This window comes from Pinus tabuliformis, chromosome Q, assembly GCF_031772625.1.
Source record: "Pinus tabuliformis cultivar Carrire ecotype Pingquan chromosome Q, CPIR1, whole genome shotgun sequence".
NCBI lineage: Eukaryota > Viridiplantae > Streptophyta > Pinopsida > Pinales > Pinaceae > Pinus > Pinus tabuliformis.
This window is the reverse complement of record NC_142296.1, coordinates 981284545-981356633: the sequence shown is the minus strand read 5'-3', so window position 1 is coordinate 981356633 and position 72089 is coordinate 981284545.

Below are 72089 nucleotides of genomic sequence, written 5' to 3'. Positions count from 1 at the left end.
ATCCCACTAATGAACCTATGAATTTTGAATTTATCATCCTTGAGATATGTTACATACCTCAATATTTGCAAAAACTTGGTGAAATACTCACCAGTGTTTAACTAATCCATTTTGAGCTCATAAAACTCATTTTCTTTATTATCATAGTAGTGTTCAGACATGTATTTCTCTATAAAGAGCTTCTAAAACTCATCCCAAGTCAACTCTTTCTCAAAAATGTCTCTAACATTCTTCAAATCCTCCCACCATATGTTGTTTTTTTGCTTTTAAGCTATAAGAGGAATCTATAGCCTTCATATTCTCAGAATAGTCATGTATTCTGAAAAAATTATTCATCCCTAGCAGTTTTTCTTTTGTGTCCTCTGCTTTCTTCATATCACCATCAAATTTAGGTGGCTTTTCCTTCTTAAATTATTCAAGCATATGCTCCTTTTATTTTCTTTCTAAGTGATGGTGATGGTGAGAATGGTGATATCTTCGGGAAGCATAACTACATGGTTTTCTTGAACAATGCACGTGTGTGCTAGTTCCTCCTCTTGAAGTGCTCAAAGCTTCACCTCCTCACACATTGTCCTCACTTCCTTTCCTATGCCTCTTTCTTGAACTGCCACCATCTTCTCCATTGGTGTTCTACTTTGATTCATGAATGATTTTCCTATCTCTATGGCTATCCCTCCTTTCAACTTTCCTTTGCCATTGCCAATCCAAGAGACTTTGTAGGATAACTACATGGATTTCAACTTTCCTTTCTTGGGCGCTTACCAACCTCTCATTATTGGCCTTAAATATCCTCACCTCATCCCTTAGGATTCTCAAAGTGACCATCTAGTCTGGGGAGTGATTCCCTCACCCTTGGCCAACTGATATCTCTTCTTTATTAGCTTTGGCCCCATCACTTCCATGTTGTGACTCGTTGGAACTGTATTCAACGATTCATATCCTCATGACTATAACTTCTCTGCTTTATGATGCTTGTGATGTGTTGTTAATCACACACATTGTGAGGCCTTTCGAAACAATAAATAAAAATAAAATTAGGATCATGAACTTGCATTCACTGATTTTCCATGGGGATTCCTATTGTAACAAAACAATCATGTTAATGTGAAATCCCATTTACCAATCACATGCATCAGTCATTCTATTTTATAGTGAGTGCACAATTAATAATAATAACATATTCACAACCATAATCCTTCTCTTGTCGAAATTCTATACACTAAACAACTCACATTAGCATAATTTTATTAGCAAGAAACAAGTCATAGTTCAAACCAACATTCATCACCTAAAAAATCACTCAGTAAAAAATATTTTTTATCTTTTTCTTCCAAAAATCATCACTTTCTCATGACGAAGCCCATCAAGTCCAAGTATTGAACCTAGATGCTTTGATACCACTTTGTGATGTACCCAACCCCTCCTTTTCCATTGGAGGAGTGGGGTATTTTTTTTTTCAACTACCTTTAACTTGGTGCTTCCTCCAAATTAATGAGCCCAAACCCAAGTTGAAACCTCAAAATTACAGTGAGAGGATCACAAGGGATACAATCGCAAAACCGTTTCAGACTCTCTTATCTTTGTACAATCTCATGACCTAGGGTCTCTAGAGATCTTAGAAATGTAATTAAAATTCCCATACGGGATTCTAACCTCCCAATCGTCTCACCACTCGTCCCTACTACCCTAGATCCCCAACTATTTTTAAAATTCAATTAGAAGTAGTTACGAGCTTCTAGTCTTCCGGGACGGCCCATGTATCCTTTATGAGGAAATGTCTCCACACACTCACTCCCTCATGGGACCCACAACCCCAAAACTTTTATTAAATTACTTCTAGGATAACTAATCTTTATGGCCCCACAACCCCGTCGATTAACAATTCCGAGGAACGAAAATTTTTCCCATCGCTATGTCTCAATGGTCCCAGTCCTCTAGTGCTTGACACTATTTAGAATTATAATTAAAATACTTATAGTGTTTTGGGCTTCCGAGTTCCGAACCTCTGCTTGAATCTCCATCACGAGATTTTGTCAGTAGACGGCTCTTGCTCTAGCACTTGACAAAATTCCCAGGGCTCAATTAAAACAATTTACAGGATTCCATCATTCTGGGTTCTTAACCTCTACTCAAATCTCTGTCATGGATTATGTTAGTAGACGGTTCCTGCCCCAACACTTGACAGACTTCCCAATGCTCAAGTAAAATAACTTACGGGACTTTTGGCTTCCAGGTTTTTTGGCAACATCATCACCCTCCTGACTAATTACGTAAGGGGATATTTGACCACGCCAATTGGAAGCTTTCCAAGTTATGTTTTTGATCTAGAAAGGGATAATGATATCCAATCCCTTGTTATAAGTTTAGAGCTCTTCTCTTCTACATCGCAATGAGTCCTTACTCTCAATCGTCACTATGTCTCAGCCAAGGGTTCTTGACTCTACCTTATATGATGTGTTTGAAGGGGATCTCCACAATCACCCTAAAGATGAGCTATGTTATTGCATAGGCTTCCTTGAGCTAGTCTTCTTGACAATGGCTCCATCTTAGTGGTCTGTTAGACCTCTAGATCCACATGAAGGCTTCCTAACTATGCCAATGGCTATCTAAGGCATTCCATTGTGCTGCCCATCCTAAGTTTGGATGGTAGATTCTAAAATGGGATCTTAGCTTGTGCGTCTTCCCTGTCCCCAGATAGGGAATTCCACATATGGAACCATAGGCGCTCATGCATCTATTACCTATCACGAGCTTGTTGTGGACTTCTAAGAGATTCTCACATCTCCTGCCACATGCCAACAATACTCGAATCTATGTCAAGCATGTACGCATATGTAAGGAACAACATAGATCCTTAGGGCACCTCACAGAAAAAAAAAAGATGCCAATAACAGATATCCAACCTGCTGAGAATGTAAGGATGAAGGCCATTTAGGTAAAGTTGATGGGCTCAACTGGCCCTAGAGGAAACTTTCTTAACCAGTAAGGTGTTTCTTTCCATGTAGCACAACAAATTTTAACTTGGTAACAATGATTGTAAGAAAATACAGACTCTGGTATGTAGAGGGTCTTCCATGTAACTATTTCACATTAATAAAATGGGTCTTTGAGTTCACTGTTCCAAGTTTTTATTCAAGCTTTTGCTACTAGGTGCAATGCCTTATATTCCTTAGTTTCTTACTTATTTACTACTTTCAATATAGTTAAGAAATTATTTAGAGTAATGTCCCACTCTATGATATAGCATAGCCTTGATTATCATGTGGTTCATTTGCACATCTATGCATTAGATGCTTTCCATTTACCATCAACAAAATATCACACAACTTTTTGATTCCATATTCAACACACATACATATATATAATTAGCACATATATCAATGACATATCCCCACAAAATGCACCACATATGCAAGCATTAACAACACAAATGTAGTCCCTGAATCCAGAACCATTACCACCAACAATGCAACATGGTTCATTAAAAGGTAAATAGGCCTACACATATACTTATCTTTAAACTTGCAGGGAAACTGAGTCTAAGACAAGAAATCTCCATCGATCCATAGATAGTTGCAACCACACTTACTTGTAGGTGTCACCCCCCAGCCATATTCCAGAGTATTGGGGAGATGCTTACTTGGCACCAGCATGCTAGTTGCCAACTGAAATAGGGACACCAGAGGACCTCCTTACTCAATCCCACTAGATGGATGTTGCTTTCCTTGTCAACACAGGGAGTCCAGAGGTGCCCCACCTCACCCCCAAGTGCACACAGAATTATTCACCCATTTATAGGTAGTCAAGGATCCACTGTACCAATAGCTAATTAACTACAATTCTTAGTTCAGGTCTTCCTCTACTTCTGCTTCAGGATGGCCTTTCACAAGTTGGTATGAGGCTCTAGATTTTCTATCTCAACCCACAACCTCCAAGGGACCCAATTCATTATAGTGCTCTAGATATTCCATCCCAACCCATAGCCTCGAAGGAACTAAACTGTTACAGGGCTCCAAATACCTCTGTCTCAACCCACATCCTCTAGGGACCCAACTTGTTATAGCGATCTAGGGATCCTATCCCAATCCATAGGATCCAAGGAACCCACATTGTTACAAGGCTCCAGAGACTATAAAATCGACCCAAAACCTCCCAGGGCATAGAACCAATCCCCTTCTCTTCTCTTCTCTTATCTTCAACACTACCCATTGAAATATCTCATTGAATCCTCCATTCATTCTCCTTCTCTATTACCTCTAGTTTGCATAATTTTGAATGGGTGTCTCTCACTCTCTTCCTCTAGCCTTTTTTGAATTAATCCCTCTTGTTTCCTTCCTTGTTTTTCATGGATTATCCACTCTTTCTCACATCCTCAACCTCTTCCGTAGCCACAACTATTGTTGTGTCTTTGTTACTTTACAATGTACAATCCCTCGTCACAAATATTTTTCCTCTTTTCTTGTTGTTGTTTTTCAAGGAACATGGGCCTGAGTACTTCCTCTTACATCCCATTTAATTCAAGAACCAATCCCTTGAATTCATGCAACAACCAGGATTTAATGGTTCTCTTGCTATTCAGGTTTCTTCCTTTGCACGAGAAATCACAACATCCCAACCAATCAATCCTCCTCCCCAATTCTGGAATTTGTATCCTTTTGACTCAGTTCCCTTTTCTTGATTTCAAATATTCTGTAATATTTACAATATATTTACAATGCAACTTATGCAAGGACCTTGGGTGGGGTTGTCACAAAATTTGTTCTGAAAACAACTATCCATCAATAGGAGGGAAATTTTAGTGCTATCTGAAAACATAGCTAGTATAAATGCATAAGGCAAAAAACGGGAAGAACTATCCTCCAGAATGTTCTCATAAGAGAATCATAGTCAATATAAATAAAAACATCCTCTAAAAAGATTAGAGGTCCAATTTCATGCCTTCTATGATAGGCATTTGGAAGTACTCATAGTAAGTGTCTTCATCTTGTTCCAAAATATTCAATTTTCTCAGGCTCTACTTTGCACCTACTTTGGAAAGACCATCGGAAATATAGTTTCTCTCCCTATAATAGAAGAACCAAAAGAAGAAGGGGTTTCCTAACTATGATCTGGTCATGGAGATTTCTGAGAGATAGCCCTCGACCCAAAATCTTCCTCCATTGGTGTTGTCTACTATATTTCGAGACAAGACTGACTTCATGCTAGAGCTCCCTAAGTTGCTTCTTTAGATTTCCCTTCTTTCTCCTCGCTTTTCTTCTTCCACCGTAATATTCTAGTGAAGGCCACATGATAGTCCCTCAAAACATAATTGACCTTATGGCATCTGTGACATTTAAAGTGTATGCCTTCATAGTCTATAAGTTGTCTATGAGTATATCCTCTGTAGGTAATATTCGGCCTGACTATCAATCCCTCACATGAATCCAAATTCACCAAAATTGTGGTTGTTGGGTGTGGAGGTAGATTATCTTCTTTATTCAGAGGTATTGTCACATTGGACCCCAGTTTGTAAAATATACGTCTCCAGGGGGGTGACGACGATTATTTGGAGTGCTCCCTAGTGGGGGATCAAGGGTAGAACCCCCGAAGCTAAAAATAAATGTAAAATTTTCTTGTAAAATGTTGTAATTTCATAGTCAATCTCGATTGTTCAGTAGGTGAATATATGATAGTAGAAGTTATGTTTAATTTAGGGTTTTTTGCCCTATAAAGCAACGCCTCACTATATATGATGGAATTGTATTATGTGTATGTATATTTGTATTCTGAGTGAGAAAGAGAGAGGAGATTGTGTGAGAGCGAAGAGGGAATTACGCGGATCTGTTGTAGGTTGTATCTCTTCAGTTGGATGGATAATATAAAAATAAGGACTAGATGTTTCTCCATGGACGTAGCCCAAATTGGGTGAATTGCGTATATCTGTGTCTCTCTTGTTTTATGTGTGTTCTGTGTTTATATTTCTGCAATATATTTTATGTGTTCCATTTCTCTGTAATATAAAATTTTCTAACAACTAGTATCAGGGCCAAAGGTCTATTTGGCTAATAAACTCGCAAGAGAGAAGGGCTCCTAGTTTGAGTGGGAGCAATGGCAGAAGATGGTAGGTTTAGGGTCGAAAAATTTAACAGCCAAAACTACCAGCTGTGGAAGATGCAGATGGAATATTATCTGTATCAGAAAGATATGTACCTACCATTGAGCGGAAAGACAATGAAGCCAATGAGTATGATAGACACAGAATGGGATATTCTCAACAGAAAGGCACTTGGAACAATACGGTTATGCCTAGCTACATTAGTAGCCTTTAATATTTCAAAGGAAATGAAAAGAGAGGGTTTAATGTCGGCATTGGAAAAACTATATGAAAAACCCTTGACCTCAAATAAGGTATTTCTTATGAAGTGTTTATTTAATATGAAGATGTTAGAAGGTGGATCTGTTGCTAGTTTAAATGAATTTAATATAGTTACTAGGCAGTTAAGTTCTGTAGGGGTAACTTTTGATGATGAAGTTAGGGCTCTGTTATTTATATGATCATTGCCAGAAATTTGGAATGGTTTAGTTATGGCCATTAGTAACTCTGTCTCTGGATCTAGTACTTTAAAGTTTGATGATGTTGTTGGTGCAATCCTTAGTGAGGAAATGCAACAGAAATGTTCTGGTGAGACATCAGGTAATGCTTTGAATGTAGAGACTAGTGGAATAAAAATGGAAGAGGAAAGAGCCCAGGATATTGCAATAAGTCAAGAAAAGGTAGATCCAAGTCCAGATTAGGGATAATGTGCTGGAAATGCGGGAAGAAAGGACACCTAAAGAAAGACTGCAAGTATAGGAATGGAAAAGAAGGAGACGCGCAACAAGAAAACAATCATGAAGCGAATGTAACAGGTGATGTGTTGCAAGATGCTTTGATTCTTTTATTAGAAAATAATATTAATGCCTGGGTGGTAGATTTAGGGGTCTCATCCCATGCCACACCTGATAGGAAAAATTTTCATGATTATGTTCAAGGAGATTTTGGACAGGTTCGATTGGGTGATAATAAACCCTATAAAATCATTGGAATGGGTACAATTTTCATAAAATAGTAGAATGGAAATCAATGGCTATTGAAGGAGGTATGTCATGTTCTAGTTCTAAAGAAAAATCTGATTTCAACAGGGCAGTAGGGAGGTGAAGGCTGTGTTGCTACTTTTATAGATAAAACCTGGAAGGTCACTAAAGGAGCCCTGGTAATAGCAAAAGAAGAAAAGCTTGGTACATTATATTTATGCAATGGTATTTCTAATTACGTTAATTATTTAACCTCTATAGGAGAAGATATAGCATTGTGGCATCACAGGCTTGGGCACATGAGTGAGAAGGGGATGCAGATTCTTCACTCAAGAAATTTGTTGCCAAGTTTGAAACATGTTGATTTAAAATTATGTGAGAATTTTGTTTATGGAAAACAAAAGAGAGTTAGATTCCTCAGAGTTGGGAAAGAAAAGAAGAGCGAAAAATTAGAGCTTGTCCATACAGATGTATGGGGACGTGCTTAGGTATCATATCTTTGTGGCTCTCTTATTATGTTACTTTTAGTGACAATGCAACCAGAAAAACCTAGATTTTTGTATTCAAAATAAATTTGATGTATTTGATACTTTCAAGAAATGGAAAGCTTTGGTTGAAAATGAGACAGGAAAAAGCTTGAAGTGTCTTAGATCAGACAATGGAGGTAAATATTGCAACAAAGAGTTTTATAGATATTGTTTAAAGAATGGAATTCGCAAAGAGAAGACAGTTACAGGAACACCACAAGAAAATGGTGTGTCAGAAAGGATGAACAAGACAATCATGGAGCGTACAAGGTGCATGAGATTTCATGTAGGATTTCCTTTACAATTTTGGGCAGATGTTGTAGATATTGTTGTTTATCTAATAAACAAAGGGCCTTCAAGTTCCTTGGATGGTGGTATTCCAGAGGAGGCATGGATAGGTAAAAAGGTAAACTACTCATTTTTAAAGACTTTTGGTTGTGAATCCTTTGTCCGCATTAATAAATAAAATAGAACAAAGTTGAGGAAAAAATCAAATAAATGTACCTTTATTGGATATGGTGTTAATGATTTTGGTTATCGCTTTTATGATTATGAAAAACACAAAATCATTAGGAGCAAAGATGTCATATTCAATGAAAAGGTTTTGTATAAGGATCAGATGCAGGAAAAGAAATAGGAAAAAGAAAACAGAGAATACAAAATGCTTGATGAGATCACAGAAAAAGTGAAGGTGCCTAAAAATCATAATGATTAATAGCTAGAACAACAAGAACAACCAAAATAGCAACAAGCACCTCAAACGCTTGAAAGTGGTGTTAGAAGATCTACCAGGATAAGTAGACCCCGTGAACAATACACTCCATTATATTATGTATTGTTGACTGATTCTGTTGAACCAGAATGTTATGAAGAAGCAGTGCCGGTAGAAATTAGGAAGAAGTGGGAGCAAGCCATGAAAGAAGAGATCGACTCCTTAGGACATAACCAGACTTGGGACTTAGTCAGGTTGCGTGTAGGTAAACAACATTACAGAATAAATGGGTTTACAGGTTGAAGGAAGAAGATGGAGGTAGAAAAAGGTATAAAGCTAGACTTTTGGTGAAGGGGTTTGCACAGAAAAAGGGTATAGAATTTGATGAGATATTTTCTCCTGTTGTCAAAATAACTTCAATCAGAACTATTTTAAGTCTAGTAGCAGCTAAAGATTTAGATCTTGAGTAGTTAGATGTAAAGACAGTCTTTCTCCATGGGGATTTGGAGGAAGAGATATATATGCAGTAGCCACAAGGATATGAGGTAAAAGGGAAGGAGAAACTAGTGTGCAGGTTGAAGAAGAGCTTGTATGGCTTAAAACGGGCTCCAAGGCAATGGTATCCAAAATTTGACAGGTTTATGTCTGAACAAGGTTGCACTAGATGTCACTCTAATCATTGTGTTTATCTCAAAAGGCAAGATGATGGTAACTATATTATATTGTTATTGTATGTAGATGACATGCTTGTTGCAAGTTCTAACTTGCAGGAAATAAATGTGCTCAAAAGAAAATTGGCAAACTCATTTGCAATGAAGGATTTTGGTGCTACAAAACAAATCCTTGGTATGAGAATAACTAGAGACAAGAAGAGTCACAAATTAACATTATCTCAAAGTGAGTACATAGAAAAGGTGTTGAAAAGATTTAATATGCAGAATGCAAAACCAGTTAGTATACCTTTGGCTAGCCATTTCAAACTAAGTAAGAAGGTGTGTCCCAAGACTCAGGAAGAAATGGCTGATATGTCTAAAGTTCCATATGCATCAATAGTTGGAAGCTTAATGTATGCAATGATATGGACAAGGCCTCATATTGCACATGTAGTGGGAGTTGTAAGCAGGTACACTAGGAAAAGAACATTGGATGGCGGTGAAGTGGATTCTCAGGTATTTGAGAGGTACCACAAATCAAGCATTATGCTTTGGTGGTTCAAACATTGCACTACAAGGATATGTTGATGCAAATATGGCAGGTGATAGAGATAACATGAGGAGCACAATAGGGTATGTGTTTACTGTAGGTGGAACAACTTTTAGCTGGGTTTCAAAACTGCAAAGTCTTGTTTCACTCTCAACAACAGAAGCAGAGTATGTTGTTGCTACAGAGGCTAGTAAAGAAATAATTTGGTTACAAAGATTTCTAGATGAATTGTGTAAGAAGAAAGAATTGGGCATGTTATACAGTGACAGCCAGAGTGCCATACATCTTGCAAAGAACTCTGCATTTCATTCCAAGACTAAACATATACAGCTCAAGTAGCATTTCATACGGTGAGTGTTGGAAGATGGATAGTTGAAGCTCGAAAAGATACACACTAGCCAGAATCATGCAGATATGTTAACAAACATTGTAACAAGGGGGAAACTGAGATTCTTCTCAGTTTCAATTGGTCTTCAAGTATGATGAAGAAGATGAGAAACAACCAAGTCCAAAGTGGAGTCGTCCAACAAATGAAGCAATGGTGGAGTTTCTATAATGAGTCTCCAAGTGGGATATTGTTGGGTGTGGAGCATGATTATCTTCTTTATTTAGAGGTATTGCCGCATTGGGCCCTAGTTTGTAATGTGTCGACAATGCCGCCCGTAAAATGTACATTGCGAGGGGGGTCTAGGGGGGGGGGCGACAATGATTATTTGGAGCCCCCCCAGTGGGGGATTGGGGGCAATGCCCCTGAATCTAAAAATAGATGTAAAATTTCCTTGTAAAATGTTGTAATTTCATAGTCAATCTGGGTTGTTCATTAGGCAGAGATCTGATGGTAGAAGTTATGTTTAATTTAGGGTTTTTTGCCCTAGAAGGCAACCCCTTGCTATATATGAGGGAATTGTATTGTGTCTATGTAGATCTATATTCTGAGTGAGAAAACGAGAGGAGATTGTGTGAGAGTGAAGATGGAATTATAGTGGATTTGCTATAGGTTGTATCTCTTCAGCTTGCTGGATAATATAAAAAGAACGACTGGCTGTTTCTCCTTGGACGTAGCCCAAATTGGGTGAACCATGTATATCTGTGTCTCTCTTGTTTTATGCATGTTCTGTGTTTATATTTTTGCAATATATTTTATGTGTTGCATTGCTCTATAATATAAAATTTTCTAACAGTGGTGATGATCATATTGCCACTTACTTCATATGATCAGTCAACATCTACATAAGAGCCAAGCTTGTCACTAATAATCCTAAACATATCATCTGACTAAAGCTAAGGAGGCAAGCCAAGAAAACACACCCGTAGTGGCCCATAACCCATCCTTTCTCTATTAGCATCAAAGATGAGGCTCCATCTCTTCATGAGAACTAGTGTCAAGTTGATGCACCAAGTTTTCTCCAAAGCCCACTTAATTGCTTCTGCATTATTGAACTTTAGCATGAACCATCCCCTAGGGAGGGCCTTTAACATAGGTAAATTGTTTAAATTCTCTCCCCTATTCAACTTCTATCCAGGCACAAATTTTGTTTACTACAAATATCATTTCGAGGGCACGATCCACTATCAGCCACTTTGCGGTCTCCATGATTTCCCCAAAATTTACACTTTCACCATTTCATCTTTGAGCACTTGAGTTTCTTCATTTTCTTTCTTCTCATCAACAACTCCTAATATTTTGAAGGTGGATTTAGGGTTTCCACTTCACATGCGAAACCACCATGTCCACCCACCAAACCTTCATATGATTCTGTAGGACCCTTTGAGAAAGAAGGAAGCCCATAGAAAAGAAGCCCTTGTGAATTTGTGACATAACCCTCAATTACATCCTCCCCATACCCGTGAGAGGTACCAAAACACAACCAACATTGTTCAAGTATTTCTATGGAAAAACTCGCGTTCCAAGGCTTATATTTGTAGCTACCCTAAGCAAAACCAAATTGTTCCATGCCGTAAATATTGGGAGAGCCCCCACACTTAGATCATCCATGAAGTTGTTATGGATTAGATTGGCGCTAGCGTCATAGACATGAACTAAAAACCCTAAGTGATTTTTCTCATTCAGAGATAAGGTCTTACCACAATCTGCATCCCCTAGCCTCGCTACATGATCAGGGAGAACAATGTCTAAAACCTTTGGAATTGATTTCAGGGTGGGGAAAGAAGAGTAAACGCCATATTCTAGGGTTCTAGATGGCATCCATGCATCCGATGCATCTTCCCTAGATGGCTTGTCCTTCTAGATGGAAACTCCCTCAAAGTTTTCAGCCTTAACATGTTAAGGGAATAGTTGACCTAATCATCCATAATGGTTGCTTTACAAATTGTAGGAACCCCTTAACTGCTAGCAGTATTCTAAGAGGATATACCAACTTCATCCATGATGTCACCTTAAGCCAAACTCTCGACACCTTCAACCAAAAACTGATGCCTCAAACAAAATGTCGTTTTCCCTATGATCTTTTTCCTACAAACTTAGGTTTGACAATAGCCTCAAACCCCACCTAACCATCGTAGAGTCACAAACCAATCACATTCATTATCAACAAAAACCATCTATGATCAATACTATGCATATCATATTAAAAATTTAAATTATAAAAATTATGAAACATGTCAAAAGAAATAGTAACTTTATATATTATGATGGTTTTATTAAAATTTAAAGTAAGAACATTTTTACATAAATAAAAATAATATTTTTTGTATTGAGGCTTCTGTGTTTCATAATGAATTAAGCAAATTCTTTCTGTAGAATTACATAATAGAAATTTTTGGCCGACACATTTCGAACCAACAAGTGTGGTTCATCATGAGGACTAGATGATGAACCACACTTGTTGGTTCGAAACGAGTTGGCCAAAAATTTCTCTTATGTTATTTTTACCAAAATACTTTGCTTAAAAAACTTATATTATTAAGTATGAAAATAGATCCATCTGAAGAAGAATCAAATTCTCTTTAAGTGCAAATGGTCAAATTTTACACTCAAAAAGAGGTTTGCATGTTGAGAGATGATTTGACCCCTCTTAATAGCTTGGTACATCACTTAAGATGAAGCATTATATGTTATGAAATGTCATAATTACAAATATGAATCATTATTATTTAAATTTATTTGAATATGATATGAATATTTTAATTTTTTATGGGAAAAAATATTTCTAATTTTAGTAGTAAAACCAAATTAAATTAATCCACTTATTATTTCTTTAATTTAGTATTATTATTATTATTAAATCTAATATCTCAATTTCCAACCACAAAAAAAATCATAATTCGAATATAGTAGACATTTACCTTTATCTCTGGTATACAGTTTGAGAGGGCCTAATAGTTAAGAGCATGTGTTTCCTCTTTCAAAACCAAAGCGTGTAGAATATGTATGCCTTAGTAGAGTTAGCTCTCAAATCAATGCGTGGAAATGGGTCTCTTGTCCTACAAAAGAGTGAACTCGACAACCCGTCAAGTTATGAGGGTTCGAAGACTGCACAAAATAAATCGGATCTCCTAGACCAAACTTCTTCTCAGACTATCTTCAAAAGGACGAACACAATAGATCATGAAGCTAAGACACCAATATCCCAAGAATCAGAAGAGATGAAAGATAAAGAAAGTTGGAAGACTGTAGAGAAAAAAAAGAAAGCTACAATACAAATCTGGCCAAGAAAGACGAGGAGCCAGACAAAATTATAGGTCCGATAGACCAATTTGGTCTCATCAAAAAGGTCGCATATACCAATGTGATGTCTAGCTTAAGCCTGATCTTAAAATTAAATAATGATAATAATAATAATATATTTAATATATAATATATAAAATAAAATTTTAATAGTTAATATTATTTATCTCGGAGTAAAAATTTAACAATCCATATAAATGAGTATGTATATAATATTTTGAAAATATATAATAATATAAAATTATATAACATAGAAGTGTAGATTTGTTGAGATATGTATAGGTAAACGAACTATTTATATTCATATTTATTTAACATTAAAAAGTAGGAAACTGTAAGTTTCTTAATCCATGGGATCATTCTTACTACCTCCACTCTATAACAGGCCCATGGAGAAGGCCTGTTAACAGGTACCACCAGTGATGTTGAATGGATTTGTAGGTTAGATGGAAAAAGTAATAAGAGTTTTGTTGAAGTTGAATGCATTTGCAGATTAGATGGAAAAAATAATAAGAGTTTTGTGGTTGAACAGAGATAATAAAGAACAAATAATATACATATATTTTAAGATTCTATATATGCAAGTTGAGATATATCTTGACATAGTTATATAAATTGAAATTGCATGGTGGGTTGGTAAATTGTTTATATTTATGAATATTAAAAATAAATTATAAATTATAAATTTATTATATATATTATTATTACAGACATTTTTAAATTAGGAAAAGAGTTTGTTGCAATGTTATAATTGATTACTATTACATGTCTACAAAATTATAATTCATGTTTATAAGATATTTTTTTAATTAATTAATTTAATTAAATTTTTGGTTTGTCATTATTATTAAGAATATTTTAAAATTTTAATGGATGTTAAATCTATATCATCTCTCTAATAATTATTGATAATTAAATTAAATTTTGAAAATTATATTCCATAATAAATATACATATTAGTGTAATTATATATCAATTTATAGTATTTAATGCATTTCTTTGCATATTTATGATATAATCTAATTAATAGATGAAATGATTTTTTTTTTGCCAAAATTTAGAAATACAATTTCAAGTAAAATTATGATGTCATGCATAAATGGATTTGTCCTCCTAGTAATCCAACTTTGGAGATTAAAGTTACACCAAAAAAATAGTTTCGTCTATTAATGAGTGTTGTAGGGCAGTGTAGCCTTTGTCTGTTAACTGGATGGTATGTTCTTAGAAAAATTGAAAATTGAGAGATGAACTAATAAGGACTTTCACAAATATTTGGTGGTAGTAACCACTACTAAGATTGCACATTTGTACTTTTACTTCTACATGTTAAAGCACTCAAGAAAACATAAATAATGGTATATTTATTTCCATATTGTTCCTATTCATATTTTATACAAATATTTCTTAATCATTTTGGGTAGTAATTGATAGTAAATAGGTTATTTAAGTAAGTATGAGTTATGTGTTTTTGTATGAAACTTAACAATGAAAAATTATTTGCACAAATAATTAAAAATCATGGTATAAATATTGCAACTACAACAAAAAATTATGGAAAAGAATTTGAGTGGGACAAACGCTGCAATAAGACCTTCAAAGTTATGGTCGAATCAAATATTTGTTTTTCAAAGTTAAACATTATAACTTTCATTGGTCAATGTCTAACTAAGAATGGTCAACACTCAAATTGATTTCTAGAGTCTTGCCTTGACAAGGACTAATAAAATAATAACTTCCTTAAAAAAATAAAATATGTCAATGGCAATATCAACTATAAACAAAATGTTTTAATAACTATAGTAAATAATATAATCACATTAACTTTTTATATAGAGATAAAGTAATTAATAGTAAAAAAATCGAATTTCATGTAAAAGTGCTTTCACTTTTTAATATAAAAATCTACAATTTTTTTACTAATAAATATGGAAATTACACATGACATCTAAAATAATATTTGATATTACACTCCACTATTGTGAAATTAATTCCAAACATAACATGGAGTAATATATATATATATATATATATATATATATATATATATATATATATATATATATATATATATACACATCCACAAATTAAAAAAAGCATATAAATATAATTTTCTTTTAAAAGACGTTAAAAAAAAATATTTATATTCTGGATTTTTTTTCTTAAAATAAAAAGGTGGAGTGATGCTCCTACATTACTAAATTCCCAATATCAGTAGGAGCATCACTCCACCTTTTTGTTTTAAGAGAAAAATTCCTATATATAAATATCTTCTTCCATTAATATTTACTTACTTATGTGATCCCTTAAAAGACAATTACTCATAGGTTGGGAGATGTTCGAGTAAATAGCATCAGTAATTTTATATTCGATCATAGACCTATTAGCCTACAATGGAAAGAAAGACTACCCCACATGGGTTTCCCTTTCAAGTTCAATAGAACATTACTACAAGATCCGGATTTTAACAAGATGGTATATGACACTTGGGGGAACGCGAATGTTATGGGTACCTCTCCTATGAATAGTATTATGGAAAAACTTGATTCCCTCCGGGAATCAGTAAAATTATGGTAGAAAAAGAAAATGAGAGATAGCAGAAAAGAATTGGAAAAAATACAAGAACAATTGGATTATCTTTAGAAATCCATGTCTACACATTTCCTACCAAAACATGTCTGAGCCAATATTTAAAATCTGGAGTGAAGAAAGAAGGAAATTCTAAAGATGGAAGAGGTGACATGGAGACTAAAGAGCAGAGCTATCTGGTTAAAAGAGGGAGACTGAAACACTAAATTCTTTCACAGATATGCAAATTTCCATCGGAATATAAATTCCATATGGAAAATATCAGACAGGGAAGGATGTATAATCCACACACAAGAAGAAATAAGTGATGCTGTTGTAAATCACTTTCAAAATGATTATAGAAGGAACGAAGATGCCTCTGCGGAAAATATGATCTGGGGAATTGAACTTTATCCTAATATGTTTGATCTAGCAAAAAATGAGGAATTTATAAAGGAAGTCTTTGAGGAAGAACTGCTGGAGGTTCTTAAGTCGTTTAAAAGTGACAAAAGTCCAGGGTGTGATGGATGGACTATTGAACTGTTTACTCACTTCTTTGATATAATAAAGAAGGACTTGCTGGATATGATCGAAGAATCAATAAATATGGGCTACATACAACAAAGGATCTCCTCTACATTCATCGCCCTCATTCCGAAGAAAAAAAGCTGCTGAAAACTTTGTGGACTACAGACCCATCTCATTATGCAATGTAATATATAAAATCATTTCAAAAACATTGCGGGGAGATTACGCAATACCCTCTCATAGTACATATCTCCTGAGTAGCATGGGTTCCTTCAGGGAAGAATCATACATGATGTTGTGGCAAATACACAGGAATGTATGCACTCTATACACACAAAGAATATGGACGCGACTATTCTGCAAGTAGACCTCTGTAAAGCTTATGACTGTTTGGATTGGGGATTCCTTAGACTAATACTCAGCAAGATCGGTTTACAGCAAAAGGGCATCAACTCGATTATGGCATGTGTGGAAAATGTAAATTACACAATTATCATAAATGGTCTACCTACAAGGTTCTTCAAATCCAAAAGAGGTCTTCGACAGGGATGCTCCTTATCTCCATTATTATTCATTCTGGTAATGGATTCCCTGAGTCTACATATCAAAAGAGTTGTGATGGAGGAGCATTCCAAACCACTGAAGTTGGGCACCAATATAAGCATCTCACACAATCTCTTTGTCGATGACATCCTCATAATGGGTATGTTATGTCGTTTCTCTTGTTATTATCCTTTTAATATTTTCAACAAATTTGAAAATGCTTTAGGAATGTGCATGAATTCCAACAAAACAATTCTTTATTATAATTAAGTTGATATGATCACCATTACATATATAAAAGATCTATTTGGAATTGTAGCCAAACCTTTGCAAAACGGCTTGAAGTATTTAGGGTATAGACTTAAACCATCATGTTACACAATATATGACTGGAAATGGCTCACTGAAAAATTCTATAAAAGAATTTCTAGTTGTGAATTTAGATGTTTATCCAAAGGGGGTAGGGCCATTCTGTCACAACCCATTCTAACACAAATGGGAGTATACGAGGCACATATTTTCCACATTCCTTCCTCCATTATAAATGACATAAATCGTCTCATGGAAAATTTCATCTGGGTAGGGACACACAGTAGGAAAAAATTCCATCTCACCAAGCTCTCAAATATAACCCTTCCAAAAAAAATGGGAGGATGGGGAATTTTAGATGTTCAAAGATTTGGAGAGGCTTTACTCATAAAGTGTCTATGGAGGGGTTTATTTGGAATAAGTAATTGGAGTATGGTTATACAACAAAAATATCTAAAAAACAAGGATTTCATATTGTGGTACCACTCTAGATCGATATGGAAAAAACAAGGTTCAGGAATTTGGTCAAGTTTCGTGAAAATTGAAAAATGCTTTATCAATCTCCTGACTTGAAATTCCAATATGGAAATAAAATCCTGATTGGTTTTGACAACATCATGAGTGATGAATCAAATCTCTCCATCTCAAACAATATCTTGTAGATCTTAAATGAACATGGTGTTATTTTCTGGGGCCAAGTCATAAATGGCTGGAAAGGAAATCTTCCTATCTAGAAAAAAGCCGATGAACTAGGACTAACTGTTCATCTGGAAGAAGAATGGGTAAAGATTATCACATCTATGAAACAATTAGTCATTTGTAGAACAGGTTCCCAAGATAAAATTATATGGTTAGGAAAAATTATTTTTGATAACATAGTTTTAGCAGATACATACGTGATTTTAACAAGAAAAGCTATGAGGAATGAGGAGAATCATACATTTTATGATTTCTGGAAATCAAAAGCTCCAAATAAAGTTATAATCTTTAGTTGTCTTGTTTACCATAATAGAAACCATGTCTCGGAAAACTTGCAAAAAAGGAATTGATATGGGCTAGGTATATGCTACATATGAAAAAACCACTCTGAAGGAAATGACCATATTTTTTTACAATGCATACCCACTACATGGGTATGGAAAAAACTTTCTTCCCTCATAGGCTTTCCTTATATACAACACACTTGCATTAGGGAGTCTTTACAATGGTGGAGCAATCAGAAAATAGCCTCGCAAATCATACCTCTTGTAATGTTCTAGGAATTCTGGAAGTGGAGGAATAGAAGAATCTTCCATAACAGTAGAGAAGATTTCTCTAAAATAATAGAAAAAATAATCACAAAACTCTCTTTCTATTATGCACAACCTTTGCTCTCTATAGAGTAGTCCAAAATGAGGAATGGCTTACAAATACTAAAGCTGAAGCAGTAGCTCTCTCAGGTCTCCTATGGTTCAATAGTTTCCTGGGTAACACTCAACTACATATATACAGTGATTCCATAATCATAATTGACCAAGTCTTGTGGAAGGCATCCATTAACAACCCCAAACTACAAGGATGGAAGGAAAGAATTGATCTCTATGGAAAGCACAAGACATATACACAATCCAGCACATTGCAAGATAATTTAATATGGATGTAGACAGACAATCAAAAAAAAGAATTACAAGGAAGTATTGATAAATGGTATCTAGAGATTACATGGGAGTAGGTCATATATGACATGGGGTTTTTTCCAAATCCAGGTTAACATTTTTTAAGCTACTTAAAATCATTTTTTTTTTGTGTAATTTTTTGTTACATAAGTTTATAATGAACATTATGTTCACGACCACTCTTAAGGGGAAATGAACTCTCAGCAATCTCCCAAAAAAGATGAACTGTTGTGTTAGTTTTTGTATGTTTCTATATATGCTTTTTCTTTCAAATTTTCTGAAGTCATCTGCCTGGCCACTGGGCAAAAACAGTGTCCTCTATGAGGATAGGCTTGTGCCTCCTCATTAGATGGTGCCATTACAAAGTAAAACTCTTTTTCTGATTTGGTTGTATTTTAATTTTGATACGATCTTCTCACCTCTGATTAAGTATCATATGAAACATATCCTTTTGTTGCTATAGGATTCTCTTCAATGGGAGGACTTTCTATTCCAAACAAGAATATTTTCCCACAATACAGCTACAACTAATGTCGATGGTCTACTCCACAGACTTTTTCTGCTGATATATGCAATTTATGTTTCTTGCTACTGATCTGTAACATGCACACTATGTCATCAATATTGTCCTGAAGAATTTTGACTCTTGATTTAGTTTTAGCTCAGGATCACAATTCTAGTTGTTGAGTTCATGAACTCTTTATTTTTTGTAATATGCCTATAGTGGCAACTGAAAAATATGTTTATAATGTACATCTATTTCCAATATAATATATATATATAAAGGTTTTTTCGTTCTTAAAAGAAAAATCATATCTATATGTTGTTTTCCAATTTGTGGATGTGTCTCTTTTATAAGACATCTATTTTTGGTTCTTAGTAGAAAGCGATGATCGCTTCGAGGGGAGCTGCTATTAGCAAACTTCTCCTTTTTTTTTTGAAGATATTCCTTCTCTTATATATATATATATATATATATATATATATATATATATATATATATATATATATATATATATATATATATATGTTTTTCTATTTATCGATGTGTATTTTTTTTATAAGACATCTATTTTGGTTATTAGTAGAAAGCGTCGAGAGAAGTGCAACGATCATTTTTATGGAGACTGATATTACCCAACGCCTCCTTGTTTTGCTTTGAAGATATTCCTTCTCTTGTACACACAAATATATATGCCCAAAGGGTTTAAGTTCGCAAGACGAGTGGAGCGAATTATTTTTGTTACTTTCATATCTAGGTTTTTCTTTAGTAGTTTTTTTAGTTCTAAGCTTTGCAAATCTTGTAACTGCTAAGAGAATTTGAGGATTTATTAAGAATCATGCTCCAATTATGTTGCCCGTAAGAGGAGTTGAAGAAAGGAGTCAAATGGATGAGGACATAAGATTGGAATTGAGGCATATCTGGGCAAGAGCGGAGGCCATAGAGAATGCCCAAAGACAAGAATCTGATGTGTTGTGAGAGTAAGGACACAAGTTTTGAGGAATAGGTGGAGGGAATTCTAGGAAGCGAGCAAGGAGATGAACAATTGATAAAGATAGTTACTAAGTTTGGGTCTAAACCAAAGATGGAAGTGCCACTATATGATGGAAATGTGGTGGAGCTATTAGATTGGATCAAAACTCAAGATAAGTATTTTGATTATGACAATGTTGAGGAGGAACAAAACTTGAACTATGTTGTGACTAGGTTAAGGGGACATGCAACACTATGGCGGGACGAGTTGCAAGAAGATCAGAGGAGAAAAGGAAAAGAAAAGCTTAAACGCTAGGATAGAATGGTGGCTAAATTTAAGAGCAAGTTTGATGTAGAAGCATCTAGACCTCGCCATCAATGTGATAGTGTGATCACTTCTTGTGGTTGGCAAGGAGTGGAGAAGAAAATTGATTATTAATTTCTTAGTGGTTATTAATTATGTAAGTAGTTAGTTTGTTGTTAAAAATTTAAGGAAATTAGAAATAAATGGCAAGTCAATCCTCCCTACGAGGAGATCAAGCCAAGTAGCTAAGTGATTAAGTTAAATTAGGATTATGTTTCTTAAAAAAATAGAAAACTCCTTCATTTGTGGTAGGAGACAGTTACTCAACAATTTGTTTGCTTATTGAAATCGTGAGAGAGGGTGAGAGTGAAAGAAAACCACAGAGTGCAATAATGTAACAGAGTTATCGAAGGCATTAATATAGATACTTTGTTTTCCTATGTATGGAAATACTGTAATAGTGCTATTGAAGGCTGAAAGGGAGATACTCTGTTTTTACCTATGTATCAATGTTTCTGTTTTAAATCATAATGACAGGGTTGGTGTTTCAGTATTAGATGAAGACAGTCAATTCATGATTTAGTCAGTTCAACCTTCCCTCATACCTATGTATTAGCTAATTAATGTTGGGTTATGTTATGTTCTTTCCATGTAGTTAACAAGGAGTTTGAGGGGCACCCGTAACCCCACTTTATGGGGTCCGGGGCAGCGCCCCGGAAAATTTTGGTTTTGGACCCTGTGTTAGGTTGGGCAGACCCAACTATGGTTTTGTGCATGATTTTCGGACATGTTTCTTCGACGCATTGGTTTTCGGTACATGGTATTGGATGCTTTGGCATGTATAAATATGTATTATAACATTGAAAGGAACATAATGAAAAATCAAGCTGGTAGTCTCGGTTTTGCGATCCAGGGGAAATCTCTGTGTATATGTGTTTTATGTGTTCTGCTCTCACATTATTTATTTTCTGTGTTTTATAATTCGTATGCAGGTAATTTCTTTACAAAAACCTACATTTTGTATCAGAGCAGATTTGGCTTCAAGGAGACGCCTTTGTTGCTGAGGGGTTTTGCTCGGGCCTGTGGTAGACCCTATTCAGTGGGAGATTTGCAAGATTGATTCTAGTGGTGAAAGAAGATGGTGAGCAGTGGAAAGATAGAGATCGATAAATTTAATGGTCACAGTTTTGAGTTGTGGAAACTCAAGATGGAGGATCTGTTGGTGGATAAAGATCAGTGGATCGCAGTAGATCCAGGTACTAAACCAATAGGAGTGTTCGATGAAGAATGGAAGAAATTAGATCGGAAGGCAAAGAGCACAATACAATTATGTGTCTCAGATTCAGTATTGTTGAATGTATCAGGGGAAGCTACAGCAAAGGCTTTGTGGGACAAGTTAGGGACTTTGTACCAATCTAAGTCTCTGGTGAATAAACTGTTCCTGCAGAAAAAGTTGTATAACCTAAGGATGAAAGATGGAGACTCGGTGACAGAGCATCTGAACACATTTAATACTATGGTAAGTCAATTAGAATTTTTTGATATTAAAATTTAATATGAAGATAAGTGCATCAGTTTGTTGTGTTCTCTACTAGATTCATGGGATAGTTTGGTTATTGCAATACGTAACAATGCAACTGCCTTGTAGTTTGATGAAATAGTCTCAGCCTTGCTGACGAAGGAGATGAGACGAAAATATATGGAGAGCCAAAATGGTGATGCCTTGTTTGTACTAAGACGGTCCTAGAACAGAAACAAAAATAAGTCATCGAGTGGGAGATCCGAATCTAGAGGGAGATCTAAATCTCCAGGAAAACCTGTAAAGGTGGTGTGCTGGAAATGCGGAAAGGAAGGCCACTTCAAAAGGGACTGTAAATCTAAAGTTCCTAACAAAGGAAAGGGATCTGATGAGGCTCCTTCTGTAGAGGCAAAAACCACCTCAGATGAAGGTGGGGATGTGTACTTGGCTTCTTCAAGTACACATGTAGATCATGAGGAATGGTTGATTGACTCAGGTGCATCCTTTCACCTCACTCCCCATAGAGAGTGGTTTTGTGAGTATGAGAAATATGATGGTGGTGATGTCTTCTTGGGGTATGACAGGAAGGATAGAATCATTGGTTGTGGAAAAGTAAAGTTGAAGCTGCAAGGTGGAAGGGTTAGAACACTTCCAGGTGTTCTACATATTCCTGCATTAGCCAGAAATCTGGTTTCTGTTATTAAGCTGGATGATGCAGGTGTAAAAATAGCGTTTGAGAAGGATACCTACAAGATGGTTCGGGGAGCACTGGTATTGATGCAGGGAGTTCGGATTGGAACTCTGTACAAGTTGCAAGGTAGCACTGTTGTTGATGGGTGCAACAGTTCCATGGTTCCTGAAAGTGGAGCAAAAAATCTAGTGGTCTCTGGAGAAAAGACCATGCTGTGGCATAAAAGGCTTGGACATATTGGAGAGAAGGACCTTCGAATACTTCATGGTAAAGGAATGGTAGAAGGTATGAGTAATAGCTCTCTGGATTTTTATTTCTGTGAAAATTGTGTATAGAGGAAGTAGAATCGGGTGAGTTTCCCCTCTGGTGGTAAGAGGTCAAAACATATATTAGAGCTTGTACATAGTTATGTGTTTGGACCTGTGAAGGTTCCATCACTGGGTAAGTCTATGTATTATGTATCATTTATAAATGACTTCTCAATGAATACATACCCACTACATGGGTATGGAAAAAACTTTCTTCCCTCATAGTCTTTCCTTAAATAGAACACACTTGCATTAGGGAGTCTTTATAATGGTGGAGCAATCAGAAAATAGCCTGGCGAATCATACCTCTTGTAATGTTCTAGGAAGTCTGGAAGTGGAGGAATAGAAGAATCTTCCATAACAGTAGAGAAGATTTCTCTAAAATAATAGAAAAAATAATCACAAATCTCTCTTTCTATTCTGCACAACCTTTACTCTCTAAAGAGGAATCCAAAATGAAGAATGACTTACAATTATCTTATCCTATGGGTTTTTTTGATGGAGCAGCGTAGGGAAAAAACTGTCCCTGTGGCTTTTTGATTGTAATAAATGCTAAATTGATATACAGGATGCATTGGAGCTGCGGTATCGATAAAAATACTAAAGCTGAAGCAGTAGCTCTCTCGGGTCTCCTATGGTTCAATAGTTTCCTCGGTAACCCTCAAGTACATATATACGGTGATTCCATAATCATAATTGACCAAGTCTTGGGGAAGGCATCCATTAACAACCCCAAACTACAAGGATCGAAGGAAGGAATTGATCTCTATGGAAAGCACAAGACAGATACACAATCCAGCACACTGCAAGACAATTTAATATGGATGCAGACAGACTATTAAAAAAAGGATTACAAGGAAGTATTGATAAATGGTATCTAGATATTACATGGGAGTAGATCATATATGACATGGGGTTTTTTACAAATCCAGGTTAACGTTTTTTAAGCTACTCAAAATCGGTTTTTTTGTGTAGTTTTTTGTTACATATGTTTATAATGAACAATCTGTTCATGACCACTCTTAAGGGGAAATGAACTCTCGGCAATCTCCCAAAAAAGTTGAACTGCTGTGTTATTTTTTGTATGTTTCTATATATGCTTTTTCTTTCAAATTTTCTGAAGTCATTTTCCTGGCCACTGGGCAAAAACAATGTCCTCTATGAGGATAGGCTTGTGCCTCCTCGTTAGATGGTGCCATTACAAAGAAAAACTCTTTTTCTGATTTGGTTGTATTTTAATTTTGATACAATCTTCTCACCTCTGATTAAGTATCATATGAAACATGTGCTTTTGTTGCTACAAATTCTCTTCAATGGGAGGACTTTCTATTCCAAAAACAAATATTTTCCAACAATACAGCTACAACTGATGTCGATGGTCTACTCCACAGACTTTTGCTACTGATATATGCAATTTATGTTTCTTGCTATTGATCTGTAACATGCATACTATGTCATCAATATTGTCCCAAAGAGTTTTCACTCTTGATTTAGCTTTAGCTTAGGATCACAGTTCTAGCTGTTGAGTTCATGAACTCTTTATTTTTTGTAATATGCCTATAGTGGCAACTGACAAATATGTTTATAGTGTACATCTATTGCCAATATAATATATATATAAAGCTTTTTTCGTTCTAAAAAGAAAAATCATACCTATATGTTGTTTTCCTATTTGTGGATGTGTCTCTTTTATAAGACATCTATTTTTGGTTCTTAGTAGAAAGCGATGATCGCTTCGAGGGGAACTGCTATTAGCAAACTTCTCCTCATTTTTTTTGAAGATATTCCTTCTCTCTCTCTCTCTCTCTCTCTCTCTCTATATATATATATATATATATATATATATATATATATATATGTATGTATGTATGTATGTATGTATGTATGTATGTATGTATGTATATATATATGTATATATATATATATATATATATATATATATATATATATATATATATATATATATATATATATATATATATATATATATATATATATATATATATATATATATATATATATATATATATATATATATATATATATTGTTTTTCTATTTGTTGATGTGTCTTTTTTTTATAAGACATCTATTTTGGTTAGTAGTAGAAAGCGTCGAGAGAAGTGCAACGATCGTTTTTATGGAAACTGATATTACCCGACGTCTCCTTGTTTTGCTTTGAAGATATTCCTTCTCTTGTACACACAAATTTATATGCCCAAAGGGTTTAAGTTTGTAAGACGAGTGGAGTGAATTGTTTTTGTTACTTTCATACCTAGGTTTTTTTTTAGTAGTTTCTTTGGTTCTAAGCTTCACAAATCTTGTAACTGCTAAGAGAATTTGAGGAGTTATTAAGAATCATGCTCCAAGTATGTTGCCCGTAAGAGGAGTTGAAGAAAGGAGTCGAATGGATGAGGACATGAGATTGGAATTGAGGCATATCTGGGCAAGAGTGGAGGCCATAGAGAATGCCCAAAGACAAGAATCTGATGTGTAGTGAGAGTAAGGACACAAGTTTTGAGGAATAGGTGGAGGGAATTCTAGGAAGGGAGCAAGGAAATGAACAATTGATAAAGATAGTTACAATGTTTGGGTCTAAACCAAAGATGGAAGTGCCACGATATGATGGAAATGTGGTGGAGCTATTAGATTGGATCAAAACTCAAGATAAGTGTTTTGATTGTGACAATGTTGAGGAGGACCAAAACTTGAACTATGTTGTGACTAGGTTTAGGGGACATGCAACACTATGGTGGGATGAGTTGCAAGAAGATCAGAGGAGAAAAGGGAAAGAAAAGCTTCAATGCTAGGATAGAATGGTGGCTAAATTTAAGAGCAAGTTTGATGTAGAAGCATCTAGACCTAGCCATCAATGTGATAGTGTGATCACATCTTGTGGTTGGCAAGGAGTGCAGAAGAAAATTGATTATTAAGTTCTTAGTAGTTATTAATTATGTAAGTAGTTAGTTTGTTGTTAAAAATTTAACGAAATTAGAAATAAATGGCAAGTAGATCCTCCCTACGAGGAGATCAAGCCAAGTAGCTAAGTCATTAAGTTAAATTAGGATTATCTTTCTCAAAAAAATAGAAAACTCCTTCATTTGTGGTAGGTGACAGTTACTCAACAATTTTTTTGCTTATTGAAATTGTGAGAGAGGGTGAGGTTGAAAGAAAACCACAGAGTGCAATAATGTAATAGATCTATCGAAGGCATTAATATAGATACTTTCTTTCCTGTGTATGAAAATACTGTAATAGTGCTATTAAAGGCCGAAAGGGAGATACTCTGTTTTTACCTGTGTATCAATGTTTCTGTTTTAATCATAGTGATAGGGTTGGTGTTTCAGTATTACATGAATACAGTCAATTCGTGATTTAGTCAGTTCAACCTTCCCTCGTACCTATGTCTCAGCTAATTAATGTTGGGTTGTGTTATATTCTTTCCATGTAGTTAACAGGGAGTTTGAGGGGCACCCGTAACCCATAAGTCTTTGATAGGTTTAAATAATTTAAGGCTCTAGTGGAAAACCAGACAAAGAAGAAGATAAAGGTGCTGAGGACAGATAATGGTGGAGAGTTTTGCAGTAAGGAATTTGAAGAATTATGCAAGAAGTGTGGTATAGCACGACAGAAGACTACTCCATATACACCTTAGGAAAATGGAGTTGAAGAAAGAATGAACAAGATGTTGATGGAAAGGGCAAGAAGCATCCTTAGTGGTGTCGGGTTAGGACAGGAATTCTGGGCAGAGGCAGTGGATACTGCATGTTACCTAGTCAACAGGTCACCTTCATCAGCGTTAGAGGATAAGACTCCACAAGAGGTATGGACTGGTAAGAAACCCTCTCTTTTACATCTCAGGGTATTTGGATGTGATGCATATGTACATGTTCCAAAGGAGAAAAGAACAAACTTAGATCGTAAATCTGAAAATTGCATCTTTATTAGGTATAAGGATGGTTTAAAGGGTTATAAGCTTTGGAACCTACTAACAAGGAAGGTTATGTACAGTCGAGATGTGGTTTTTAGAGAGGTGAAAGATGTTATTAAACATGAAGTCCAACCAAACGAACCTGAGAAGATAGAGTTTGAGCTAAAGGAGGAAGAATCAGACTCTACAGTAGAGGAGGAATCAGAAGATGAAGAGCCACAAACTCCAGCTGTGAGAAGATCAGTTCGAGAAAGAACGCAGCCAGAAAGGTATAGTCCATCTGCTTTCTGTTCAAATTTTGCTTTGTCTGTTACAGATGATGATCCTAGAACTATGAAGGAAGAAGTGGATTCACAGGATGGAAAACTCTGGAAAGAGGTCATGGTTGATGAAATGCCATCTTTGCACAAAAATGAGGCTTGGGATCTGGTGGAGTTGTTGGTTGGAAGGAAACCCATTGGCAGCAAATTGGTGTTCAAAAAGAAGACAAATGTAGAAGGAAAAGTAGAAAAATACAAAGCTCGGTTGGTAGCAAAAGGTTATTCCCAGGTGTTGGGAATTGATTTTGGTGATATTTTTTCTCCTGTTGCCAAGCTAACTTCTATTAGATTACTTTTATCTGTTGCTGCTGCTTTTGATTTTGAGGTAGAATAGATGGATGTGAACACAACATTTCTTCATGGGGATCTAGAAGAGGAGATCTACATGAAGCAACCTGAAGGCTTTGTGGTGAAGGGTAAGAAAGAACTGGTATGTAAGTTAAAGAAGTCTCTATATGGGTTAAAACAGTCACCAACGATGTGGTATCAAAAATTTGATACATTTATATGGGGACTTGGATTAACTAGAAGCAAAGCAGATCATTGTTTGTATTTTAAATTAGTTGGTGACTGTGTTATTTATCTGGTCTTGTATGTGGATGATATGTTGTTGGTTGGAAATGACAAAGAAGTTATCCAGGATTTGAAGACCCAATTGTCCTCCAAATTCGACATGAAAGATCTTGGTGCTACAAACTATATTTTGGGCATGGAAATTAAAAGAGATCGAGAAAAGAGGAAGCTCTGGTTAAAACAGAGGAAGTATGTCGAGACAATGTTGCAGAGGTTTAATATGCAGGATAGTAAACTAGTGAAGGTTCCTATTCCTGTAGGTGTGAGGTTATCTACTGAACAGTGTCCCAAGACACAAGAAGAGGAAGAGGACATGTCACGTGTTCCATATGCAAGTGCAGTAGGTAGCCTGGTGTATGTAATGGTCTGTACTAGACCAGACATTGCACATGTAGTGGGAGTATTGAGCAGGTTTATGTCAAAACCAGGGAAGGAGCACTGGATAGCAGTGAAGTGGGTTTTTGGGTATTTGCATGGCACTAGTGATTATGGTTTGTGCTACCAAGGAATACCAAGATTGGACAGAGTGTTGGATATTCATGGCTTTTTGATGCAGATTGTGCTGGAGATCTGGATCAGAGAAGATCTACAACTAGGTATGTGTTTAACCTATTTGGAGGTGCAATCAATTGGATGAGTAAGAAACAATCTATAGTGGCACTATTAGCTACAGAGGCAGAATACATTGTAGCCACTTATGTAAGAAAGGAAGCAGTTTGTTTGCAAAGATTGTGTTCAAGTATGGGGTTAGTATAGGAAGCTATAAGGATAGACTGTGACATCCAAACTGCAATTTTCTTGGCAAAGAACCTCACATATCATTCAAAGACAAAGCACATTGATGTTCAGTATCACTTTGTGAGGGATATGATAGAAGACAAAAATGTGTTACTGGTAAAGGTGGACACTTTGAAGAATACTACAGATGCATTGAAAAAATCTATGAGCTTTGAGAAGTTCTCTTGGTGTAGAGAGACAATGGGCATTTTAGGGCTGGAAAAATGACTAAGCTCTCTTGTGGCCCCCTTTGGAAAGAAAACAACAAGTGGGAGAATGTTGGGTTGTGTTATATTCTTTCCACGTAGTTAACAGGGGGTTTGAGGGGCACTCCTAACCCCACTTTATGGGGTCCGGGGCAACACCTTGGAAAATTTTGGTTTTGGACCATAAGTTAAGTTGGGCGGACCCACCTATGGTTTTGTGCATGATTTTTCCACATGTTTTTTGGACATGATGGTTTTCGGTCCATGGTATTGGATGCTTCGGCATGTATAGATATGTATTATAACATTGAAAGGAACATAATGAAAAATCAAGCTCATAGTCCTAATTTTGGGATCTAGGGGAAAATCTCTGTGTATATGTGTTTAATTGTTCTGCTCTCGCATTATTTATTTTCTATGTTTAGAATTTGTATGCAGGTAATTTCTGTACATGGTCAAAACCTACAATTAACGAGTAGGGACCCGATTCTGGTCCCATTAATTTGACACAACACTATACAATCATTGCTTTGGTCAGCCATGCATTTGGGAATATAAATCTGGTGGAAAACCCAGGATTTTGGTCAGAAACCTATAATTTGGGCCTCTACAATTGTTAGAGTAGGAAAACCAATCAAAAAATCCAGATAAAAGGCACATCTTTGACTTGGCGTTGCACATAGGGGTCTGTAGCTACGCTTGTGCCACAAAGCGGTGTGCTTTGGTATCTGGTGCTACATTTTGTGCAAACTGGCAAAACGTCTTTCACATGACCTTAACTTAAAAAAAGTCCGCCATCTAATCTTTGTTTGTTGGATTGTCCTCTTGAAAACCAATTATAGTTTTAATCTATTAGAATTTTGGTTGTTCTTCGTCGCTAGGAATTGAAAGCAGGAACAAAACAGTTGATACAGGTTTTCATAAGTGTTGAAGCTACATCATTTGGTATCAGAGCAATAGGGACGAAGTTCTTCTACAGTAAACATGCCACCTAAGAAAGGAGCTAGCATAGGTCAGGGAAGACCTGTAGCCAATGCAGTTTTGCTAGAAGAGATTCGACACCTTCGTACAAGGATGGAGACAATGGAAACTACTCAGAGGAGACCACCTGATGAAGGAGATGTCAGTGCTGCAGAGGAATCTTCTGAGAAAGAAGAAAAGGATGAAAGAGAAGCCACCAAAGTTCTCAAAATGTTGGCGAAATCAAGTCGATGACTAAAGGTGGAAATACCTTTGCATGATAGGAACCTCAATGTGGAAGAGTTGATGGACTAGATCAGTTCATTAGACAAGTATTTCAACTATGAGGAGGTTGATGATAAAAAGAAGATGAAATTTTCAGTTACTAGATTGAAGGGCCATGCAGCTATTTGGTGGGATGAAGTACAAACATCTAGAGAGAGAAAGAGAAAGCCTAAGATTAACCAATGGGACAAAATGGTGAGGAAATTGAAAGGTAAATTCATGCCACAAGATTATCAATTAAATCGTTTCAGATAGTTACAAAATTTGAGGCAGAAAGGAATTATTGTCAAAGAATACATGGAAGAGTTTTATAAGTTGAGAGTTAGAGTAGGACATGCAGAGGATGATGTAGAAAAGGTAGCCAGATATACCAATGGCTTGAGATATGACATACAAGACGAAATCAGTCTATTGTGTCTGAAGACGATTGAAATTGCCTATCAAGCAGCCTTGAAGGTAGAGGAGAAAATGTTGAGGAATCAAAGTCAGAGGCATAGAGGTAAAAGTCTAGCAAGAGGAAGAGGAGCTTCCAGATCAAGATTCCAGAACTCTCAAATGAAGCAGGAGGTTCGAGTAGTAGACTGCCACAAAGAGGAGACTTTGGTAGAGGGATATTTTCACCCAGAGGAAGAGGTTGAAGAAGAGAAATTCAGTGTTACACATGCGGAGGATGGGGATACGGATCATGGGACTGTCCTCCTAATAAAGCAGCAAATTAGCGGAATGTGAATGTGGTTGAGGCAAAGGAAGAAAATCCTCAAATTGCAAGTAAAGAAGAACCACCTGAAGTAGGAGAATCCTTTTTATTGAAAAGGGTATTTCTTAAAGCAAAAAAAGAGACAGGGTTGCTAGCTCAGAGAAAGAATCTATTCAGGACTACATGCAAGTCCAAAGGAAAATGTTGTAAAGTGATAATTGACAGTGGAAGCATTGATAACCTTGTTTCTACAAAGATGGTGGACAAGTTGGGATTGGTTAAAGCAGTACACCTTACTCCTTAGAAAGTATCGTGGTTGCAAAAAGGACATCAACTTATTATGACAGAACAATGCAAGGTAGAGATCCAGATTGGTACTTACAAGGATGTGATATTATGTGATGTAATGCCAATGGATGTATGTCACATATTGTTGGAAAGACCTTAGAAGTTTGATCGGAAATCTAGGCATGATGGGCAAAGAAACACTTACACTCTAGAGAAGGATGGAAATAAACACACAATACTTCCATTGAAGGATGAATTAGGAAAATAAGCACTTGGAAACAGTGTGATGCTGATGAGTGGGAAATAACTACTGCAAGAGGTCAAGAATGATGAAAAGTTGCATTTTGTTGTCATATGGAGACCCAAGGTAATTTTGACATCCACAAACCTAGATGATTTTGAAGAAATCAAAAATCTATTGAATGATTTTGCTGATATTATTGTGGATGAGTTGCCAAAAGCATTACCACCCATCAGGAGCATTAGTCATCACATTGATCTAATCCCTGGAGCAAGTTTTCTGAATAAAACAACATACAGGTTAACTCCTCAGAAGAACACAGAAGTCGGGAGACAAGTGCATGAATGGATGGATAAGGGGTTGATAAGAGAAAGCCTTAGTCCGTGTGTTGTACCAATGGTACTCAACCCAAAAAAAAGTAGAGAATGGTGCATGTGTACTGATTCTAAAGCCATAAACAAAATCACCATGAGGTATCGTTTTCCTTTACAACACATGGATGATTTAATGGATTGCTTAAGTGGTTCAAAATATTTTACTAAAATATATCTGAAGAGCGGTTATCATCAAATAAGGATTAGAGAGGGGGATGAATGGAAGACTATGTTCAAAACAAACAGTGGATTGTATGAATGGTTAGTGATGCCTTTTGGACTCACTAATGCACCCAGCACATTCATGAGATTAATGAATGAAGTTTTGAAGGAGTATGCTGGCAAGTTTGTAATTGTTTATCTTGATGATATTTTGGTTTTTAGTCGAAGTAAAGAAGAGCATCTGGAGCACCTTAAATTAGTTCTAAAAACTTTGCAGAAAGAGAAGCTGCTAATAAATTTGAAGAAATGCAGTTTTATGAAGGAAGAGCTAATCTATTTGGGATTCGTAGTTTCTAGAGAAGGTCTAAAAATGGATCCAGAGAAAGTCCAAGCAATTTTGAATTGGCCAACTCCAAAAAACATATTTGAGGTAAGAAGATTTCATGGTCTTGTCAATTTCTATAAAAAAAAATTATCAAGAGCTTTAATCAGATTTGAGCACCCATTATTAAAACAATCAAAGAGACTAATCAACCATTCAGGTGGACAGAGGCAACAGACCGAAACTTTAAATTACTGAAGAAGAAAATTACAGAAAAGCCAGTTTTAGCTTTGCCAGATTTTGAGAAAGTTTTTCAAGTTGAAACTGATGCTAGTGGAGTTGCAATTGGAGTAGTTTTAAGTCAAGAATAGAGACCAATAGCATATTTCAGTGAGAAATTGAATGAAGCTAAGAAAAAATACTCATCCTATGACAAGGAGTTTTATGCTATTGTGCAAGCTTTGAAAAAATGGAGACATTATTTGTTACCAAAAGAATTTATATTATATTCTGATAATCATGCATTATAGTTCATAAATAATCAGTCGAAATTGAGACAGAAGCATGCCAAGTGGGTGGAGTTTTTGCAGAGTTTTACTTTTGTGATTAAGCATACAAGTGGTAAGTTGAACAAAGTCGCTGATGCTTTGAGCAGAGTGAATTTAATTGTGCAGGAATTAAAAATTGGTGTTGTAGGTTTTGAAGAAATGGTTGACATGTATAAGGAAGATTCAGAATTTAAAGACATTTATGTAGTTGTGCAAAATCCAGAAATTCACAATAGAAGACAATGGTTGGATTATCTCATCCAAGGAGCTTCGTTGTTTAAAAATAACAAGTTGTGTATTCCCAAATGTTCTATGAGGGAAAACATAATTAAGGAGAAACACAGTGGAGGCTTATCTAGACACTTTGGACAGGACAAAACCTTTGCTCAGGTAAATGCTTTTTACTACTAGCCAAAAATGCAAACTAATGTTAAGAGATTTGTTGAGAAGTGTAGGATCTGTCAGCATGCTAAGGGGAGAAGCCAAAACATAGGATTGTACCAGCCATTACCAATACCAAACTGACCATGGGATGCAGTTAGTATGGATTTTGTTTTGGGTTTGCCAAAAACTCAAAGAGGAAATGACTCCATTTATGTTGTGGTAGATAGATTTTCTAAAATGGCTCATTTCATTGCATGCAAGAAGACTAGTGATGCAACTCATATTGCTAATCTGTTTTTTTTCAAAAGTTGTAAGGTCACATGGGTTGCCTATAAGTATTGTGTCTAACAGGGATACAAATTTTTTTGGGCATTTCTAGAGAACTCTGTGGAAGAAACTAGTTTCAAACATTAGTTTTAGTTCAGCCTATCATCCTCAAGCGGATGGATAGACCAAAGTTGTTAATAAAAGCTTGGGAAACATATTGAGGAGCTTAGTTTATCAAAATCCTAAATAGTGGGATTTAGCACTTTATCAAGTTGTGTTTTCTTATAACGATACTCCTAACCGGAGTACTAGGATGAGTCCATTCCAGATTATTTTTGGGATGAATCCAAGAGGTGTATATGAGCTCAGAAATTTGGGCAAACATGAGATAAGGATCGCAAAGGTGGAAGAGTTTGTAGAGCATGTGTACAAACTACAAGAAGATGTCAAAGAGAGATTATAGGAAAGCAACAAAAAATACAAATAGAGAGTTGATATGAAGTGGAAAGAAAAAGAATTTCAAGTGGGAAATCTAGTCATGGTTTACCTGAGGAAGGAAAGTATTCCTATTGGGACTTATAAAAAATTAAAGATGAAAAAAATAGGACCGTGTAGAATTATGAGAAAGTTTTCAACCAATGCCTATGAGGTTGAGCTACCAGAAGGGATTGGCATATCACCAATCTTCAATATTGCAGATTTATACCCATACAAGGATTTAGAGGCAGAGCTACAAGATGATTTGACAGAAAAGAAGATTGAGACCCCAAACTGGGAGGATCAAATGCTGAAGACAAAAAGGAAGGAAGTGGAAGCTATTCTGGATAAAAGAGTAGCAAAGAGACAAGGAGCCAAACATATTATCAGTACTTAGTTAAATGGAAGGTGCAGCGAGATGAAGATGCCAGTTGGATGACAACTACCAAGCTACAAAAATATCAAGTGGATCCAAAAGACATGATGGAACAATCTTTTTCCTCCCCAAAAATCTGATGAAGGAGCATCTAGACCCATCCAGCAATGTGATAGTGTGATCACATGTTGTGGTTGACAAGGAGTGGAGAAGAAAATTGATTATTAAGTTCTTAGTAGTTATTAATTATGTAAGTAGTTAGTTTGTTGTTAAAAATCCGAGGAAATTAGAAATAAATGGCAAGTCGATCCTCCATACGAGGAGACCAAGCGAGGTAGCTAAGTCATTAAGTTAAATTAGGATTTTGTTTCTTAAAAAAATAGAAAACTCCTTCATTTGTGCTAGGAGACAGTTACTCAAGGATTTTTTTGCTGATTGAAATCGTGAGAGAGGGTGAGAACGAAAGAAAGATAGGGAGTGCAATAATGTAATAGAGATATCGAAGGCAGTAATATAGATATTATGTTTTCCTATGTATGAAAATACTGTAATAGAGCTATTGAAGGCCGAAAGGGAGATACGCTGTTTTTTCCTATGTATCAATGTTTCTATTTTAATCATAATGATAGGGTTGCTGTTTTAGTATTACATGAAGGCAGTCAATTTGTGATATATTCAGTTCAGCCTTCCCTCGTACAACCTATGTCTCAGCTAATTAATGAGAAAAGACTCGATTGTGGTTTTATTATTTTGACACAACACTATACAATCAATACTTTGGTCAGCCACACATTTGGGAATATAAATATTGTGGAAAACCCACAATTTTGGTCAGGAACCTGTAGATCAGGCCTCTACAACTGTTAAAGTAGGAAAACCAATCAAAAATCCAGAAGAAATCTGGATAAAAGGCACATCTTTGACTTGGCACTGTGCATAGGGGTCTGTAGCTACGCTTGTGCCACAAAGTGTTGCACTTTGGTATCTAGTTCTACATTTTGATGCAAACTACCAAAACATCTTTCACGTGACCTTAACTTAAAAAAAGGTCCCCCATCTGATCTTCTTTTGTTGGATTGTCCTCTTGAAAACCAATTATAGTTTTAATCTGTTAGAATTTTGCTTGATCTTCATTGCTGTGAATTGAAAGCAGGAACAAAACAGTTGATACGAGTTTTCATAGTGTTGAATATACATCAAAGTTCATGCTCAAGGATTACCATCTAAGATTATTTAGGTAGCTACAAAATTTGGGGTAGAATTCCATGACAATAAAACACTACATAGAGTAATTCTTCAGGTTGAATATAAGAGCAGGTCACGTCAAGGAAGATGTGGAGAGTTCAAACCTTAAGAGATGAAGAAGGGAGTTCAAGCATTCAATCCCAAGAGGAGGAGAATCAAGAGGGAGAACATTTTTCCCGAGACGTAGAGGCATGGAAAGAGAAGTTAGATGCAACATATCTAGAAAGACAAGCCATACGTCATGGGACTATCCTAAAAATAAATCACCAAGTCAAAGAGGAGTGCATGTTGCAGAAGCCTAGGATGAGGAAACAAAAAAAAAGGTAAAAGAGGAGACTCCAGAGTTGGGTGAATCCTTAATATTGAAGAGGATTTTAATTAAAGGATAAAAGGAGAAGGAAGAGGCAACACAATGAAGGAACTTGTTTTGAACAATTTCTAAGTCCAAGGGGAAATGTTGTAAAGTAATCATTGTTAGTGGCAACACTAATAATTTGGCCTCTATCGAAATGGTTGAGAAATTTGCACTACAAAAGACGAAACACCACACTCCTTATCAAGTGACATGGCTGCAAAAGGGACATTGGACCTTAGTCAAAGAAAAAAGAAAGGAACTTGTTTTGAACAATTTGTAAGTCCAAGGGGAAATGTTGTAAAGTAATCATTAATAGCGGCAACACTAATTATTTGGCCTCTATCGAAATGGTTGAGAAATTTTGGCTACAAAAGATGAAACACCACACTCCTTATCAAGTGACATGGTTGCAAAAGGGACATTGGATCTTAGTCAAAGAACATAGACATGTGACATCATGTCTATGGATTTTTTCAATGTCTTCTTAGGAAGGTTGTGGTAGTATGACAAAGGAGCTATTCAAGATAGGAGGAAGAATAACTACTCTTTTGAGAAAGACAACTACAAGCATGTGTTGTTACTCCTGGAAGATAAAGGAGTCAAGGAGGAAAATGGCCCAAGTGTATTGATGATGGTTGGGAAAGAGTTGTTGTAGGAAACTAAGAAAGAGAAAGAGGTATACTTTTCTTTAATTGGTAAGCCTAAGATTTTCCTCAGACATACAAATTTGAATGAGTTTCTTATTGAAATTCAATCACTATTAGATGAAGTTGTTGTTGTTATCATCAATGAGTTTCCAAATGGCTTACCACTTATAAGGAGCACTAGTCATCATATAGATTTAATTCCATGATTAATTCTACCCAATAAGGAATCTTACTAGATGACCCTAAAGAGAATGAAGAAATTAGAAACCAACTCCAGGAGTTGTTGGAGAAAGGAAAAATTAGAGAAAGTTTTAGTCCTTGTGTCGTGCCAACTATCCTATGTCCAAAGAAAGATGAAGGCTAGAGGATGTGTATTGATCCTAGAGCTATTAACAAGATAACCATCAAATATAGGTTCCCTTTACCCCATATGGTTGAAATAATGCATTTTCGTACGAATGGTTGTCTATGCCTTTTGGCTTAACCAATGCACCCAATACTTTTATGAGGCTCATGAATGAAGTTCTCAAAGAATTCATTTCTAAGTTTGTGATTGTTTACTTGGATGATACACTTGTGTACAATAGTACTAATGAAGAACGTCTCATATTTTTAAAATTGGTATTAAGGAATTTGCACTAGAAACTTTTGATAAATATAAAACAATTCTCTTTCTTAAAGACATAATTAGTTTATTAAGGATTTTTAATTTCTTCTAAAGGACTAAAAATAGACCCTCAGAAAGTGAAAGCCATTAAAGATTGGCCTTATCCAATAAGTATCCACGAAGTGAGAAGCTTCCATAGGTTGGTTAGCTTTTATTAAAAGTTTATTTGAAAATTTAGCTACTTTTGTGCATCGATGGTGGAATATATTAAAAAGAGAAGCAATATTTTAAATGGAGAACAACAGTAGAAGAATCATTCCAATTGCTAAAGAAGAAAATAACAAAGAAGCCAATTTGGGTTTTGCTTGATTTCCAAAAGCCTTTTCAGGTAAGGTGTGATGCCAATGGAATGACTATTTGAGATGTTCTTACCCAAGATGATGAGCTAATTGCATATCTCAGAGAGAAATTAAATGAGACCAAGCAAAAGTATTCCACTTATGACAAGGAATTTTATGCAGTAATTCAATCCCTCAAGAAGTGGAGGAATTACCTTATGCCCAAATATTTCATTATATACACAGATAATCAGGCACTACAGTACATTACCAAAGAAGACAAGATAAATGAAAGACATACCAAATGGGTTGAATACATGGAAAAAATTTCTCTTTTTCTGAAACATATTAATGGAAATGCTAACAAAGTTGTTGATAGTTTGAGTAAGAGATATCTAGTTTCACAGGAACTATAAGTCAACACTTTGGGTAATGACCACCTACAAGAATTGTGTAGGGAAGATTCAAATTCGAAGGAAAATTATGAAGGTTGTGAGAATATTGTGGCCATAAGTAGAAGTTCATGACTCCATTACATGATTTAGGAAGGATTTTTGTTTAAGGGAAGCAAGTTATGCATTCCATGAGGGTCGATGAGAGATAATTTTCTAAAGGAGATGCATAGTGGATGACTTCCTAGTCATTTTGGCCATGACAAGACATATGCACAAAGTTAAGTTCCTTTTATTACTCGCCAGGTATGAGGACAAATGTCAAAACCTTTGTGCATGTTAAGGATTTGCCAATATAATAAAGGGAGAAAAAATAATGTTGGTTTATATCATTTGCTACCCATACCCAATAAGCCTTAGGAAGCCATTAGTTTGGACCTTGTTCTAGGTTTCCAAAAACACAAAGGAAAAATGATCAAGTTTTGTAGTAGTGGAAAAATTTTCTAAGATGGTGCACTTTATACCTTATTAGAAAACATGATGCTACTCACATTCTAATTTGTTTTTCATGGAAGTGGTGAAACTAAATCAATTTATTTGAAGTGTAATCTCAAATCAAGACACAATCTTTGTTGGATGGTTTTGGAATACTTTGTGGAGGAAATTGGGAACAAACTTAACCTATACCTCAACTTATCACCCCCAAAATGATGGGAAAACTAATGGTATTAATAGAAGTTTAGGAAATATGTGGAGATTTTTGGTCCATGAACATAATAGATAATGGGATCAAGTACTCCCACTTGTTGAGTTTGCATATAATGATTCTGCTAATAGGAGTACAACTAAAATCCCTTTCCAGATTATGTATGGCATGCAACCTAGTCGTATTTATCAACTCATAAATTTGGGAAAGGAGGAAATTCGAAGTGGTGATGAAGAAGAATTCTCTACATGTATGCAAATGATCCATGAGCAAGTCAAAGGGCATCTATAGGAAAGTAGTCTTAGATACAAATAGAGATTTGATCTCAAGTGAAGAGAGGTAAATTTTGAAGTTGTGTACATGGTCTTTGCACATTTTTGGAAGGAAAGGTTTCAAAATCAAGAGTATAATAAGCTAAAATTAAATAAAATTGGTCCCTACAAAGTCTTGAGGAACTTCTCAACAAATTCCTATGACACTAAGTCACCCCCTCATATAGGGATTTCTCCTATATTTAATGTTGTAGTTTTATACCCTTGTAAGGATCATGGAGAAGAATAATAGGATTTATAAGAGAAGATTCATTGCGAAGTTCAACTACCTAGTGGCCTGTTGATGCCCTGAAAATCATTGCATCAACATCGAGGGATAACCACCCGGTCCGGACCTTAATACATCTCCTTTTCCGTTTGGGATGGTGGCTCCGACTGGATATAATGGGACCAGTTTCCCAGTAATGAATAAAAAGGGGATGGATGAGTGATTGGTTTTCTAATAAATGATAATGAATGGATGACTTAATATAAAAAGTGAAAATACAAATGACTATTCTATCCCGGGAAGCTTTTATTCTTAAGTGAAACGTTTGATGATCTCTGTTCATCAATAGGCATATAGATGACTCTATTCAATAAACAGAGACATTCATTCATATAACAATTGCTTTGTTCAAATAGTTGAACAAAGTAATTAATAAAACATTGTTACACTTATCTTTTTATATTACTGATACATGTATGATTAGAAGAAAAGCATGTTGTAAACATCTAATAGTGGAAAGTATAAAGAATGCTGTCAAAACACATGCATATATTCAATAATAACAAGAGTGATCAAATAACAATTCACATAAAAACAATGAATTCAGACATAGATAGTAGTACCATATGAGCTGCAAATCATTCCCAACATCAATCACAATTCGAATTCCTTCTTCCGACTCAGAAGTACTTTTAAATAAAGGCAATAGTGCACATCCACATAAAAGCTTCGTTATCAAAATTGGAATAATTGGCCCAGTCTTTATAAAAAATATACCTAAAGTATAGTAGAGCAACTTCAGGTTTAAGTCATATACAAAAACGTACGACCCTTCCCAATGCATTGAAAGGGTCTATAAGTACTTAATTAAACTAACTAACTACGAAATTAAAATGCTACTAAATTGGTACAACTTGATCTTGAATACCTTCCCCATAGCAATTTGGCAGTCGGCAGCATGATTCATCACTCTGGCTGTTTGCCTTTCGACCTGAGTTGGCATATCGCTAGCATTGGTTCCACTTCTTTAGGGCGGCTGAGACGAGAATTGAGTTGAGCTGCATAGGTGGCATCTTGTATATCGGGAACGATACACCCGATTGCATTTGTTAGGCACTTGAGGGCGGATCTCTGGCTGTATGGTTTTACTAGGAACAACCAATAGGTGTCCCAAGTTAAACTGTTAATACCTGCGATCAATCTCCCATTCTTTTCCAGTTCTTGATAACATGATTGCTCCAATGTTTTAGATGATAGTAATTTACGTGGTGTACACTGAGAGATCATATTAGATAAATAGAGAGTATCATTAATTAATTCAACCAAATTACTTAATTTGCATCTAGAAACTGCTCTCTCTGCCTTCATTAACAGGGACTGCCATTCCATAAATAGGATTTCTTTATGGGATTCTAAGATTTTTGGCAAATTTACTGCCTGTCCCTCATCAGTGTCCTGCCAATCAAGAAAGTTTGTCAAGGACTCATCGGCCTATTTTAAGTCTTGTCTAGCATCGACTGATTTATCGATTATTGATGTTGTTATGTCACACAGGGGTTCCACTTGAGCAATTTTCTAACATAATAATCTTATTTGTGTTACCAATGCCTTATTAATCTGTAGTGCTTCTGTTGTGAACTTGGCATGCTGCGAAAGATTCTTGAACTTCTCTATTTGTCCTGATAATTGAGCAATTTTCTCATCTTTTTTCTTTACCATCTCTTCATTCATTGCTTCCAATTTTTCTAATGCTTCCGACAGCACTTTCTGCTTTTGAATTGCACTCGAATCGATCCTTTGTTTCTCTTCATGCAACTGCTTATTCAATTGATTATTTATCTATTGCTGCGTGGACAATTATTGTTCTAATTGTTTTGCTTTCTGTTGTGCCTCCGATAGCTGTGCTTATTGCGAAGCGATTGCCTGGTCCTTTTCTTTTAACAAATTACTCACTTCTGATGCCTTGCCCATGGTGGCCGCCGAATAGGCTCCAGAATATTGGGACAATTTTGTTAGGTCATCAGAAGGATCAAACTCCTCCTTCCAAACCACATTGGCTGTCACTGTTTGTTCAGGGAAGAGGGAAGGTTGATCAATCCTTCTCCTTCTCCATTGTCGCTTTACTACGGCCTTGTGCTTTGGGCTGTAAAAGACATCCAATGGAGGTATATCCTCCACTTGCAAAATGATTTGATCTGAAGGATCTTTGGGAATTATTTCTATGTCTGTAGTAGGGGGTAGGCCGCTGGTTCCACTTGGAACCTCTTTTTATGCTGTATCCTATGTATCAGCCACTTTGGATATATCGGCTTCTTTTGAGCTTTCTAGATTGCTTATGATTGAATCGAATTGCTGTCATTCCTGGAGCAACTTTGGGTCAATCTGGGATCGACATTCATGTCTGTGCTTCTCTGCTCCTGCTCTTTCCTTTTTTGTTCCTCTTCACATATCCTCTCTTGTTCTTTCCTCTGCGCTTCCTCCTGTTCTTTCCTCTGGGGTTCCTCTTGCTCTCTTGTTTGGACTTCTCCAACAATTTCTGATGTAGCAGGAGGTTCGTTGGTAAGTCGTTGTTCAGGCTCGCTTGACTGTGTCATCGGGGCCGTTGCTAACAAATCTAAAGGCAAAGTTTTCAACCTCTGCTCTCTAAGTCAGTTAAATTCGACTAACCCGTCGTCGTGATATCTCATTCTAGTTAACGTTTGAACCTGAAATAATGACTCAGCCGAGAAGAATAGGTCATCAAACTCATCTTATTTATGTTCAAATTTAGTGATTTTTTCTTGTTCAAGTGCATTATAGGCGACTTTGTTTGGATCAAATCGTCTATTAGGAAGAGTGGCGAGATTCAGTGTATTTATCTTTTCTACTTCTTTATTTGCATGTTTGTAGTCATGTAGAGCGTAAAAGCCACACCTTAGAGGAAAAGGAGGCCAGACCTACTTATTTTTATTCCTTGGAGTCTGTGTAACTCCTTCGGATGTAAGCTGATATGCTATCTCTCGAGCCAATACTTTGTCGGGTATATACAAGGGGAGGACATGAGGCCTGGCATGACTGCCGAAAACTCTTACCTATGTAAATTTTTTTTCTCTGAACCAGTTTCCTAAGGCTGTCAGGTCAATCTGTGCTTGTGAGGAAATCTTAGGAGCAGGTTTGTCAAAAATTGCATAGTAAATGGGTAACATAAATCCATTGCAAACATGATATAGGTGGTGTTTATAGTGGGCTTTCCACAACTTCTGGTGGTAGATATGAATGGGCATGGGGTTCTGTGGAGTCCATCTCCACCCCAGCACAGGAAATTCGGAGTTAAAACAGAGAGTATCTAAGATGTAGGCACTAAAGTAAAATGGAGGAATGAACCTTTCAGTAACGCAGGATTTGTTTCTGAATTCAAGAACAACTGTTGCTAACTTATCAGATAATATATTCCCCCAATACATTATTTCGCTATTACGTGTTGCTTCCATTAAAGGTACCATCTCTATAGTGAAGTTTGAGGAATCATGCAACCCCCAAATCCTACACATCATCACTCCGACATAACAATAAGGAGAACACAAGGAATCGACAGAGTACTTACCTGATGACTCATGCTTGTGTTTTGCTGGGTTTTGTCTCCAATCCCGTATAGGTGTTAATTCAATGTCATTTTCATCTCTGAACTTCTCCAGAAATGCTTTGTTATACTTCTTCCCCGATGCGGGCAAATCGTACATTTGCCTCAAATCATCGGGTTGAAACGAGCCAAACACTCTCCCGTCGATAGTGCAAAATGTTCTATTTGTAATTGGGATTTCCTCAATTGCCCATCTTACCACATCTGTGTATGGAAGAATTTTCTGTTGAGCCGCTATCCGGTGTAGGTAAGAGTTGGCCAAATCCTTTAGGGTTGCATCGGACTTCCGGGTCGGGTCTGCTGTGGCTTGTACTGATGTTACCTGAGGCTCTTCAGCCTCAACCAGATTATAGATGCTCTGCCAAGTAGTTTTACCAAGATGAAGACATGTGGTGTCCAAGATTAATCCCTTTTTACTTGGTCCCGGATCGGCATTGTGTTGTCCTGTTACTGTGGAAGCTAAAGCTGTTCCAGATTTCTTAGACTTCTTTCCCATTTGGCCTGAATTTGTTGCTTCGGAGGAGCTCTGCACAGGAGATAAAATGAAATATTGCGGAGAATAGGTGGCACAAACCAAATATGAAAGAGTTATATCAATCAATGAATAATGGAGGATTAACATAAGGTGGCCGCGGATACAATCTCTGAAGAGATTTTGGCCTTCCTGTTCCATTAAATGGTCATTTAAACCTGTCAATCATTTAAATGCTCATCATATCATTTATTGGCCAAATAATTCATTTAAGCGTGGCTTTGATGTTTTGGTGGTTGGGCGTAAGTGAATCACTATCGGGAAGAGAAAGGCTTTTAATACTAATTAAACATAATATATCCCAGCCTTATCAATCCTTTTTGAAAGTTGTGCCTAGCTTTATCGCAATCGGTGATCGGAGGAATGCTTAATTGTTATATTGGTGTCCTTTCGAAATCCTCGATCGCTGATAGCGATATCGCCAATTCGCATTGGGAGTTTTTAGAAGAGGGCTTTTAATTGCATGCATGTTACATTCCCCGATTGATGTTAGCGATATCGCATCGGAGCGAAGAGAGGGGCCTTTTGTTATGATCACTTGCCTTCCTGATATCCGATAGTTATCCATGCTTGTCGCACCGGGGAAAACCAATGGGTCTTTTGTTATGCATCCTTTGTTATTGCGATATGCGATCTTGTGATCGCTTTATCGCAATAACAAAGGATTATTCATTTTTTATTATAAGACCGATTATGTGTTTTCTCAAAAGGTTTATAATGTTTTATTTCTTTTCGGACCTTTTGAGGAATGATAAGTTGATACCAATTTAATCTAAAAGGGACCCATTTCATATTATAGTTTTGAAAGTAAAAAATTTATGAAATGGGGGGTTGTTGTATAGCACAACAATTGGCGATTCGCTGGGAGAAACAATTATCTCTAAGAAATATTGAAATACTTAGACTTTGTTTGAATAGGAATATTATCAAAGAGGAAAATTATAATATAACTAGGTATACATACATTCTGAATAAAATAAGAGATATTTTTGCTAATTTCTTCTCTCGTTAAAATTAGGTACATTCTAAGTTTTAAATTGGCCTCTATTGGTTGATAATGATAAAACAGAAAACCTTTCCAACTTAGCCTTTTTTAATTGACTCCTTTGTCAAAGGTAGAGCCTCTGCTGCCAGCAAACATTCATAGTTTTGACAGGGATACCTTTTAATCATTTGACTGTCCATTATCCCATCCATTTCAGAGTATGATTAAAAGAATGAATTCAAAACATGCTTTCATATTTTGTATTTCTTTTTGCTTTTCTATTATTTTGTAAGATAAAAATCCATTGTCCTGGTTTGGTGGCCAGCTGTTTGACAATGCCATTCACTGGTAGTAATCTAACCGAACAAGCTGGCTCGTGATGAGACCCCTTGTCTTATGATTATAAGCCATTACCCTGTTTTGGTATGCAGTGTTGGTAATGTCGGTTAAACTATTTCCCAATGATCATGGTAAGCAGGCTTGTAATAAGACCCCTTATCTTTTATATCAAATATTTTAGAATTACACTCTGAGTAATCATAAACTTTGATGAATGGGATGGACAATTTTCTCCTTAAGAGAGAATGGATGACAGGGTAAGAGTTGAAGATGCTAAGATTGAATTAGTTTCTGTTTTGATATTGATAACCTTTTTGTGGCCAATTTGAAAACCATAAAATGATTTACAATACTTCTAAATCTTGAGAAGATTTCACAAAAATGAAATGGGGTTTCAGAATGTGAATATACCTAATTTCCTAGAAATTGTCCCTTTTGTTTAAGGCTTCTATTTTAAAAGTAAATATCAAAACTACTTCTTTGAGCAACTTTTCAATATAGCAAAGGCCAATGGAAGATACCTTACAACTTTATTTCCTAATGGTCCTACAAACTACAAATTCTACTGAACTTAAAAAGGGAGAAGGGGTTACCTCCTCAATTGAAGAATTTCTTTAAGATGAGGCCATTAACAGGAAGAGAATCTCTCTTACCTGATAAATCTTGTAATATGAATGTCGAATGGCCTATCTTCTCGCAGATCTGAAATGGTCCAAGCCACATTTTCTGGAACTTGGTGTGTTTTCCTTTATCCTCATGGGCTTTGTCCCATTTCAGAACTAGATCACCAACCTGCAACTGTTTTGAACTGGATGAAGTTGAATCAAAAGATGACTTGATAATTTGTTGATGTTTTGCATGAGTAATTTTGGCCTTTTCTCTTTCTTCTTCTAATTTTAAGATTTGATCATGTCTAAGTTGAATAGAAGAAGAAGGGCTTTCTTCAATAAACTGAACTAGGGCTAGAGAAGGAAGCACAAGATTGGTTGGTAGCACAGCTTCTTTCCCATATACAAGGTTGAATGGAGAAGTTCCTATGGAAGCCTTCTGCGTTATTCTGTCAGCCCATAGTGCGAATATTAAAAATTTGTGCCAGTTTTTATGATTTTGTTCGATAGTTCGCTTAATAATTTTAACTAGATTTTTATTGGTAGACTCTGCTAAACCATTACCCTGGGATATTAATTTGTAGAATATCTCAATTTAAATCCTCTCTTAATAGCGAACTCAAACATAGCATTTCCAGAGAAATAAGATGCATTATAAAAAACAAGAGCATTTGGGATGCCAAACCTGGTAATGATGAATTGATCTATGAATTCCATAATTGCCTCAGAATTTGTTGTCTTTAAATGAATTGCTTCAACCCACTTAGTAAAGTAATCAGTGGCAGTAAGGATATACTTATGCTGTTTGGATGAATGTGGAGTGATTTCTCCAATGATGTCCAATCCCCATTGCTCAAATGGTTGTTCAATGTTGATTGGTTGCAAAGGGAAAGTTGGCTTTCTTTGTCTTCCACTAGAGGTTTGACAACTTCGACATTTCCTTACATATTCATGAGCATCTCTGAACAAGGTGGGCCAATAGTATCCAGCATGAATAATTTTGTGGGCTGTTGTGTCAGCTCCAAAATGTCCTCCTGCTGGTCCATCATGTAGTTCCTGCAAAACCTTTTGTGCTTCAGGTTTTTCTAGGCATCTTAATAAAATCGAATCATAATTTTACCTAAAAAGTACATCATCAATGATTGTGAAGTTTTTCGCTTTTAATCTAATGGCCCGGTTGTTTTTATAATACAGGTTAGGAGGTGCATATCCATTTTCCAAATAAAAGATCAAGTTTGTATATTGCGATTCAAAATCAGTGATACTTATCTGGTTGATTTCTTCAATATGTTCTGTATCACCTGGTTCTTGAATATTGGATGCTCCTGCTAATAACCTGCAAAAACCTTGGCCTCTAACAATCTTTGCTGGCTTGATTTCCAAGTCATATTCTTGAAGTGCTGTAACCCAGTTTGCCCTTTTTTCACCTAATTCCCTTTGGATTAGTAATTGCCTTACTGCAGGAAAAGGAACTATAACTTTTGTATGGGCTTTTAAAAGGAAGGGTCTGTAATATTTTACAGCTTTATACACAGCAAAGGGTTGTTTTTCAACTTCCGAATAATTTAGTTCAGCACCCTGCAGATTTGAACTATAAAATGAAATCGGTGCTTCCAAGTTGTGATCATTAATCTGAGTGAGTACTGCTGCATAAGATGAATCGGACGCGATAGTATACAATGTGAAATGATTAGAAAAATTAGGAGTGTTTAAAGCGGGGGCATTGATTATTGATCGTTTGATTGGATCAAATGCTTCCTTTTCTGCAGATCCCCATCTAAACACTGAATTTTTCTTAATCATAGTTTGTAATGGTAAAATGATGTGGGAAAAATCGGGAACAAATCTCTTGACAAAATTAATTTGACCTAAAAATGACTGCATGGATTTTTTATTATGAGGAAAAGGAATTTCAGAGATTTCTTTAATCCTATCCGGATCAATATAAATACCATCTTTGGAAACGATAAAGCCCAAGAGCTTACCTTGATTAAGAGCGAAGAAGGATTTTTTGGGATTGAGTGAGATACCATACCTTCTGCAACGTTCAAAGATTTGATTTAAATCATGCAAATGATTGGATCTCTTCTTGGAAAATACAGTAATATCATCTAAGTAGACAACTACTGTTTTGTTGATCAATCCTTTAAAAGCTATATCCATCACTCTTTGGAACATGGCTCCTACATTAATAAGTCCAAAAGGCATTTTTTGATAAGCGTAAGTTCCCCATTTTGTTCTGAAGGTAGTTTTGAGTCTGTCATCACGATGGACCAAAATTTGGTTATATCCTGAAAAGCCATATAAAAAGGACATTAACTCAGAACCTACTACCGAATGGAGTATCTGGACCATAGTAGGTAATGGGAAATTATCTTTTTGGCTTGCCTTATTCAAATTTCTGAAATCTATACAAATCCCGATGTCGCCATTCTTCTTCCTAACAGGCACCATATTGGAAACCCAGTTTGAGTGTCGAACGGGAAAAATAATCTTAGCTTTCAAGAGTTTATTGAGTTCTGATTTTATTTGACTCTCTAAGTTCGGATGTATTTTCCTCAATTTTTGTTGAATTGGTTTTTTTTCGGAAAGCATTCGGATGGTATGCTGGATGATAGATGCATCGTATGTTTTTAAATCGTCATATTTCCAAGCGAAGACATGTTTATTTTTTCTTAATAATCTAATTAATGCTATCCTTTCTTCCACAGAAAGTCCTAATCCCAAATTAATGTTTTGAGGATTCTGCTCAGTGCCAAGATTTATCAATTCAAATCTTAAGGTGGAACTTTGGAGCTTTGCATTGGTCACTGGTTTAAACCTGCCTTTAATATCGTAAAGATCCTCAAGTTTAACCACAGGTTTTGGTATTGAGTTTTCCTCGTGCTTTTCTTTCATCTGAATATCATGCTCGCTTTCCTCAATGATCTGATCATTGTAGGACTTGTCGGAAGTCAAAAAATGTAAGATGTCTTCATCGTGATTGAACACTCGCCAATTAGTGACATTGTCAGGGATCGATGGTCTAAAAAGTAACTCTACTGAAAATATATCTGGGCTATAATCTTCGGAAGGTAGGAGTTTGGAAGCAACATTAGCTAGCAAGTCAGCTGCTGAATTCTAAGACCTAGGGATGGGAGAAATATTGAATGCTAAAAATTGAGAGGTGAGTTCTTGTACCAGCGACTGATAATGTTTGAGATGGCTAGAAATACAATGAATTGTATTTCTCACCTATTTAATAACAATTTCTGAATCACCAAACACTTTCAAATATTGAACCTTGAGGCCAATCGCTTTGTATAGTCCTTGAACTAAGGCTTCGTACTCAGTTGTATTATTCATGCATTCAAATTCCAACCTACAGGATAGCATTGTTTTTTCTCCCTGAGGGCTAACCAAAATACGTCTTGCTCTCGAGCCTTCGCTAGACTTAGACCCATCAAAATATAGTGACCAAAATAAAGAATTATCGACAATTTTATTTACAGTTTCCTTAGTAACATTAAAACATCTTGACCTATCTGTTTGTGAAAAAATTTCAATCTGAGATGTAAAATTGTTTACTGAGAAAGGAGATGGTTTGGCGGTGAAGTTGCCAAAGAATGATTCAGATGAATAATTCCCCAAGATATTGTTATTAAATGCTATTGGTTGATTTTTCTGTTCAAATTCTGTAATAGTATGGGTCATATGTTTCTCCCGATTGATTTTTATTTGATTTGGCTTTCCCTTGTAGGGTAGCCACATATGGGACCAATCGGTAGAAATATACCCATGGAGCTTCTCAGACCAATCCCTACTCAAGATTAAACCATAAAACTCAGGTATATCAGTGATTAAGATATCAATTCTTTGAACTACTCGTGGATCAGCCGATAACCTGATAGTTACAGAGTTAATTTCCCCTAAAACCTGGACTTTGGTTCTATCTAACTGCACAATGTGAATTGCGGACTTTTGGGGCTCAATGTTTAGTTTGGAACAAACTAAAGCTGGCATTATATTAGAGGATGCCCCTGAGTCAATCAAACAATTGTGTAGATTTCAATTATAAATCTCATAGGTTAAGAGGAAAGGAGGAGTATGGGAATTTGATCTGTCTCCAATCAGAATCGTATCAGTAGCTTCAACCCTACCCGAAGGTGGTTGACCTGAATCATTTGTAGCTTTAGCACTAGGAAGAGGTGAAGAAGGAACGGCATTCAATTCCTTGAGAAGCAATTTCTGCTGATGTTTTAGTTTGCTAAGTTCAAACATGGTAATGTTTGCCTTAGTCTTCTTCATATCATCAACAATATTGTAATCTATTGAAGCCGATACTACCGACGTTTTAGATGTTGAAGGTATATTTGAGGATGAAGGTTGGTTTAGCGGTACTGTTGCAGCTGGCTTCTTTGTGGATACCTTTTCCTTTGTAGTAGTTGCACCTACACTTCTTTTCTTTGAACTTGTCTGGACAGGTTCAGGGGCACCTTTACTCCTAGTAGTCACAGGAAAAGCTTCTTGTTCATTTTCTGTATCGGAGTTAGGTAATATGAAGTCCCACATTCCATGGCATTCAACAACTTCCTCTTCTTCATCCATTGGTGAAATTGTTTCATCTTCTTCTTCTTCTTCTTCAGGATCTGCATCTGCATTAGATATAACATTTGGTGGTTTTGATTCGGTTTTCTTGAAATTTCTAAAGGGTCTTCTTGTTGAGGTTTCCGCTACTTGTTTTTTGATTTCAACCATTTCATTTGACAAAGTCTTGAGGACTTTTTGTAGACCCTCCATATCATATGGATCTTTAGGGGTTTTCTTCTTTGAATCATCTTTAAAAGAAACTTTTCTAGATTTTCTATCTTCAAGAGTAGCTTTCTTTTCTAGAGCATTAATACGTTTCTCCACAGCAAGTGCTTCTTTCATGTTTTCAGCTAAAGTTGGTTTTCTGGCCCTGTCTACGAAGATAGATATATTGGCAGGCAGGGCAGTTATATACTATTCGCTTCTGATTTTCTCACTTGGTTTGGGGTCCGTTGGGATCTTATTCAAGAGTTTATTGAATTCTTTAATCGGTTCCCTATGCTCTATCCTAAGATTGGAGAGATCATTAATTAATGTGGCTTAAGATCTATCATCACCATACTTAGTAAGAAACTGTTCTTGGCAAATGTTCCAACTGGTAATGGATCCAGAGGGTAGGGGAAAATACCAAGATCACATTGATCCTTGCAAAGTATAAGGGAAAAGCCTAACGAAAACATCTTCCTCTGTTACTCCTTTCAAATTAACTGATAACATGAAGTTATTAATATGTTCTTCAGCTTGTATTCCATCATCTGGGTTAAAATTGGGTAGCCATTTTTCAGGAGCATCAGGCAATGCATGTAATGGTGCAGGCATAGTGACCGCACCAGGTCTATTCCATGTATTTTCCATTGAAACACCAGTAGTGGATGAGATTGCTGATGAAATTCCAGATGTTTGGGAAGGAATTGATATTGAGAATTGAGCCGGTTGGGATGTTGAAGTTCCTAATCCCTGATGAACAACAATCTGTAATGAGGGAGTGGATGGTTGACTTCACACTGGGGAAGATGAGATGGAGGATGTGGATGAAAATGGCTCACTGTCAGATCCTTCAGTGTTCTTCTTTGCCCTTTTCCTTTTAGGTAAGGGCAGCTCAGTAGGTTCGATACCGAGCTTTCTGCTCTGAAGTCTAGTGAGAGGATGAGGTAGATTGAATTGCGAAGTCTCACTGCTTTGAGATACCTCAGATTTCCGTGGTGATATCGAGAAGCCTTGAAGTTTATGGATGAGTAACTGAACTTCATGGGACTCAGGACCTAAAAGTTCTCTAGTATTGTGGGTTTGAGCAGTGGTAGTTGATTCCTCTTCTTCATGCTTGGATACTGGAGAACCAGCATGCCATTGGGAAGTACGAGGTGATGTGGAGGGAGATTTACTCTCAGAATGGTCTGTATATTTGGGTTTGCTCGCCATTCATAGTTCATGACCTCCTTCTAGCGCCAAAACTGTTGATGCCCCGAAAATCGTTGCATCAACATCGGGGGATAACCACCCGGTCCGGACCTTAATACAACTCCTTTTCCATTTGGGATGGTGGCTCCAACTAGATATAATGGGACCAGTTTCCCAGTAATGAATAAAAAGGGGATGGATGAGTGATTGGTTTTCTAATAAATGATGACTTAATCTAAAAAGTGAAAATACAAATGACTATTCTATCCCGGGAAGCTTCTATTCTTAAGTGCAACGTTTGATGATCTCTGTTCATCAATAGGCATATAGATGACTCTATTCAATAAAAATAGACATTCATTCACATAATAATTGCTTTCTTCAAATAGTTGAACAAAGTAATTAGTAAAACATTGTTACACTTATCTTTTTATATTACTGATACATGTATGATTAGAAGAAAAGCTTGCTGTAAACATCCAATAGTGGAAAGTATAAAGAATGTTGATAAAACACATGCATATATTCAATAATAGCAAGAGTGATCAAATACCAATTCACATAAAAGGAATGAATTCAGACATAGATAGTAGTAGCATATGAGCTGCAAATCATTCCCAACATCAATCACAATTCGAATTCCTTCTTCCGACTAAGAAGTACTTTTAAGTAAAGGCAATAGTGCACATCCACATAAAAGCTTTGTTATCAAAATTGGAATAATTGGCCCAGTCTTTATAAAAAATATACCTGAAGTACAGTAGTGCAACTTCAGGTTTAAGTCATATACAAAAACTTACGACCCTTTCCAATGCATTGAAAGGGTCTATAAATACTTAATTAAACTAACTAACTACGAAATTAAAATGCTACTAAATTGGTACAACTTGATCTTGAATATCTTCCCCATAGCAATCTGGCAGTCGGCAGCATGATTCATCACTCTGGATGTTTGCCTTTCAACCTGAGTTGGCATATCGCTAGCATTGGTTCCACTTCTTGAGGGCGGCTGAGACAAGAATTGAGTTGAGCAGCATAGGTGGCATCTTGTATATCAGGAATGATACACCCGATTGCATCTATTAGGCACTTGAGGGCGGCTCTGTGGCTATATGGTTTTACTAGGAACAACCAATAGGTGCCCAAGTTAAACTGTTAATACTTGCGATCAATCTCCCATTCTTTTCCAGTTCTTGATAACATGATTGCTCCAATGTTTTAGCCGATAGTAATTTACGTGGTGTAAACTGAGAGATCATATTAGATAAATAGAGAATATCATTAATTAATTCAACCAAATTACTTGTGGTTAATTGGCATCTAGAAACTACTCTCTCTGCCTTCATTAACTGGGACTGTCATTCCATAAATAGGATTTCTTTATGGGATTCTAAGATTTTTGGCAAATTTGCTGCCTGTCCCTCATCAGTGTCCTGCCAATCAAGAAAATTTGTCAAGGTCTCATCGGCCTGCTCTAAGTCTTGTCTAGCATCGACTGATTTATCGATTATTGATGCTGTTATGTCACCAAGGGGTTCCACTTGAGCAATTTTCTGACATAATAATCTTATTTGTGTTACCAATGCCTTATTAATCTGTAGTGCTTCTGTTATGAACTCGACAGGCTGCGGAAGATTCTTGAACTTCTCTATTTATCCTGATAATTGAGCAATTTTCTCATCTTTTGTCTTTACCATCTGTTCACTCATTGCTTCCAATTTTGCTAATGCTTCCGACAGCGCTTTCTGCTTTTGAATTGCACTCGAATCGATCCTTTGTTTCTCTTCATGCAACTGCTTATTCAATTGATTATTTATCTGTTGCTGCGTGGACAATTGCTTTTCTAATTGTTCTTCTTTTTGCTGTGCCTCCGATAGCTATGCTTGTAGCGAAGCGATTGCCTGGTCCTTTTCTTTTAACAAATTACTCACTTCTAATGCCTTGTCCATGGTGGCCGTCGAATAGGCTCTAGCATATTGGGACAATTTTGTTAGGTCATCAGAAGGATCAAACTCCTCCTTCCAAACCACATTGGTTGTCATTGTTTGTTCAGGGAACAGGGAAGGTTGATCAATCCTTCTCCTTTTCCGCTGTCGCTTTACTACGGCCCTATGCTTTGGGCTGTAAAAGACATCCAATGGAGGTATATCCTCCACTTGCAAAATGATTTGATCTCTAGGATCTTTGGGAATTATTTCTATGTCTGTAGTAGGGGGTAGGCCGCTGGTTCCACTTGGAACCTCTTTGGTTGATGTATCCTGTGTATCAGCCGCTTTGGATGTATCGGCTACTTTTGAGCTTTCTAGATTGCTTATGATTGAATCGAATTTGTGCCATTCCTGGAGCAACTTTGGGTCAATCTGGGCATCGACATTCACGTCCGTACTGCTTTGCTCCTGCTCTTTCCTTTTTTGTTCCTCTTCACATATCCTCTCTTGTTCTTTCCTCTGCACTTCCTCCTGTTCTTTCCTCTGTAGTTCCTCATGCTATCTTGTTTGGACTTCTCCAGCAATTTATGATGTAGAAAGAGGTTTGTTGGTAAGTCGTTGATCAGGCTCGCTTGACTGTGTCATCGGGGCCGTTGCTAACAAATCTAGAGGTAGATTTTGCAACCTCTGCTCTCTAAGTCTGTTAAATTCGACTAACCCGTCGTCGTGATATCTCATTCTAGCTAGCGTTTGAACCTGAAATAATGACTCGGCCGAGGAGAATAGGTCATCAAACTCATCTTCTTTATGTTCAAATTTAGTGAGTTTTTCCTGTTCAAGTGCATTATAGGCGACTTTGTTTGGATCAAATCGTCTGTTAGGAAGAGTGGCGAGATTCAGTGTATTTATCTTTTCTGCTTCTTTCTCTGCATGTTTGTAGTCATGCAGAGCGTAAACACCACACCTTAGAGGAAAAGGAGGCCAGACCTGCTTCTTTTTATTCCTTAGAGTCTGTGTAACTCCTTCGGATGTAAGCTGATATGCTATCTCTCGAGCCAATAGTTTGTCGGGTATATACAAGGGGAGGACATGAGGCCTGGCATGACTGCCAAAAACTCTTACATATGTAAATTTTTCTTCTCCGAACTAATTTCCTAAGGCTGTCAGGTCAATTTGTGCTTGTGAGGAAATCTTAGGAGCAGGTTTTTCAAAAATTGCATAGTAAATGGGTAACATAAATCCATTGCAAACTTGATATAGGTGGTGTCTATAGTGGGCTTTCCACAACTTCTACTGGTAGATATGAATGGGCATGGCATCCTATGGAGTCCATCTCCACCCCAGCACAAGAAATTCAGAGTTAAAACAGAGAGTATCTAAGATATAGGCACTAAAGTAAAATGGAGGAATGAACCTTTTAGTAATGCGGGATTTGTTTCTAAATTCAAGAACAGCTGTTGCTAACTTATCAGATAATATATTCCCCCAATCCATTATTTCACTATTGAATGCTGCTTCCATTAAAGGTACCATCTCTATAGTGAAGTTTGAGGAATCATGCAACCCCCAAGTCCTACACATCATCGCTTCGGCATAACAATAAGGAGAACAGAAGGAATCAACAAAGTACTTACCCGAGGACTCATGCATGTGTTTCGCTGGGTTTTGTCTCCAATCCCGTATAGGTGCTGATTCAATGTCATTTTCATCTCTGAACTTCTCCAAAAACGATTTGCTATACTTCTTCTCCGGTGCGGGAAAATGGTACATTTGTCTCAAATCATCGGGTTGAAACGAGCCGAACACTCTCCCGTCGATAGTGAAAAATGTTCTGTTTGTAATTGGGATTTCCTCAATTGCCCATCTTACCAAATCTGTGTATGGAAGAATTTGCTCTCGAGCCGCTATTCGGTGTATGTAAGAGTCGGCCAAATCCTTTAGGGTTGCATCGGACTTCCGGGTCGGGTCTGTTGTGGCTTGTATTGATGTTACCTGAGGCTCTTTGGCCTCAACCAGATTATAGATGCTCTGCCAAGTAGTTTTACTGAGACCAAGACATGTGGTGTCCGAGATTAATCCCTTTTTACTTGGTCCCGGATCGGCAGTGCGTTGTCCTGTTACTGTGGAAGCTAAAGTTGTTCCAGATTTCTTAGAATTCTTCCCCATTTGGCCTAAATTTGCTGCTTCGGAGGAGCTCTGCACAGGAGATAAAATGAACGTAATGTGAAGAATAGGTGGCACAAACCAAATAAGAAAGAGTTATATCAATCAATGAATAATGGAGGATTAACATAAGGTGGTCGCGGATATAATCTCTAAAGAGATTTTGGCCTTACTGTTCCATTAAATGGCCGTTTAAACCTGTCAATCATTTAAATGCTCATCATATCTTTTATTGGCCAAATAATTCATTTAAGCGTGGCTTTGATGTTTTGGTGGTTGGGCGTAAGTGAATCACTATCGGGAAGAGAAAGGATTTTAATACTAATTAAAGATAATATATCCCAGCCTTATCAATCCTTTTTGAAAGTTGCACCTAGCTTTATCACAATCGGCGATCGGAGGAATGCTTAAGTTGTTATATTGGTGTCCTTTCGAAATCCCCAATCGTCGATAGCGATATCGCCAATTCGCATTAGGAGTTTTTAAAAGAGGGTTTTTAATTGCATGCATGTTACATTCCCCGATCGCCGACAGTGATATCGCATCAGATGATCTAGGTGGATGTTGGTGGCCACCCACCTATCCCATTTGGACACCCACAACTGTCTCTTTCAGTCTTTTTAGTTTCCTAAATTGCAGCACAGTTTACTATTTTTAGCAGTTTTTCGGGTCCTGAACTTCCAGAGCCGTTTTGAGGCCCTAAACGACGTTTTTTTGGTAATCTAGGGCAACATGGATCCTTGGACCGATGTTGCCTCCAAAAGTGGTAGTACTCGGGTAGATCTTTCTAACGAGCTATCGTACGCGTCAAACGGAGATCGTATGCCAAAGTTACGACCCCGGGAAATTGATGTACCAATTTACCCAAATGAGGCCCACAATTTGGTGTTTCATCTTCTAGGGTTAGATTTCGGAATTTTAAGGGTTTTACGTTGTTTCTCAATAATAAATAGGCCTTCGAGCCTCATTGTAACACAGTTCAGAACAGTTCAGAGGCATGTAGCCACACATCTCTTCTCAGAGATAAGCTACCATCGCCCTAGCTGGTTTATTTCCATTTCTATTTGTAAGCATATTTCAGTATTTTACAGTAATGAAATGAAGAATTATTTCTGCTGCATATCTGTCTTTATGGTTATCTCTGTATTGTATTGCGTTCCTGTCTAAATCTGGATCAGTGGTATCAGAGCGGTCTGCTTTTTCTCTATTTTTCTTTGCATGTCCCCAACGAGGTCGGGATATAAGGAGTTAGGGCTTGAACTGGTCGAACCTTTGCAAGACCAGCCTCGCAAATCCCGACGGCCTCCCATGGCGGATGAGAAGAAAGACAAGGGGGCAGGAGATCCTATCAAAATCTTGCTCGAAGAAGCCCTCGAGCAGCAAAGGAATGCGATGATGGATAGCTTTGTGCAGATCCTTCAGCAGCTACCCAGAGGCGACGCATTGGCTTCCAACAGCGACTCTGGAAACGCCACACTGTTTAAGGTACAAGTTAATTTTGAAATCCCCATCTTCAAGGGTCAAATAGACGCAGATGCCGTAGATAAATGGTTAAATCTGCTAGATGGGTATTTTTCTATTCATGAATTTTCAAATCGAGAAAAGATTGTTTTCGCTCTTCTCAAAGCAGCCCCCCATGTCAAGGACTAGTGGGAAACCTACTGCGAGCAAAAGGATGAAAGTACAGGCTCACTATTTTCAGCCACACCCACTTGGAATGACTTCCGGGATGCCATCAAGGAGCAGTACTACCCTGTCGGAAGCTATGAGGACAAATACATCAAATGGACCACACTGCGGCAGGGACGAGACCAAGATGTGCCGGAGTTCACAAACATTTTCATACCCTTCGCACACAGTTGGGTATCAAAGATTCTGAGCTGCATCTGGTACTCAAATACCATGGCTGCCTGCACAAATACATCCAGGAAGAGATGGTGTTCTTGAACATCTCCTCACTCGGCACAGCATACCGATACGCTGTCAAAATCGAGCAAAAGTTCAAACAGAAGAAGCGAGACTTTGGATCTGCAAATCTGAAGCCCAAAGGACAAAGCCAAGGTGGGGTGACCCAAGACAACCCATCGAAGCCGCAAGAAAAGAACAACACCATGAAGCCGAAGAAGGACACAGGGAAGTGGTGTGAGTTCCACAAGAGTCCCACTCATAACACAAGTGAGTGTCGGACCAAGCAGTCGCTGGTGGCCGAGTTGAAGGCTTCCGAATCAGATGCATGTTCCGACCCTGAGCCAGAACCCGACAAGGGGAATGGCAAAGGGAAGCATATCATTGATGCGGATCCCAGCGCCACTGTTGCCACCGCCAAGATCCAGAAAGATGAGCCCGAAAATCCAGAGGAAGGGGAGCGTCTTTTCCACTCACAGATGTGGGTGAAGGGTTCGCCACTACAATTCATTGTCGACAGTGGCAGCCAAAAGAACCTTATTTCAGCAGAGGTCGTGAAGCGGTTGGGCCTACCGACTACACCACACCCACAACCGTATAGTATCGGGTGGCTTCATGAAGGACGAGATCTCAAAGTTCGCCAGCAGTGCCGCCTTCCCTACAGCATCAAGCCCTTCACAGACAAGGTATTGTGTGATGTTACACCTCTGGATGTTTGTGATGTACTATTAGGCCAGCCATACTCGTGGAGGCGACATGCTGTGTATGAGTCAAGGCCTCGCGCTGTCATTATTTCTTTGGGTGATTCATTATACAGGATACCGGAGGTAGCCCCACCTACCGCCACCTCTTGATCACTGCTAAGAAAGGTAGCAAGCTCATCTCACAGACCAGGAAATTCATCTGTCTGGCTCACTCCCAAAGTAAGGGGAAGATTGTTGCTACAGCCATGACCCCTGCAAAGGGTTCCTCTACGCAGCAGCAGCAGCAAAGGAATACGGTCATGACAGAACACAACTTCTCACACACAGGGGTACCACACAAGCTTCAAGTGGGTGACAAAGTCTGGTTGCATATGCAGAGAGAACGCCTTACCAGAACCCATCAGAAACTCAGACCACTCCGACATGGTCCTTACACCGGTACCAAGGCTACGGGAAACAATGCTTTCAAGCACAACATTCCTCCATTCCTTCGCTTGCACCGAGTGTTCAATGTGGACCATCGTCGACCATGCTTCCCACCATTTCTGGACACATCAGAGATTGCAGAACAGCTCACTAGAGACCCAGCTCAGCAGAAGCTTCCTCATCTCAGAGAGGAACTCAACGCAATGGGGACCATTGCTTCCTAAGGGGGGAGGAATGATCCAGGTGGATGTTGGTGGCCACCCACCTATCCCATTTGGACACCCACAACTGTCTCTTTCAGTCTTTTCAGTTTCCTAAATTGCAGCACAGTTTACTATTTTTAGCAGTTTTTCGGGTCCTGAACTTCCAGAGCCGTTTTGAGGCCCTAAACGACGTTTTTTTGGGAATTTGGGGCAACATGGGTCCATGGACCGATGTTGCCTCCCAAAGTGGTAGTACTCAGATAGATCTTTCTAACGAGCTCTCGTATGCGTCAAACGGAGATCATATGCCAAAGTTACGACCCCGGGAAATTGATGTACCAATTTACCCAAACGAGGCCCACAATTTGGCGTTTCATCTTCTAGGGTTAGATTTTGGAATGTTAAGGGTTTTACGTTGTTTCTCAATAATAAATAGGCCTTCGAGCCTCATTGTAACACAGTTCAGAACAGTTCAGAGGCATGTAGCCGCACATCTCTTCTCAGAGATAAGCTACCATCGCCCTAGCTGGTTTATTTCCATTTCTGTTTGTAAGCATATTTCAGTATTTTACAGTAATGAAATGAAGAATTATTTCTGCTGCATATCTGTCTTGATGATATCAGAGACAACCATATGTTGAGTCATATGGTTGTCCGCCCTAAGTTTTGTAATGTAATGTCGGCCTACCCATGGTCCGCAGACCACGGGATTGTATAAATAGAGCGAGGCTCTAAGTTGTAAGAGAGAAAAAGGGGATAGATGAAAGGGAATGGAGTCTAGAAGATAGCGAGCATAGAGGGAAGGTCTAAGTGTCTTGGGTTGTAGTAGTAGAAAGAGGCTCTACAGCTTAGTGCGCAAAGGCCTAGTAGAGTCCGCAGCTGAGTGTGCGGACCCCTGTAGTTGAGTGCGCACGGCAAAGTTAACTCTGTAATCAAGGAAGAAGAATAATAAAGAGAAGTTTGACTCCAAATTTTATGTATCTGTTCTTGTGCTACTTCCTATTTAAATATATTGTTTTTTGTATCACGCACACTTATATGAATAGTAAACGCTATTAAATATAACTAGACACATACTGATAAGCTAAGTGATCGACATTTATTCGGTTAGTAGTAACGAATTGGGTCATAGCATGGATTGCGCCTTGAGCGGGGTTGCGCAAAGGTAGCATTGTATGTTGTGAGGTACTGATAGATGCGCGTAGCGACATGTGCAAGGAAAATCTGCAGACCACTAAAAATCATTAGACATCTCTAGGGTGCGGAAACATCTCTAGGGTGCGGAAACCTGGCTCTAGTGCCCTCCCATACTACTTTGGGTGAGACCTCGGTCCGCGCTCTACGGACTGATGCCGAAAGGGCCAGTAGTACTAATCACCTTTGAACCTGGGTCAGGCCCCCATAAGCCAACAAATGGTTCTGTTGATAGGACCGGGATCTGCATAAGGGATGTCTGATGTCATGCCACTAGAATCCAACAAAGAAAAAAATTGAAGGGTGGTTGGACAGGAAGATTCACTAGTTCGCGACGTGGGAAAATAGGAATCCGTGAGTATTTAAGGAACAATGGTTGGAGCGCTACTTATATATGGAAATCCATGAAATTTTCTTTGCATCCTTTCCTTCTGAGCTATATGAGTGGATCATGAAGCTAGCAAACAGTCAGGGAAGGTGTAGGTTCACCAAACCAATCGTGTGGACTTCGAAATTAGTGTGCAAACTAGAAGCATTAGGAGATAAGATTGCGTGAGCTATGGACCATTGGCTTGATTGAATTTTAGGAGGATTTATCACTGAGTTCACCGTAGATACGACCATCAGCTACAATGAGGTGGAACGACGCTTCCTCAAAGGAACTCGAGGTAAGTATATTAAATATTTGAACACTTGGATTAAGATGCTATTGTGTGAAAAGCAGGCTATGCGAATAAATTAATGTTTGGGACTATGCGAAGTGGGAAGATCTACAAAAGCGGAGGTATTGAAGAACTAGAAACTAGTCCCTTAATTTCACCCTCACTGGAAAGTGATGAAGAGCTTGCGAGAATTTCTCCGAGAAGTGCAGTTAGTCTGATAAGGTAGCGAATTTTGCGCTTACCACCTCCACCTACACCGCCACCCATCTCACCCTCCTCACCTCCATCTCCACCCACCCCACCTCCACCACCCCACCTCCGCCACCAACACAGCTCAGTATGGTGAGTGTGATCAAACTACCGATATTCAAAGGAGTAGGGAATGAAGATCCAGACCAATTCTGGTTCATGGTAAGGGTGGTATGGGAAGCACAAGGAGTCATGGATGACAATATCAAGAAGGCTACACTGGTAAGCGCGTTGTAGGATCATGCATTAACATGGTACATCAAGCATTCTAATGACCATCCAAATGCAGGAATCATAGAAATCCAGACCGCGCTGAACAGGGAATTTAGCAGGCCAAAGTCAGAGACACAATCAATTATCGGGTTTAAGGAGATTGCGATGCTCCTAGGTGAGACCCCCTGGGATCTGCACCAAAGACTGAACAGTATAATTCGTGAGGCCAACATGACTTTGACGGATGGACAACACTGTGCATGGTTTGTAGCATCACTAACACTGCATTTGAGGATGGTGCTGTCACAACAAAAGCTTTCCACCCAGGTCGAAGCTTTGGAGATGGCAATGAGATTTCATGAGACCCCTATACAAGACCCTGGTTTGCGAGTCCAACAAATCCATGCACAATTGCAAAATTTGTGTTTGGAAATGCAGAGTTTGAAACAAGACAAGACACCTCAACCAGAGGCACGCAAGGAGGTATGGTGCATAAAATTCAAAGGCCAAGGACATGACAAGGACCATTGTCTAGTGTTTGCAAATTACTTGGAGGGAGGAGGGTCGATGCCATTAAGACCTAAGGCCCAAGCAGGACTAAGCACAGTGCCTGCTCTATGGTGTGAGATCTGTTAGATAGGAGGAAAACACACTGCAGATAATTGTCATCTATTGCAGAAGTATACGTAGATATCCCAACAATTGTTTTGTAATTTCTGCAGGTTGGTAGGCCATGATAAACACACCTGCATAAGCTACTAGCTAATGATGGATTGGACTCCTACCTACAGGGTGTAGACCGAAACGCGAGCCCTCGACCCAAATGGAGGAATGGCGTGCACTAGATTTCAAGGGTGCTGACGAGGTCGAGGTGGAATGGTACCAGGAAGGGGTCACAGACAACTAATTTGTTACAATTGCGGAGGGCGAGGGCACTATGCCCGTGATTGTACAAACCCAACAAGGACATCATGTTTGTACTGTACTTAGTTTGATTATGAGGCAGAAGACTTCCCTACATTGATAGTGAAGCTACGTGAAAAAGGGGTACTCCAGCCTCCTCTGACTTAGAATTTATAGATGGTGAGGTCTAAGCCGCACGAAGAAGACACGAATGTAAACATAGTGCTCAGGAGCGATATGAACACTCACAATGATAAAGGTAAGAAGTCAGAAGAAAGTGCGTGGGTTCGGAAGGGTCCTACAAAGGAACTCGAATTTGATTTAGAACACGTGAAGGAGACATTCATGGAAGCTAAGAAGAGATTCACGGAGGCCCCCACTTCAGGTAGTAATTATCAACTAGAACCAAGGATGAATCCTTCAATGCTCACTACCTTTCTAGAGACATGCATGAAACTGCTATGCGACAGCAAAGCAGTAAAAGGACTACAAGAAATTATCACTAGGTGCGTAGGGTCAGGGGAACCATGTGTGGTCCGGAAACTTGTAAAGCATGCATTACGCACAGGAAGGGAAATGACGTTTACTGCGCAAATTGGCAAGTATGAAATGGATTATGTAATCCTGGATCTTGGACCAGACGCGAATGTCTTGCCAAAACAAATATGGGAACGCATGGGCAGACCCACGCTACAATGGTTTCCTATTCAGTTGTGAATGGCGAACCAATAGAAGATATTGCCCATGGGAAGATTACAAGGGGTAACGGTGGATATTGAAGGTGCGAGTGCGCAGGCGGATTTTGAAGTGATAGAGATTGTTGATGACAACAATCCCTATCGTGTGCTACTAGGAATAGACTGAGCCACCGATATGAATGGAGTCATAAATCTGAAGAAGCGTAAAATGATTTTTGAGAAAAGTCACTACGTGTAGTAGTACTGCTAGATCTAGCCGAAGGAGCGCGATACACTGAATAGGGGTGCGACGATGATAGTGATGACGATCTTGATCGCATCTACAAGATAACTGTGCTAGAATAGGATTGGGTAAACCCGACTGCAGATGGTAGTATTTCGTGGGAGCGCGAAAGCTCTTGCATTTCGGATTCAGACGAAGATATAGAGCGATGGTAGAATCGTCTACATGAAGTAACAACGCTTAATTGCAACATGATGGTTAGATCACTACACTGCATGACAACGGAGGTCAGGGATCTTCCTATGTATGATGGGTTGACAACGGTGGATGAATTCCTAAACAAATTTGAAAGCGCAGCACTAGAACAGCAATGGTTCAATGCTATGAAATGGGCACTGCGCATAGCTCCCACAAGGTGGTGGGGTACGCATGAGGGAAATTTTGAGGACTAGCACAAATGCGAATGAATGATGCACCTACAATTTGGAAAACCCCAACTCAGGATGAGAGCTGGTTATCAGGGGCAAAACAACTTGCACACCCACCTTTCCCGATGGGTATAGACATATGACATGCAGCCCGCACAAGTGCGCACCACCCCCAGAATAGAGAATTGGAATAAAATGCAGCACCAGGAAAGGCAAGAGACGCCAAGGATTATCCATGGAGAAGCATTCGACAAGGTGTGTGAGGTGCTGAACAGAGTTCCCCAGGTGAGATGCACTGATTGGGACCTATGCATACCAACGGTTCGATGGGCCTATAGGACCATGTGCAAAACCCTGACCACGAAAACAATTCTAAGGTTGAGGAACAGGGTAGGGACCGTAATTTCTGAGGGGCATGCAATGATGAATCCACACATAATAGCACCCGCAGGTGCGATAATGCATGAAACCTAGGACGAAGAAATCACACAGCGATGCGAGGTAGAACACATAAGGCTTCAGGAAGCCATTCGGCAAGGGGACCTTAGACTTCGCGAACTCGAAAAGGACCAGGTACGACTAAGGAAGAAAATCATTTTGATGGACATAGAGGTCAAGAGGTTGGAAAACGAGATCAAGCAAGCATGTCTCGTCGATAAACCAAGGATGGGAAGGCAAGGTGCGGAAGATTATACCCATGAATTAGAAAACTATCACCAAGAATTGATTAGTCTGCTACCATGGCTAGGACCACATATCACCAAATGCATTAACCAGGAGAATGTAATGCATACAGTAGAGCACGCAGCGCTGACTGTCATTAAGGCAATTGAGGATTTTCTGCGGACTATACTGGAAGGCGAGATGGAGCCTCGCACAGGCGGTGAGACATCCTAACTAGCCGTAGGAAGAATAGTCTTAACACTCCAGGCAGTTGGAAGAGAGTGCAGGACTATAAATGATTCTTCCTAGTAGTTGTGCGCTCTGACAGATGCACGTAGGAACAACCAGTCACAAGGTTGGCGCCTGCGCGGGGGGGTGCGCTACCACGCGGGTAGGCTGGGAAGTGATCATTCCTGTCAATGTTCATGACAGGATGTCTGATTTAAGGCTAAATGGAGTGGGCAGCGGGCATTTAAGACAATATTTATGGATAATATTTCAGACAATCTGCCGCTAAGAAAGCATTGATGGCCCGAAATTGGGGGGAACCGTCAAATTCTAATTCAGAAGGTGCTCTAAAACTCCAAGGGCTAGCCAACAGACAACACTTGGGCAATTGAGATTTGAGCAGTTGAATAGAGCGTAGAGTGTTGAGAGCTGAGCGATAATAAAGCCTTTAAGTTCGTGAAAAACCACATACAGTGCAGAAAGTATGACGGCCACCAAGGATGGGTTGGGAATTGAAGAAGGAACCGCCAGCTGCGCAGATCTACAATGTTCCCACAGGCACTAGAGCTATCCTGGAAATCCTTAAATCACCCTGGACGCCAAGACCAAAGAAAGATAAGCAAGCAATGGGACCAGTATGGATGTCCCTGAGGAATCCACGACACAAGTTATCAATGGAAAAAAAAGGAAAGGCAATCACCGTTGAAACAAATGAAGAGGAACAAGACTTGCAGGATCTGATTGCCGCCGTAGAGGAAGAAGAAGACGCAGAGGAAGACATCCAACCAATGCACTCCATAGCGAAATTGCACAAGTATGTCCCTCTGCAGCAAGGGAAAGCCAAAGTACCAAAGGATCTGGATGCAACAAAGAGTGCACTCCAAACCCCGCTCCTCCTTGATGGAATTACCTATGAGGGTCCACTCTTAAGCTATGTGCCCACTCTGAAATTTGAAGACTGGGACCTCGCGAACAGCGAGAAGTTCCCTCACTTAGAGATGATGAGACTAATGAAATAGAATACCGAGGGGCCGGTGATAACATTGGAGCCGTGAAAATGGCTGCGCGGTGTGGAAAAGGCTAGGTTGCCTCATCTATTATGGACACCACATTTTCACCATGTGCCCATCACCATTTTTGTCATTAGGCAGTTGCTTTTCCTGGTGCATGATGGGTACTTATGGCTGGAGGTCCTCACTACATTGTAGGAGGACCCCAACATTTCGCGGCTGGAGACCGAGGCACGCAAACTCCAGCAGCAATATGACAACATTATAGGGACTACACAGATAGTAGTCCTTACTCAATGGCTTGCAAGGATGCAGCAGGCCAATGCCTTAAAAGAGTAGGTGGAAGCACACACCACAGAGAAGCAGTTCTAAAAGCACGTGTCCAGTCGTGGATTAATGAAGCCTTCACAATAATGGCGAATATTGAAGGAAATCTTGCACAGATTCAAGGAATGCATGTATAGATGCAGCACAGCACGTCGGAAATAGAGGGTTCAGAAGCAAGAATGCAGCAAGTTCAGCAGGCAGGAGCACAATGCACTACAGACATTCAGGCTGTTCAGGACCAGTTGGAGGGACTCCGCGCTAAGATCATTGCGCCAACAGAGTGACTCAAGGGCGAGTCACGATGTTTGTGTTGGGGCCTGTTGGGCATAGAATCCCACAGCATGTTTTGGGGCTCAAAGCCCAAGTTTTGGACAAATAATGTTGTAAGACTCCGTGAATTACAAGCGCAGAGTGTGAAATGCATGTTCAGTCATAGGGTTGTCCACCCTAAGTTTTGTAATGTAATGTTGGCCTACCCATGGTCCACGGACTATGGGATTGTATAAATAGAGCGAGGCTCTAAGTTGTAAGAGAGAAAAAGGGGATAGATGAAAAGGAATGGAGTCTAGAACATAGCGAGCATAGAGAGAGTTCTAAGTGTCTTGGGTCGTAGTAGTAGGAAGAGGCTCTGCAGCTCAGTGCGCAGAAGCCTAGTAGAGTTTGTAGCTGAATGCGTGGACCTCTACATCTGAGTGCGCAGGGTGAATTTGAGTCTGTAATCAAGGAAGAATAATAATAAAGAGAATTTTTTATTCCAAATCTTGTGTATATGTTCTTGTGCTACTTCCTGTTTAAATATATTGTTTTATGTATCACGCGCACTTATATGAATATTGAACACTGTTAAATATAACTAGACACACACTGATAAGCTAAGTGATCGACAATTATTTGGTTAGTGGTAAGGAATTGGGTTATAACATGGATCGCGCCTCGAGAAGGGCTACGGAAAGGCATCATTGCAGGCTATGAGGTACTGATAGATACGCGTAGCCACGTGCACAGGGAAAATCTGCGAACCACTGAAAATCATCAAACATCTCTAGGGTGCGGAAACTTGGTTCTAGCACCCTCCCATACTACTTCGGGTGAGACCTCAGTCCACGCTCCGCGGGCTGTTGTTGAAAGGGCCAGTAGTATCGAGATTTGTTTGGCTAATCACCTTTGAACCTGGGTCAGGCCCCCATAAGCCAATATATATATATATATATATATATATATATATTCCCAAAGGCCTCTCGCATGAGAGAGGAACCAGAGGAAAAAATATTTACATTTTTTAATGCCTTTGTGGAGCTTGAGTTTCTCACTACAATCCCGTATTAATGTCTTAATTTATCTTAGGACTAGCAAGGTTTTAAGAAGGAGAAATCACTCCAAACAACTATTGATGAACTAATATTACCCTCATATGTTCCAGTTGCTTCTATAAATACAAAAATTGACTAAGCGACACACATTTTACAATTTTTTGCAATGTAAGAGAGTCATTAAGTCCATGGAAAAACTAATGAGTGCCAACTTCAAAAGCATTGAGGGTGAGGTGTTGTACAGTCAGGGTTAGGAAGCAATTGGGTGAAATAACCCAAATCTAGAATGGAGGCCCTGACCCCGACTCTGCTCCTACCCCCGACTAAGTTTGGAGTGCCAACCACTCACTTGGTGTGGGGCCTTATAGGGCTATTCAGACCTTTGGTGATTCATGCATATTGTCTTTGGATGGTTCATTTTAACCCCTTACTAGACTTTAATAGTATATCTCATGTTTGGTTTAAAGGATTTAATTATAAAATATTTTTAAAAAGGTAAGGAGGTTGGACTCGGAACGAGAAAAAAAGGGTTTATGCAATGAAGAGGAGTGGAGGGAAAACTTTGGAGTATTTTCATACATAGTTTCTTAAATTTCAAGGAAGTGCAACCACCAACTACACTGCATCAATCATGAAACTGTATTTAAAAATGTTAACTATGTATAAAACAATCACAAATAATAAAAAAATTCTCATGCTTAAAACATTTTATTAGTGTGTTGCTCAAAATCAAAGAAATGTGGAATATCTTTATGCTTAGCTAGAATTTCAGCTAGCACAAATCCATCTTAGCTTGGATCCATCAAGCATTTAGAGGGATTAAAGCGCTCGACATGCAAACATTTTCTAAATTTTTGTATACTAAAAGAGGTTTGCAGATCAAGAGAGTTAATGCTCTAGACGCTTGGTAGGTCTGATCTAAGATGGTTCTTTGCTAGTTTAATAAGTAATAATACTTTAAGCATAAATGAAATATTAATAGCTATATAACCATGTATAAAAATTTATTTTATAAAATTGATAATAATATGTTTATAACTTTTATTTGATATTTTTAGTACACTAGTGTTGCAAGAGCTCGAGGGGTAATATTTTTACCCAATGACCAAATAGAGATGCAATTTGCTTGGGGCCTTGGAGTAGAATCCAACAACCAAGCATAATATCTTTCTCTTTGGCAAGGATTGGAATTGGCAATTGATAGGATGGTTTCAATAAAATTAAACATATGAATATTTTTACATAAATATAGATAATATTATTAAATATGATAATAAATCTATTTTAAGTAGAATCAAATTTATTTAAATGCAATCATTTTTTCAATTTTTGCATTCAAAAAGAGGTTTGCATGTTGAGATATTTTAAGGTCATAGCCAAGATAACACTAAATTGGTGCATGAGAGGTTGGTGGGACGAAGGACCCACATCAGCGCAACAATTTGACTACTTAAGTCTACAAAGACATACATACTGTACCGCCCTCTCCTTTTGAACCACCTAACCTTTTAAGAAGAAATGCATGTTCTTAATCATTAGACCCACTACACAATATATCCAAAATTGAGATAAATTATTATATATTTTGAAATGTCATAATTACGAATACAACTTGAGTGGGCCTAATCATTAAGAGCATGTGTTTCCTCCTAAGAGGTTATAGGTTCAAAACAAGAGGATAGAGTATATATGCTTTAGTATGTATGTAGGTAGGTTCAAATCACTAGAGGTAGGTCCCTTGTCCCACAAACAAAAAGGTCTCGTATCCAATTATACTATTTATTATTACTATTATTATTATTTAATATATTCTTACTACTTACAGGTTATAACAGGCCGAAGGGTATTCTATCATACACAACTAGCCATAAACAATAATCACTGTAACCCTGAACTTTAATCCTTCTTATAAATGACCCTTTGTCCCACAAACAAAAAAAGTCTCACATCGAATTATACTATTTATTATTACTATTTCTATTATTTAATATATTCCAATTACTTACAGGTTATAACAGGCCGACGGGTATTCTGTCATACACAACCAGCCGTAGACAATCATCACTGTAAACCTGAACTCCCGAACTTCGTGCGTCACAGGGCAAGAGAAGGGGCAGGCGACAGGTACAACTTTATTTCATTTTCAGCTCAAATCGAAAAAATAATAATAGGAGTGAGCTCTCATTATTTTGAATTTATGTTTTTTTCAGGTTCCGGGAATATCTTTGAACCTGACATTCAAAATAGAGGTTAATTGTTGAACAGAAAACCATCAAATTCCAAGGAATCCTATGTAATCTAATTATGGATATGAAGGCATGGGAATTCAATGCACCAAGGTGGAAAATACACGGACGATTTGGATTTAAGCAAAAGGGTATTGTTCTATTTCACCCTCGCTAAGTGTCATCGTTGAGGAAACATAACAGAGATAAGAGTTGGTTAGTGCTTCTTGGCTTCATTTGTGAGGAGATGCAAGGTATGCGCATGGAGGTTCTAGGGAAGTAGAACTAGCGAAGCTAAATTTCCTTAATGAAAAGTTGATGGAGTCAGTTGAGGGACTTACGCAAAATCTGATTTTCAGGGCAGCCACAGAGGAAAAAGGGAGAATGGCTTTTCAACTAGTGATCATACCAAATATGAGCTGCTGCAAATCAAGCTTGAGAGCTTTCAGTCAAAGATGCTCTCAAAATTGTTTGTATTATATCTCATTATGGCAGAACTCACGAGCAAGTTTACCATTGCAGAAAAGTATTATATGGACATAACTGGATCTTAGTGAAGCTCAGAAGCAGAAAAAACACAAAATAACAAGAATAGTTTGAAGCCAAACCTGAGAATAGTAACGCAACAAAGTGAAAAACCTAGGGTTCCTCCTCTTATTATTATTATTATTATGATGTAGGGTAGATATCTAGTGTTGTTAGGAGTCTTTTGCAAAGTCTAGAGTAGGGTCTATTTCAAAATATTGGGTAAATTTTATAGTAAGCATAAAAACTCTACTTTGTGGCCCACAAAATGTAATAGTAATGTAATAGTGTTTTGGCACATGATGCAGATGTAAGGGTTCTAAGCTAGTCTCCAACTTTTTATTATAATACAAAATACTATGACCTTTTTGGAAAAAAATAAAAAATATTTCTTCTATTCTCATTCTTATTGAGTGTGGGTATATGAGGGTAATGGTGGAGAGAGGAAATAATGAGTAAAAAATATAAATATTATTATTTTTATTTAATATATTCCTTCCATCTTTATTTTCATAAAAAAATTAAAATTGTAAAACAAGTTGATCTAACAATTTAAAATTACAAATTGATATACGATATTATCGGGCCTTAAATCCATAGATCCATTCCATTTAAACATTGGATCTACCAATGTTCACATGAATCAAATATCTGTGAATGTTTGCTAAATCTGAAGTTAAGATGCATCTATGCTAGTATGCATTGGAACACATGATATAGTTATAGTATTAACATGTATATATTAGTAATAAATGATTCAATTGAGGTGAAAGACTTTCTACACTATGCATTCTGATATGGGAAAATGTTGTAGTGGAAGAAATAGTAGTAATTTAGTATGGGGAATATATTGTAGTGGTGCATTATATGGAATGATAATAAGAAGAAGAATAATAAGAATGCATTTTCCCAAATAAAAATCATAAAAAAAATATCATATGAAAATAAATTTATGTAATGATAATTTACTCCTAATCATGGCATATCAAAGCATATAATCAATAAACATAAAAATTTAATAAATTTAATTAATAAACATATAAGTTATAATTCACATTCATTTTACTATATAAATTAACATAATAATTCATATTCATAACCATTATGGTTCACTATGTACTGAAAAGATTAGAGAGTCGCGTCTAGATTACATGTCTAGATTACATGTCATTCTGTTTTAAAGTCTATTTAATATAGTAAATAAATTTTATGATTAAGATTATAATTTTTTTTAAATATATATTAATATTTATATTTAATAAACTTCTTTTCCCATTTTGAGAAAATGTTATTTAAGGTTTTGAAGATAAATCAATTATTTAAAATTCTGATTAATTAATTTATTGGCATATCGATTAAAGCCCATAATATTTATGAGTTTGAAGACTTGATTCCTTAAGGTTTTATTTGTAATTTATAGTAGTCCAAACCAATAAACTTAACCCATTATCTTACTTACGCATTTAATAAAATAGGAAAATTTAAATATATAAATAACTAAATAAAAAATAATATGATGATGTTTTTAAAGAGTATTAGTTTAAATTTATTTTAATTATATATTTATAAGTGTAGATAGAAATTTAGTCTTTGTTAGATTTCCATAAAGAAATCCTTGTTACTATATTAATTAAATATGATGTTACATATATATACGAAGTGTTGTTTCAAGATAAGAAAAATATTGGACACACAATCTGTTGGTTGAGAGAATATATAAATCACACACAAATATAGGAAACACAATAGGAACAGACTCCTCTAAATAACACATTGATAAAAATAGGAATTACATATTCCAACACACCCCCTTACTGAATATTTGTCTTGATATCGCAAAGTCTAGTTGTAAAAGAATCTGTTGATGTTCATATAAAGGAGAATGCATGGGTGCCAACCCAACAGCCAATGTACTAGGATGCCCTTCGCATACATGGTTCCTGCCATGGTTCCTGCCAATCATTATAAATGCATAAATGTACTTGTACCTGCAAATCCCCCTCCAATATCATCATCATAGGTTTTATCCAATTACCCGTAACCATGCTCTATGTCTTATCGGATCACCCTCAACCATGCCACCAAGGTCTTATCGGATCACCCTCAACCATGCCACCAAGCTCTCTCAGCCACCATGACTCAACTCAACCACCAAGGCTCAACACAACCGCAAAGGCTCAACTCAGCCACGAAGGCTCTCAAGGTGCTCTGGGCCACAAATATGCCACTAAGACATTGTAGCCACTGTGGGACACAAACTTGCCACTAGGGCACTCGAGCCACTCTCCGCTACAAACTTGCCACTAGGGCACTCCAAAGATCCCATTCAACGAGGTCGAGGGTTTTCTTGGCTAACCTTAAACCGTAACAGTAAGAATCTCAGTCTCACTTCACTCTTACATGTGATTTCTGCTTACCACAACGGACACTGCAAATACAAAGTGGTTTTTAGATTACCATGAAGTGTATGAGAGTACACATGCCTTACAAGGCTTACAACACAACTTCAACTTTTGGAGTTGCCAGGTACATACATTACAAAGACCACTACAAAATATCCTAGACTTTACTAATACACATGTAATTCACATTACACCATAATAGAGTATATTCCACAAACACAAACAAACTCACCCTTTCACCCAGTTGTCCATTATCATTTAATAGTTGTTGCTGCTTGTTTCACATCTTAGGCATATTTTTCTTTGTCAATTAAATATTGGAACTTCATGCTTACCCTGTCGTCATTGGTTAGAG